General features: G+C 30.8%; 4 protein-coding genes and 1 long non-coding RNA gene across 9 annotated transcripts; 3 read left to right on the top strand and 2 right to left on the bottom strand.

The window, feature by feature from the left end:
- Positions 1–363: 363 nt before the first annotated feature.
- Positions 364–9,550, bottom strand: LOC116765602 (uncharacterized). The gene is made up of 18 exons (XM_032655131.2): positions 8,899–9,550; positions 8,695–8,817; positions 8,418–8,589; positions 8,081–8,235; positions 7,842–7,997; positions 6,486–6,706; positions 6,089–6,260; positions 5,665–5,834; positions 5,233–5,515; positions 5,079–5,162; positions 4,656–4,946; positions 4,191–4,387; positions 3,855–3,939; positions 3,194–3,376; positions 2,414–2,575; positions 2,089–2,173; positions 1,829–2,022; positions 364–1,757 (listed from the first exon to the last, which is right to left on the bottom strand). The coding sequence occupies exons 1-18, from the start codon at positions 9,334–9,336 to the stop codon at positions 855–857; spliced, it is 4,074 nt and encodes a 1,357-aa protein (XP_032511022.2). The 5' UTR covers positions 9,337–9,550; the 3' UTR covers positions 364–854.
- Positions 9,551–10,044: 494 nt separating this feature from the next.
- Positions 10,045–11,467, top strand: LOC116765978 (mpv17-like protein 2). Of its 2 annotated transcripts, none has more exons than XM_032655630.2 (4): positions 10,045–10,201; positions 10,372–10,613; positions 10,684–10,922; positions 11,268–11,467. In XM_032655630.2, exons 2-4 carry the CDS (start codon positions 10,448–10,450, stop codon positions 11,409–11,411), a joined length of 549 nt encoding a protein of 182 aa, XP_032511521.1. In that variant the 5' UTR covers positions 10,045–10,201; positions 10,372–10,447; the 3' UTR covers positions 11,412–11,467. The 2 variants fall into 2 exon arrangements, with proteins under 2 accessions (XP_032511521.1, XP_032511523.1); XM_032655632.2 differs by having other exon boundaries at positions 10,051–10,201; positions 10,468–10,613.
- Positions 11,468–12,432: 965 nt separating this feature from the next.
- Positions 12,433–15,378, bottom strand: LOC116765740 (uncharacterized). 3 transcript variants are annotated; one of them, XM_032655329.2, is made up of 6 exons: positions 15,179–15,378; positions 14,848–15,096; positions 14,335–14,630; positions 13,465–14,019; positions 12,987–13,343; positions 12,433–12,613 (listed from the first exon to the last, which is right to left on the bottom strand). In XM_032655329.2, exons 2-6 carry the CDS (start codon positions 15,092–15,094, stop codon positions 12,467–12,469), a joined length of 1,602 nt encoding a protein of 533 aa, XP_032511220.1. In that variant the 5' UTR covers positions 15,095–15,096; positions 15,179–15,378; the 3' UTR covers positions 12,433–12,466. The 3 variants fall into 3 exon arrangements, with proteins under 3 accessions (XP_032511220.1, XP_032511221.1, XP_061377993.1); XM_032655330.2 differs by lacking the exon at positions 15,179–15,378 and having other exon boundaries at positions 14,900–15,041; XM_061522009.1 differs by lacking the exons at positions 14,848–15,096; positions 15,179–15,378 and adding an exon at positions 14,769–14,796.
- A 289-nt stretch (positions 15,379–15,667) lies between these two features.
- Positions 15,668–17,917, top strand: LOC116765741 (GTPase Era, mitochondrial). Of its 2 annotated transcripts, XM_032655331.2 has the most exons (5): positions 15,668–15,986; positions 16,090–16,214; positions 16,504–16,678; positions 16,853–17,035; positions 17,496–17,917. In XM_032655331.2, exons 1-5 carry the CDS (start codon positions 15,801–15,803, stop codon positions 17,874–17,876), a joined length of 1,050 nt encoding a protein of 349 aa, XP_032511222.2. In that variant the 5' UTR covers positions 15,668–15,800; the 3' UTR covers positions 17,877–17,917. The 2 variants fall into 2 exon arrangements, with proteins under 2 accessions (XP_032511222.2, XP_061377994.1); XM_061522010.1 differs by lacking the exon at positions 16,853–17,035.
- Positions 17,918–32,740: 14,823 nt separating this feature from the next.
- LOC116765889 (uncharacterized) lies at positions 32,741–33,235 on the top strand. The gene is made up of 2 exons (XR_004353198.2): positions 32,741–32,875; positions 32,953–33,235. It is a non-coding gene; the product is annotated as an uncharacterized LOC116765889 (long non-coding RNA).
- The last annotated feature ends 20,816 nt before the right edge of the window (positions 33,236–54,051 follow it).

The following is a 54,051-nucleotide window of genomic DNA, read 5'->3' as shown; positions in this document are numbered from 1 at the left end:
CACGACGAACCTATTCCTAGTGAGTTACTTATTGACCTTGATGGCATGATCTCTGAGGATGTTGGTTTCCCAAGGAACCGAAAGCTCCATTGCCACAACGCGCTTTAAAATTGACAATGTGACAATTAAGACAATATGATTTATATGTGAGAATAAAACATTTTAAAACTATTTGAAAACCAAGAAGTGTCAGAGAATTATATACATAAATACCATACCACATAAGCCTATAAAAAAGAACTATGACATAGAGCGCTATTAGTATTTAGTTTGCGGACAAAGAAATGTTGCTAGCTTTTTGCTTTTTAATTTTTTTTTATTTGTTCGGATAGAGTCTTTAAAGTTTCAAATAAATAAAACGGGTAAAGAAATTGTAACATTTATTTGAATGGCATCGGACGGTCAAATGATACATGTATAATGAGCGAAAATTATCACTACTGACTAGAACAAATGTAAAAATATATAAGAAAATATATAACAATAACAGACTAATGTAGAAAAATAATGGCGATATTGAGTAACGTACATAACAATAACACTATGGAAAGGCCATGTGGGGAAATAATTTTTGAAATGATATAATTTTATATGGCAAGCATGTCAATTGCAAAAATATAACTCCGATCTACTTATATTCATGGAAAAAGCAAGCGTAACTTTCATTTAGTAAGAAATAATTTATAAAAGAGCAAGCTTTCATTCAGTAAGATATATGACGAAGAAGAAATTAAAAATATATCAGGTATATAATGTAGTGTCCCGTAATTATTTCATATTATATGTGATTCTAAGCTAACTTCAATTCCAAATCAAGGTATCAATTTCCAAGGTATTATTAGATTAAAGATTGCTCAACCCCATGTGTCTAGTATGTCACTGCACATATTCAAGTAGAATTTTGGGGATAATATTTCGCTGTACTGAGCGCAGTCGTCAGAATACATTATGGCCGCCGCCATAGTGGTCGCGTTGGTTTCCATGTATTTACGTAAAACCGTCTCCAGTTCGGCAACGATCAGATCATTTTGGACATAAAAGTCTTTGGCTAGACGGAAACATTGTTCCCAAAGCGCACTGTCCACTGGGAAAATGCTGATACATTTGTCTATAACGTCTGCCGCCTGTTTGGACAGGTCTACAGCGTGGGTCGTCACTTCAGATTTGTCCTTTCTCGTGTATTTCATCTCATCACAACAGCAGGGCAGCGTGCGGTACACACTCGGCTCTACCACCGGATAGGGCTCGTCGTTCAGGATCGCCAAGGATACGTCCTTGATGCGCTGCGATATAATGTTGGTGATAATAATTTTCACCTCGTCTTTCTTTACAGATCCATTTTTCTCTTCCGAATCCTGATGTGTCAGATACAATCTGTCGCTTTGCACTTCATTCTTTAGGTTCTCGAGCATATATCTCAAACAGTCCGAGTGTCTGTCGCTGTGATATGCCAACTTAGCGGCCATATTTTTATTTGTAGATAGTATATCCTCGTTGATCCACGGTTTAAGAAGCAGTGTCATGTCGTCAGCCCAGGATTTGTTCTGGAAATCTGATATTTTACCTAAAGGATTCTTTCGCGGTTCAATGTCTTTTCTTGTGATGTCATCAATGTCGAACGGGAACATGATATCTATAGAGTCTATTGCCTGGAATACGAACTTCTTATTATTTCTCGCCGCCGGTATTTTGATGACCCTCTTCGTAGTTTTCATCATTATGATCCTATTGTTAAGTTTCTCCAATTCATTGTTACCCTTAAATGTTAATGTATGCTATAGTTTACAAAGAATTGACTTAAAATATAGTCAATCTAACTGTGTATTACCTGTAGGTGCATGTTCCCGGTGGAATAAATCTTTCCATTGTCGTCTATGAATATGGTGAAGTCTCCGCCGCAAGCGACCAGACATTTAATATTTTCTTTAGGATCGATTTTATCCGGTGATCTCGGCTCCGTTTGGCTTTCGTTGGGAATCTTAACCTCAACAGGTATTTTCACCTGCTTACGATCTCCGGTCCCTGTTACAGACGAATGAAGTTATATGACATAATTAAGTTGTTACCAAGTTTGTATAAATATAATACCTAATTGTCCATCGAAGTTGAGGCCCCAAGTGTACAGCGTACCCGTGTTGTCGATGATACAGGAATGGTGCCAACCGGCTGCTATCTACACCACACGAAAACGATACAATTATACCTGCTATACAAACACACAACATACGCAGTTCAAGCCTCTTAAGAATTTTGATCTGATTTTTTTCAATTTATGTTCTCAGTAAAAATTCCTTCTATCACTGCATACGTTAATATTCTTAAACAATATTAATCTCATCGTTACGATCTAAAGTCTCTATGTCCCTAAGTTACAATATCTCTCTCTCTCTCTGTCTCTCGTCACGTGACTCACTCTAACTATTCTCCCTCTCACGTGACTGGTGTCGACGAGTCTCGGCGCCAGATGTCTGTCTCCGTCGTCGTTGTCTTCTTCGTTCCGTTTGGCGCTCGCCGCTCGTAGCTGTTGCGGACTCGAACCCCAACACCACAACTGGTTCTTGTTAGTCAACGCCAGCTACAGAATAAGGAAGGAGATACTTAATTCATTAACAAATAATATGGATGACCGTATATAATTAATTAGTTTTAAACGACTCAATTCCCGAATTAGCTAAACACTCAAAAGGTTTTCCAACGAAAAGTTTTCATTAAAATTTTGGTACATTCACGGCATCCATACATCCACAAAACAATTATCCCTGTATCCAACAGTAAATCCCTAAATAAATCTTAGTATTAAAAAAGCCATACAGGAAAATAAAATATTATCAAGAACCACTCACATCGCAAAATCCGCATCAGATAACTTATATACCCTATTGTAGGTGCAACTCGAACATGGGCTAATTCAACCGGGGATGTACCACCCTCTCACAGAATCGGCGTGAACTAGTCTTTAATAGCTGCGTTTTGTCCGATGAGTGAGAGAGACGGTTGCCCTTTCCCTTTTCCCACCCTTTCTTTTTCTTTCCTTTTTCGGCAGTCAAGGGTGGCAACACATCCTCCAAACTATGTTGCGAATCTCCATGGGTGAAAGTAACTACCTCCATTAGGGAGGTCGTCTGCTCGTTTGCCCTCTTTGTCATAAGAAAAACATCCTCCAGGAAAACAAAAAAATATCTTAAACACTCACATTATGGAAGTAGCCAACAGCTATATCATCCACAGCATCCTGTATCAGAACCCTCAGTGGTAAAGAACTCTTTTCCCTGCACCCGGCGGCCAATTGTCCGAACACGCCGGCACCACACGACCAAACCTCTCCGTTCTTCATCAGAACCACCGTGTGACATGAACCGCAGCCCACGTTCAGCACCTGGGGGTTTATAGCTGTCTTTACCGATCAATGACGTCATGAAATGATGACGACGTCACACATTGCTGACGTAAGAAATTAGTCACATTCCCAATTCACCAAACAGTTTCTAATATTAGTATATGTCGACACAAAATGTTTTCTCACCCAGATAACACTAAGCAGGAGCTAACGTTTAAACCAGGGGGATAACAGTTAAGATTGTATTAGCTAAGACTAGCTACGATGTTATTAATTTTAAATTATATTAAATTTTAATTAGATTAAATTAAGATAGCTCAGGTTTTATGGCTATATTACTAGACAATACGTTTCAAGCATGGGATTGATTCAAATACTTATTTATAACGTCCTAAAATACTTCCAAGACCTTTAAATATTACTAATGATCAATATCATATCTTATATATTGAGCGACGATTAAAAAAAGCTAGATTGAATTCCGTTAACATTACTATAAAAGATCGTTAGGATTTACCTTTCTTCCTTGCAACTTCGTAACCAACCGTGGACTGTATTGATCGTCTACGCTGCCCAGACACAGTTGTCCATGGACGCCCCAACTATATAATCGAACATCGGTTAGGTATAAGGACTGTTCTGTAAAAAACCGCTACTTATATAAAAAACTGCTACTAAGTATTGTATGGGCATTTGATTATTTTATTTTTACCACCAAAAAGTGCATTCTGCATTCCAACACTCACATCAATCTCAACTTGTCGTTTATGTGACTTTCAGTTTATTGTGACATCAATAAGGCATATGAAGGAGTAGTTTAAAGATTTATTCTGGGTAGTATAGTTCTATTCACCCCCACGTGTAGAGCCTTCCGCCGACATCTACCGCCGCTGAATGGTAGTGCCCAGCTGATACTACGACGAGGGGTGCCGTCCAATGATAGGACACGTGTAGGAGCTCCCCAGAAGCGATGGCCGCGTCCCCGACCGCTCCCCCCCACCTGCAGCCAACGCCTAGCTGACCGTAGCTATTATCACCGGCAGCGTATATCTGTGTATAACGTTAAAAATCTTTGTAATTAATCATTGCGAGGTACCTTGGTGAGAATATATTGCATTTAAAATGTCTTTGTTTGGTTATATATATAGATTTTAATATTGATATCGCTAAACTTTAAGATTTCATTTATTACCCTAAAAAAAATGCAATAAAAAACATTAAAGTCATGCAAAATTTCCTATTTCTTTCTGTTTTTGGATTCGATTCGAAATTTTATCTTAATGATGATATATAGAGGTTTCAATATAATAAAAAATACCCCATTCTCGGTCAACAGTAACGTGTGATGTCTTCCGCAGGCTATATCCACTACTTTCCCTATGAGCTCCGTGTTAACTGGCGTGTTCGCGGCCATTATCTTGGCGTTTCCGTCATCAGTCAACCCCCAATGTCCAAGCCCACAGCTCAGAGACCGTCTCGGTGTGAACGAACTAACCCATGTGCCAGGTTGAAGGGTCAAATTCGTTTGTATGTCCAAACGAGGGTCACGTGACTCTAACACACACGCTATATGCATAAACGTCGTTATCAACTGAAGCATCCGAGTCGTCTGTGAATGATAGCAAGAAAAACTTTAATTGATAACCATCGAGTTAAAGTAGGTCGAATTTTTTTTGCATATTTTTTATATTCATATCTTATTAACAAAAAAAAACTACTTAAATAATCATAGGAACCTTACATATATTGATGTTATTCCTTGTTTGAGATCTCTCATGACCGGTCTCAGCTGATCCTGCAGAGGATTTAACCATAGACACAAACGCTGAAACAAACGATAGATGCTATTAATAGACCACACGAGAATGAGTCAACATAAAATATAGTGAATTTACCTTTAATATAATTGTATCAAACTTGTTGCATTTCTCAGCAATAAAATCAAAAAACCACTGTCCATTTTCCTCAAGTAACACCGGCACGAGGCACTTTTGATTCAAAAGGGCAACGATGGCGCCCCGACATATAACGCTTTTAGATTTGATGGCGTTCAATAGTAAAATAGGGTTGCCTCTGTGAATACTGAATATAGGAACAAACTCCCACAGTCCTATACACGCAGCGACACATGACAGCTCTTGAAATTCCACCGGGCTTAAGTTTGTGAACTTTACATCCCTGAAATAAATCAAATAATCTGTTATAACTTCTATCCAATAATATTATTATTTTTGCAATACATCGAAAATTTATTATTTAACCTTCTCTTAGTATATTTATTTAAATTTCAATGTCAATAAAAAGTTATGAAAGGTTTATTTACTTACATATCAAAATTATCTTCACAATTGGTGCCAATCTTAAGGAGCAACGCCAGTAATTTTGCTGTGATTGCCGCATTGCCCAGATTGCCGACGTTGGCCGCTTGTTTGTACATCGACAACTCGTGCAGACGACCGAACACACCCAGACGAGCCACCCAGCCGTCCGCCGGACTCTGAACAAGATATACACAAGATATAGTATATGTGATACACCCACTAACGCCAAAGAAAACTGTTTAGGCAATAGTAAAACAAGAACATTTGCCAAGCAAATAAATGATTCCAAGTCTGCTTTTGAAGGCAGCGAAAAAACTGCTGCTATAGGCACAAAACTGCCCCACAATTATGACAATGTGCTCTGAAGACATTTACAGAAGAATAACACAAAAGAATACTTTGTAGATCTGAACGACCGATAACAACTCACACGAGATAACGTGTAGAGATAGTGTGCTGGAGCTATCTTTCCGCGAGCCAGCAGCAGGTCAGCGGCAGCTCGCAGCAGCGGCGGCACGACTGTACCCAGAGCAGCACACGACTGTTCAGCACACGACCCGCCACGAACTATCAGCCCAACTAGCCACTCGCATGGAGAACTCCTGGTTATATAAAAACGTTAGGATATTTTAATTAAATATAACCATACAATTATATACAATCAAATAATAGAGCAAATTATAATTCAGTATTAACCTGTTACTCTAAGTATTCTCAAAAAATATCCTCGGCTTATTCCTAAATTGCAATTAGTTCTAGTTTAGGATATTTATGAAGTTAATTTTTTTTGTAATTTAAAGAGAATAGTTGGTTAAAAATAGACTTACACTGTGTTTAAAACAAAGGCACCATTTGTAGTAATAATCAGACAGGGTTCCAGTATGAATCTTGGCAGTTGCAAGTCCGACATGAACGTTGGTACTCTCCATCCACCAGGTAATGAACCTGGTTCCTTAGCAGACATTAGGTATGCCCGTTTAACTTCCCCCATCATATCTGCCGACCAAAGCATTGTACTATCTTTCTTCACTCCTAACAATACTTCACCCTGTGAAACAAAATTACCACTAGTTACATATACTATATACGACTTATGTGATGTTAAATCATAATTAATCCCTCATATACAGTAAAAGCTCCCTATTCAGGCTTCCGTAATTCACGTTTTCACTATTCGGCGAATTAAAAAATGCAACCCAATTTCTATATTCGTCGCAAAAAAATTTTTTATTCACGAATCTAAAATTTCATACAAAATTCCATTAGGTGTCCAAAGCTATTGCTTTATTTCTTTTGTACCGCCGAGCAGTTTGACCTAAGACGCCTTTATCGCCAACACCGCGGTCGGTGTTTTTTTGAATATAAACAAACAGAAAGAAACCTGCTGATATGCTGAAAGAAATTTGACAGCAAAATACATCGTAAACAAAAAAGAATCATTGGAAGAACAAACCACACACATTGAAGTCATGCTGAAAGAAATTGTGGCCTGCTCTGACTGCGGAAAATGACGAAGAAGCCGTGCAAGGTCAAACTTTGACTGCAAACATAGCCGAAATTGCAAATTGAATAAGATGAGATGGGTTCGATAGTATAAAGTCAAGAGATTTTAGACAGAATAAATCAGATAGAATCAAGTGACATTCAGGAATCGCTTGAATCGCAAGACGAAGATTTGGCTGAAACCGACGTGGAGGAAATGTTAAATTCCCGGCCCGTTGAAGAAAAGACTTCAACAAGCACTGGAAATGTGACATTTACTTTGAAACATCATAGTGAAGGTTTAAGAATGGCAAACGAGCAATACGATTTCTTTATGAACATTGATCCAGCTATGGAACAAGGTCTTAATTTTAAGGGGCAAATTGCTAATGCGACTGCTGAATTGAAGGAGCTATTAAAAACTGCCAAGCAAGAGAAAATGACAAAATTCTTCAAACCACTGCCTTCAAAAACCTTCAAAACTTCAATAAAATTGATTTTCTCATAAATTTGTAATTTTCATTTTGGCACTTAGGAAAGTATCCCCCATAAACCCATATAAATTACCATTCCGTATGCGCGGCATATTTACGTAACATACCCCGGGATTAAAGAGATATTAATGTATACATCAAAAAAACTTTTATTTGTTCCAATACTAGTTTATGCTAAATGACCTCAAATTTATTTTATTATCCTACCTGGGTCTGTGAGAATTGAGTACTGTGTATCTCCAAGTGATTTTTTTTCAACAAATATATAATTTTCTGCGACCACAACCCTTGTATGTATGTGCCATCGTTTTTTATATTAGGTCTTAAAGTTCTCGATGGTGTATCTTCCGCTGGGCTTTCAAGCTAGAGTGCATATTAAAGACATTTGTATATTTCGACATCATTGATAAAAAAAAAAAAATGTATTATATATGATTATTCATTACAATAATAATGCCTTCGTTTAATTCAAAGGCTGTTAAAAAATGTCTTCCATTCACATACTGTGCTGTCAATGCCCAACTGTTTGAGTTCTTACGAAATGTAGGTAAGTATTCTGTTGGCTTCAATAAATACTCCACCGTCTGGATTTTACTGTCACCTGTTATTGAAAATTTCAATGATTAAATCAATATGCTGCTCCCAATAATTGTTTATTAAAAATCAATACATCAATGATGCTGTAATTATACATTAGCAATTTTAACATTGCGGTGAAAATAAATCAAATTTTATAAGCATCAATAGCATGTATGTAATGGGTAAGGGAAAACATTCCATTACCTTTAGATCCACCTTGTGTAAAGAATGTTATTTTGTCTTTGGACAACTGTTTGATATAAGACATGAAACCATCCTTTCTATCGCTCTGAGCTCTAATTTGTTGAAGCCAGTTATACCCAAGGGATCTATGTTCTAATACCAATTTCCATTGCTGTGTTGGTCCTTTGGAGATCTTAAATTTTTAAAAATAATTTAGATGTTTTGTTTATGAAGTTAAAATTTTTTAATGGTAGGTTTATAACATGAAACATAATATTTAATAGCAAAAAATACATACGAGAAGAGCCAGCAAGTCAAGGGAATCGTCAAAACAAATTTGTAAATCTACAACCTCCCCCGACACTCTTGTTTCGCCAACAACACTTTGTGACTCCAAGGAATAAAAAGTTATGATTCCACTCTAAAATTGGAAAATATATATAAAGTAACATTTATTGCTTTAGTTCTACACACATTTAAGTATTTATAATACAAAATGTACCTTAGACGATATGATAATAATATTTTCGGATTCCTTTGTAAGCCACCAAACAACAGATGTCGGTTGTGGTATATCGAGAAGGGGCAGAACTGTGACACTTGAAAGGGACCACTTACAGTCATATGTGTACTGTGGGATGAACAAAGGTAGAAATGGCACTAGCAATACTTTTTCATCACTGACAATCAAAACCCAAGTTCCGCTGGGTTCAAAACACATGCAATAAACTGGATTATCAAGAAAATCCCAGTCATATATGCTGTCGAATCTTTCGGACTGAGCATTTATGTACAAAAATATCAATTCTTTGTTATTAGAAACTGCCAGGTATTTTTTTAATCCAACTTCGTAAAAAGTGTGGTTTGCTATATCTTGTTGTAAAAGAACATCTAATTTAAATAAACCAGAGAAATCCATATTTTCACTTTGTTGAGACATGACAATGAAAATAAAAAATTTAATATTACAATTATTTCATTTGTTCAAAATCTTTGCTTTTGTCCCAGTATAGTAATGATTTTACTCTGATGCCGTTTTCATGTAATGAAATGTTTATTTAGGATATTGATACTTTTCAAGATAAAACCTGGTGTCAAAATCATCTGTTATTTGTTAATTTTCAATTTTGACTTATGACTTCTGTAAATGTTTTTACGGCTCTGGATACGAGTCCTTTTGAGCCTTTATGACTTCTGACTTTGGTATTATTGCAAGCAACTAAATACACTGCCACTGATAAGCTAGGATACACATAACTATGACGCACTTTTTAGTATTTTTTTAAGACACTCCGTTATTACAATGTCATCTTTTTTTAATTACAAAAAAAAAACTAAAAATAATATCTATTGATTTGAATAGTTTTATGACATTTGTCTTCAATATATTAGTCAACTTTTTAATTATATTTAAAGTGCATATATTCACTTAAGAGTATACTAAATACATGAACTAATTATTAGTAATAGGATACCACAGTAAAATGAATACTAATTTTTTTCTAAAATAAAATAGATTAAGATATACGATACGCAGTTTCTAACATTGCATTATAAAATTCGTTTTTTTATTATATTTAACTTATAGAATAAAAAACAAGTTAAAATTACTATGTTTTTATTACTTAAACATGTCTGAGATAATGATATAGCAACTCCGTATGTCTATAACTTCAATGTCAGGGAAAAGTTTCAGTAAAAATCGTAAATGTATGATGTAGGAACATAAATAAAACAAAAAATGTGCGCAAAATAAGCGCAATATTCAGACATCTTCTAGTAACTTTGATGTTGTTGTTGACAAAGTAAGAGTAAATTTAATATTAATTTTATTTAATTATTTGCATTTTTAATTGTATATATATTTTTGAATAAATTAGAAGACAATTATATAACATTTTAACGTATTTTTTCCTTAAATAAATTACATATGTGTCAGTTATAGAATGAATTACTAAATAAATTATTTCTTTAGGATAACATGTTAAGAATATAACGCGAAATATAAAAATGGAATGATTGTAATAAAAATCGAAAAGTAACTCATCAAAATGAAGTCATATTTTTCCAGAGGTGTGCGGATTCTTTTTAAGAAATATTTACTATTAACTAATAGTATCACCTCTGGTTTATTTATGACTATTGGTGATGTTGTGCAACAAGAATTTGAGTATCAAACCAATGTAATACATACCAGATATGATTGGGACAGGGCAGGTATTTTTTTTTTAAGTTATATGTACATGCTATATGTTTATTTTTTTTTTAATTTGTGTGTTAATTTCAGCAAGAATGTTTGTAGTGGGTACGGCTATGGGTCCAGTACATCACTACTATTATCACTATTTAGACAAATTACTACCTGAGATAAGCTTAAAAACTGTTGGGAAAAAGATATTGAGTGATCAGTTGCTAGCGTCGCCTTCAACAATTCTATGCTTTTATTATGGTATGGGTTTTTTAGAAAGGAAAACTTTCAAGGAATCCACTGAAGAAATCAAACAAAAAATTAAATTAACTTATATGGTAAGTTTTTAAAACTATAATCATTCGCTACAGCTTAACTTATAAATATTAATTGACCTTAAGGTTTTGTAACCTTCAGAAAACATCTTTTTTTTAATTGTTTTTACCTATTGTATTTCTTTTAACCTTGTAAGATAATCTCCTGTGTAATTATAATGAAGGTAAAGCTAATTTGCTTTACAAAGAAACTAAATTTGATAAACTTATAAGTAAATTGGCCTTAGGTTCTGCTTTATTGTCTTCCAATACTGTTACTGATCACGAACATATTAAATGAATGTTAAAACTTATAATATGTGTATTAAAATTAATTTGATAATATAATATTATTATGTTTCTTTCTAGGGGGATTGTTTGTTCTGGCCTCCTGTACAGTTTTTGAATTTTTACTACTTACCATCACACTACAGGGTATTTTATATAAACTTTGCAACAATGATATATAATGTGTTTTTGTCGTATATGAAACATTATGATCAGCACAAATAAGTACAAAGAGTTAAGTTTTCATGTGATTCATCAGTAATAAAATAATATATTACGTACTGTGTATTTTTATTTACTCACTATTTTAATAAAAAATCGATATTTACTAGTACTGTTATATTATTTAATACCAAAATATAAGATATTTATTTTTAGTAATAAATAGTTATATAAAATTAACCTGTGTGCTTTAGACCACATGACTGAAGTATACATATTACATATAGATGGAGCGAAAGAAGTTTTTTTTAAATAGATATTTTTTTTTACTTATTATTTTCATTATATTCATTATCGGATATATCAGTAATTACTGTGGTTGATTGTAAGACGGAAACAATATGTATATGTTATATTAAAATAGGCATATGATATGAGAAATAAGAAACATATGTTTTCGAATGAAGGTTAGAAACATATCTAGAGAAACCTGCATCAATTGCTGTTCCATATGTTGTGATAGACTAATTTTGGTTATTATTCATTCAAATTAAATTAGGGATGGTAAAGTCGATTCTGATTCTACCCGAGAATCGTTTCTGTGGTCAAAAAACTCGATTCCCAGTTATCAGAATTGACCCAGAATCGATTCTATAATTTGCATTTTATTGTATCTTTTACCTCATTAAATTAGTTGTATTTCTAAAAATAAAAAAAAATCTTATTCAGAATCGATTCTTGAAATTGATCAATCGATTCTGAGACTCAAAATTTCTGAAAAAAGAATCAGAATCGAGAATCGATTCTTCAGCTTATGTTTCCGTCCCTAAATTAAATTTGTGTTCCCTAAATATATATATATATTTCACGCACTGGCTATGAAAGGAAGCGAGAAAGAAAATGTGCGCGCGCATTGCCTTCTCCCTTGCCCCTACAGTAATATACGAACCGTAATACTCTATCTATTCTCACTTACTTATATCTCCCTCTCACTTTCATTCGCCTCGCTCGATCACACTTTTCGTACCTCAAGCGTGCGTAAAGAAGTTTTACTTCAAAAACGATGTAACTTTAAAATAAGTAATAATAATGATTAGTAATATTTATTTAAAAAACAGTCAACCCCAACACATTGTCCAATCATCTTTTCTTGTTTGTAATTTAACTATGATTCTATACAACGCTAATGCCGGACCTAAAGGCAGGCCCAAACCCCTAACAATATCCGCTCGTCTCGCCATACTCAATGCTTGTCCATCAAATTCCTATAGAAGATAAAACTTATATTATTACTACTATAATATATCTCGGTAATATTGCTATAAGGGGAGGTCTATCAATTATGAGATCTGTTTTTCTTTTAATTTAAACACTTTCCCCTTGCTGAGCCATTTTTATATTCAAAAAGATTATTATTAAATACAATGCTAAATTGTAAGAGCAATAAAAATTTATTAAATATTTTCTTTTTTTATATACATATCCATTTTTTTTTTAAAGTTGTGGTTCAATTTTTGATAAGGGCCCTTATCAGTAGTGAAATGAGATTTTACATTAATTACATTTTGCATTCATTTAATTATTTTATGTCATGTTAAAATGAACTACTTTCTAAAAACATATTACATATTATATTACCTGATCCTTTAAAATGGGAGCAGCTTCAGGGAAATGCTGTTTAAAATACTCATAAACATCGTCCACATTCCAATTACTTATATCTGGTATTTTTGGATCTATTGGGACTTCATTGTTTAGTTTAGTAGGTGCCCTATCTAATTCATGTGGCTTCAGAAATGGGTCCATTGAACTTGAGTCTTTTCCAGTAAATTCTATGTTATTTGGGATTCCTGGAGATGCGGCGGCTGACGGACGAGATTCTAAACAGTTATTGCATTCCCATTGATCCCAAGCCTTGAGCCGTTCAGGTATTCTTGGCGTGTGACACAATGCATGATAAGAATCTGAGCATATACTACACACAGTCAATATACCCTGAAATAAAATTATGATTGTATTTATATTTTTAGATATTAACATAAAATACTCATAAAAATGTATGGAAATAATATAAGAAATAAATAGTTATAGCAGATATGTGTGAATATACACTTACAGCATCATTTGTTTCACAGCAAACCACACAAGTCTTACAGTGTGGACATTGCCAGGTGTTATCCGGTCTGGGTTTAAGGATCCCGGATCCAGATTGTAAGCAACTTAAATGTGCTTTATTATTACAATCCCTACACTCAACCAATCTATCATTGGAACCGCGCGTCTTCTGTATCAAGCACACAGTACAAACCCCTGATGTTTCATGTGACAGTGGTTCATCATTATTCATCTCATCCCCACTCCCGTCCAATGACTGTTGACTTTCCGACAGTGGAGTGTCTTCTTTGTCTTTGCCAGCGATCATTAACCTTTTTTTTATTGTACTTTTATTTAACGATCCCACTGGACGTCCTCTCTTACGTTTGCTGGGTACATTGTTATCAGATGGGTCAAATACTTTTTTTGCCATTTTACGTCTTTCACCTACTCTAACTCCTGAATTATGATTGTTACTGTGTGTACTGTTACTTGAAGCTCCACCTCCCCTTTTCTTTGGTCGTCCTCTCATTCTTTGCGGGGAAGATCGGCAAGATGAATTGGCTGATGATGTCATCTGGAATATGGTATAAAAATGCTTAATTATCTAACATTTGGTAATAAATTTGAATACTTGTTTCTTCTTAATTACATTTACATTACATTACATTTTTTTTTACTTGGAATGTCTTCATAACAATATGTTTTGTTTTTATAAAACTATGGAATTTGAATATTTAAATAAGAAAAGGCTGAAATATATGTAAAGCAAGAGCTTCTTTTGCTAACATCACTAATAAAAGGTATTTTATATTAGCTACACTCGTTACAAGACTAATTCAGGATTGCATGGTAAGGTAATGTCATACATTTTTATTATAAAATAAATTACCTTAGTGTTTGCATCATTATATTCAAATTTAAAACTATCTGAACTGTCTCCGTCATGATCTGCAGGTCCAAGAGCTAAAGTACCATTAGGTAACTTAACCAGACTGCCTGATATAAGCTCTTTGTTTATTATTGTTATCAGCTGCTTCTTAGTATACTTTGATTCTTGATTTGAAGCTACTCTTACAAGATCAGCAAATGCAATACCATTCTCCAAATAACTTTGATCTTGATATATTAATGTTGCTATCGCTGATGTTATTATTCTTCTTTCACTTTTTGCAATGGAACTCATTTCTGTGGATCAATAGATAATATTGACCAAATTATTTGTTAATATATTTTGTATAACCAAATAGGATTTATTTTTAAAATTATTTTATAATTTAACACGTAGCACGAAATAAAAAAAAAATAGGAAATCCAATTAAATACCATAAGGCCACATGCAAGGGCTTACATGCACTTGAATGCTCTATGAATTTGGAAAAAAATCAAGAAATAAAGAGCTCACTCTTGTTTTGGGAAGGTTTTTTTCGCCACTTAGCTGCGTTTCTATAGCTTACATTATCTTTATAATCGACTTTATATATGCTTTTCTCTTTGAGACAACGTTTTAAATCCGCTTTTGTATCCTTTGGTGCTACTTTATAGCACTTTAACATAAATTTGCAAATTCTATTTATGTCAGGACGTGATTTTCGTGATCGTAAATGGTCTATCGCTGCCAGAATTTGATTTTTATACTTAATCTCTGACATTTCTGAAAATATAGTGAAAATTATTTTTATGTATCGCATAATCTATGACAATTATACTTTATTAAAATAAACATCATCGCTTACCTGAACCAATGCATGCCGATAATTTTAAATTTCTTTTTAGATTGTGTTTTTATAAGACAACAATAAAATAAATTATAATAAAAACAAAAAAATCCTAAAATAAAACTTAGTTTTGTTACCATCAAACGAGTGTTTAAAATTCGAACAAACGAATACCTAGTCACAGTCCGGACGGACTACTGAGGTACGTACTCGCCGACTCGGTACCTGATAGTAAAGTTAAGCAACTAGGGAGGCCGTTTTTTAATTGTCCTTAGTACTGCAAGGCAGTAGGTACACAATCCAAGTAAGACCGAGTCTACATTATAGTATTTTCGATAGTACGAAATCAACAAAAGGGTATTTTTTAAATAAATAATACACTTAATTTTTTTTTAAGTAATCATTTTAATATTAATATTTTGTTTTCGTTTCCCATTTTGGGTTTAGACTATAAAACCGTAACAAATTTTTTACAATATTAGTACCAAATTTAGATGTCATCTTGAAGACTTATGTCAAATTGGAATGATACAAATAATAACAATCAAGTGTACTAAAGAATTGCTTTAGAAATTATTTATGTAGATCAAATAAAGAAATAAATTACCACAATAAAGTGTCTTATGATATTTATAAAAAAATGTTCACACTTGTTTTGATACCATTGCGTTTTAAAAATCGGAGCCCTAACCTATTAAGAGCCCTTTATTCTTCACAACCACAACAGGAATCGAAGAAAGATATAGGCAAAGTAGTTAATGTGGCTATCGTAGGGGCTCCCAATGCTGGAAAGAGTACACTCATAAATAGAATTGTGGACAGAAAGGTTATACATTAATTAAAATATTAATTAATTTCAATCTTATAAATATAATGATGTATAGTATGTTTCTATGTATACTCAGTAACATCAGATAGTTATTTTTTAGATTTGTGCTGCTTCAAACAAAGTTCATACAACTACTAAAATGGTTAGAGCTATGTGTTATGATAAGGATACTCAAATTGTATTTTTAGACACACCGGGTGTTGTAAATACCAAGGAGCAAAAGAAGTGAGTAAAGATATGCCATATATAGGTCCCTAAATAATTAAAGTGTTGGGAATGGTTACATATCAGATAACATTACATATTGCCTCTAAAAATATATTGTATGTATTCTGTCAATGCCATCATTGCTATTATATATATGATATTTGATTTTCTTATTAATTAAAAACATACACTATAGACCGGCAAGTATATCATAATCTTATAATTCATATATGTAAAATAAAACCAAATAAGTTTGTCAATACTATGAATTGCTTGATTTTTTAAAATACTAGTTAAATTTTTTCAGGTACAAACTGCCGGAATCCATGCTTCAAGCTTGTCAGAAAAGTCTCAGATGTGCTGATGTAATAGGTGTGGTCCATGATGTATCAAACCGGTGGACAAAGAATTATTTAAATACAGATGTGGTTAAAATAGTTGAAATGGTGAAAGAAATTCCTAGCTTCTTAATTCTTAACAAGGTTTGTACACTTTTCTTTTGATAATTCCTCATAGTAATTGTGTAAGTAAATCTGATATTTTATGTACAATAAGTTTGTTTGAAAATGAGAAAATTGTAATTATATTTTAAATTCCGCAACTAATATTTAAGTGTTTTAAAATAATAATTAATATATGTTTTTTTCTCTTTACAGGTTGATGTTTTAAAGTCTAAAGCACAGTTATTAACAATCATTAGAAATCTTACTAATGGTATAATTGCTGGTAACCCTATACCAAATACAGATAAAAAAAGTAAAATAGAAAAAGGTTATAGTTATTTTTCTGATGTTTTCTTGGTTTCTGCCATGAATGGTGATGGTGTTGGGGATATTAAGGTGCAATTTAATCATAATTTTTTTTATACAATACAAACTATAACTTTGTTTATTATGTGAAAGAGGGGAATATTATTTGGTCTAATTTAATTGGTTAATTGTTAGGTAGAAGAACAACAATTTTTTCTAAATATAAAGTAAAATCTGCTAATTTAATTAAATTTGGAGCTTATAATCATAAAATATTCATTTGTAGTATTTAATACTGTTACTGAGACAGTGGATTTGCCACTGACCAATTCATCTCCTCCTTCCCACATGTGGAATGACAGTCAAGCACTATCCAGTTGAAATTTAAAAATATTGAGAGTCCAGAATTTATATCTTAATGTTAGGGAAAGTGAAATTGCAAATGTTTAAAAGATTTATTACTTATATAATTGGATGTAGTTTAAGTGGTGTTACAAATGATTAATTTAAATGTAATAACAATTATAACTAATTGAGAAATATTTTTTAGCAATACTTGATCAACAATGCAAAAGTCCGGACATTACAATATTCTCCAACTGAATGGTCTGATCAGACTCCTGAGAGGTTAATAGAGGAAGCGGTTAGAGCGAAATTTCTAGATTTTCTAGCAAATGAAATACCATACAATTTGAAGATCCGTTTGGAGTATTACGATGAGATAGAGGAGGAAGACAGGATTGTATGTTCAGTATCTGTGGAATGCCCTTCGGAGAGATTGGCTAGATTGATAAGCGGTGCGGGCGGAGGGAGGCTCCAACAGATCAAGTCGCACGTCAGAAATGATCTCATGGAAATGTTTAAAAAAACTGTCCTCATAGATCTTAAGCTGCACGTTAAAAGTAAACCGGAACTTGAGAATGTTGTATAGGCACTGTTGATAGTTTTTTAATAAATTTAGTTACGATTTGTCGTTTTAATTTTCATTGATAGTTTTAACGTAGCTATCAATTGTTTCCTATCGATATATGTACGTTCACTTATTTGCGAAAATTAATTATATTTTATAAATAAAATTATTAGAAACGTCTTCAGATAGATCTGTGTCTTGTACACAGATCTTTCTGATTTTTAGTTCAAACCTCTAATGTTGACAATACTATAATGTCATATTCAGCATTATTTTAAATTCAAGATGGTGGCTTCTATAAAATGAAAAACTAAATGTTTTCTCATGAACCAACTCATGATATTGTTAAAAAAATTACTGTAAAATGTAGTACACTATAAAATAATAGATCTAATATGCCCACTCACAAATAATAAAAACTTAAAAATGAAATTAGTAGGTAAATATTTTTTTACATTAAAATTATAATGAAATACATTACCACTAGATTTGACACGAAACCAAATCTTTAATAAATTAACTATTTGAAAATTGCTTAATATCTCAATAAAGGTACGACTTCTGCTCGTGTCAGTCATCATTGAATTTTTCATTTTGCATTATTTGACTTTTAATTCAAGCATTAGCTCAACATAGCTTTCATGTTAATAACATAAACATACGATCTTTCTAAGTTATTTTACTTTATTATTATTGAATTTAGGGCCAGGAAAAAACAAACATTCCTTAAAAGAGACAGCCACCTAGTTGATTCATATTACACATGTTTATGTTATATGAGCAATTAAACAAATCCTATATATTTTTATGGTACTAACTTTTTAAAACACTGGCAACACATTTCAACCGCTACAATTCGTAGATGTAGTTATAATCACATTTTGACGTTAATCTTGAAGTAACTTTAGTATTAAAGGGAAACATTAAATACCATAAGCATGACCCAAACATTGATAGGGATAAGAGAAAGGCACTTAAGAAACGACTGTAGGGTATCAATATACTGGCCCGCGTTTATCGAGAATCCTTAAAACAATACTCGGTTCAAACAAAGAGCTTTGTAACGTAGATGTAAACAGGTCGAAGAAAGGCAATATCTACTGGCTTCAATTTTTTTTTCTAACATTATATACTTTTGAAGACTTTGGGTATATTATTTCAAGTACCTAATTTACTTGTTATGGGCATTGAGACGATTATAAACTCGCCTTATTCAATCAAATTTGTACCTACATGTTCACATTATTGCATAATAAGATGCATCTGTTTATTGTCAAGATAAAGTATTTGAGGATAACAATAACAGTAAGAGAAAATTTAATATCGCATCTAAAGGTTGATATTATTCAAATTCGAGTAGATTTTACATAAAGTGAGACCTAGCTCAAGTTTAGTTTCGGCAATTCAATACTATGAAGTTCATCTTATTATACTTAATAAGTAAATGCGTTGAATCGTAGCGGTTCAAACCGGATCTACAGAAGCTTTTAAACACTTCAACCAATCCTGGCGTACCCACTTCAAAGTATTACTAACATTCGTGAATGAGGTTTCAGCAAATTCGAGTATTAAAAGTTCATACGTTAGTAGGTAGTTCATATAATTTAATACCCATGAATGAAACGAACATATGTATAAAGATATTTCAAAAACTAATGTTTAATCCTGAAATTTGAATAGGTAGGTAAACATTATATACCTTTTATATACAACAGAATCGGCACTTTCAAAAGCGAAGCCAATTTGTACTCATATGCAGCCAGTAAGCCGTGCCAACTTTCTGTGCATTTAGCAAGCCGTTAAAACCCTCCTTCATAACACTGATAAGCACCAACCAAAGGATAAACCATCTGTTTATGCAGATTGCTAACTTCTTTTAGTACCTAATTTTATGCTTAAAATTTTGAAAATATAATAATATTTAGAAAAAAAATATACCCTTAGGAGAAATTAATATTAAATAATGAATAGCCAGCTACTCATTGTAGTAATAAAAATATATAAAGATTTTATTAAAATGTGTTTGAAACATAGTAGTAGGTATATGGAATTGTTTATTGATCTAATTCAGGAAATATCACAACAAGCAAAAATTAAACACAGCAAGGACAGTTTAACAGGCACAAATATTGAACTCTAGATGTACGTTAAATAATCGTACCTATAACTATTTTGTTAGATATTTTAATAACATTTTTCGACGTATTAAACTCTTTTGAAATTGGCAAAAAGCGAAAACGGCAACAAGTAATAGTTGTATTTCAACGTCTAATTACAGTTTGTCCCTCAGTACTCATGTTAGGGATTTGATCTTACAACTTATTGATATAATTATTGTTTTCAAACTGCCACAACACGATTTTTCGTTTAGGGAATTTCCCTTTTGATTACTCAGTTACTTAAAATTATCCAATTTACTGATAAAAATGATATCACTTACAATGTATTAAACTTACTACTTCATAAGTTTATAAAATCCTCGTAATAAAACAATAAAAGAATCGTTTTCTTATTTTTCTATTAGATTTGATATATTATGTATTTATAGTAAGAAAAAATAAATTTATGCCAATTACAACATGATATTAAAAATAATTATAATAATAGAAATAAAACTATCTAATGTTTTTCGGATTCTCATCTCGTCGCTGCAAATTAACTGAAATGTAGAAGTATGTAGTTAAAAATAATAATAAACGCGTAGTAAATCCGAAAAATATTAGTTTTATAATAACAATAATAATAAATTTCTGTACGAAAATGTGAAGATAATCTTGTTCTGAATTCCGAATTTCTAAGTGTCTGAAGTCAACGAATGATGAGTTAATGTATGGAATGTCAAAAACATTAAACTAACACAGCGACGTCTTCCAATGTACCATCTATTTTCTTCTTTCTTTTTAAAAACTTGGTTACAGTTAAACGTATTTCTTCTAAAATTAATATAAATTATTATTATATAAACAATAGGTATTGAGTTTGGCTATACTTCAACGGGTCTGTATACCTATTAAGTCAAAATCCTTATTCCAGAGACAGAATAAGACATTGTCCAGTGATCTGTCAGATCGCAGACGGCTGCAATCTATCAAGTTACCGAAATCAATTAACCGAAATCCGCACAGTTTACTATAATAAATGACTTTATAGTTCTTTGTTCTAAAACTATTCATCTGATTTTCTTACGTTCGTTATACATATATTGCTTTTAACGAAATTTGTCTACACAAACTGTATTTCGTATTATTTTGAATCTTTGAAATTAAATACAGCCACATGCTTGTATTTGATGTTAATTTTAGTTTTTTGACCCAATTATTAGTTTTCAAATCGCCTTATTAGAAATCCCAGTCAGGTGTTAGTTATTAATTTCCTAGGTTACATTCTATCGTATGGTTTTTTTAACCATCTAACAACCTGAGAAGTGATTGTCCCGTGAAATATTTTTTTTTAGTAAAATATTTCAATAATAAACTACTTTGTGAATTTTTACACAAGAAGTAAGCTTTCTTGTTTTATAGTTTATGCAAATTAAATTCGTAATTAAGTTATGATAGCTCTCTATTATTATATTTAAAAGGTTTATTTCTATGAGACTCAAGTCAAGACTCACAGGGAAACCTGCTTAATTAAAATATTTGACTTAGCAATTTCATAGAAGTAATAATATTTACTGATATTGAAATGTTCTATGTTTAGATAAAGTTTAATCTCATATTTTTTTTCTAGATAATATATTATACGCAAAATATATGTATAATATAATGTAAATAGTACCAATTTTTAAGAAACATCTTTTATACGAAGAACGTAATTTTAAGATGTCATTTATCTAAAGTTCAATAATCTAAAGCTGAAATACCGAGGAGTATGTACATATGGTCGGTATAGAAGCATAAAACATGAGGCATTTTTAAGGCATATGCGCCTAAAGAACCTGTTAATAATAACCGTTTTCACCTTTACCAAAATCTATAAAAGTTAACTGGGTAAAAAAATTTAAGTCTGAATAAATGCTTAAGAACAATCTAAGCGTGTGTCCACGGTTAGTGAGCATAAGTACTTGTTTTTAGTGTCAAGGCTTTAGTTGCTTAGTTCTTGTTCATTATGATAGCGCAATTAACAACAGTAGTTTCATTTTCTCTTATTTTTCTTAGTTTCTACAGTTAACGTTTACTTTACATTTCTTTAACTCGTTTCAAAATTTTTAAATTTTATAAAATATATTACTTTTTCATTATTATTGACAAGTGACCTGGACGTACGAATTTCGTTTTTCTTTATGAAATTCGCTAAGGAATTCTTAAATAATATTCTCAGTATAATTTAGTTACTCCATACTATTTTAAACTTTACTATATAAAAAAGAGAATGTGAGTCACTTTAAAAAGAAATATTATTATGAGAAACGTTTATTGCTTACTACTGCATCAAACGAATAAGACGATAAAGCTATACCCTACTGATAAATAGTTTCACTGCATTCAATGGGAATATTTTTTTTTGTATATTAAAATCTAATTCGGATCTGGTCTTGACGAGCTAGCAAAATTTTAAGATTTTAATAATTGACAAATTAATAAAAAAAAAGCGTTTGAAGTCAAAGGACTTTACAAAAGTATTTTTAGTTATTGAATATAAATTACACTAGTATGTTCGGATTACTACGCGTTATTTAAACTATGTAGTTTAAAAATAATTAACTCCCGACGTTTCGGTTACTTTGCAGCAACCGTGAACACGGGCAGACGAGATGAGAATGTCTCATATCGTCTGCTCTTTGTATGCAGTTTAAAAAATAATAAAATAGTAATTAGTAATCCGAAAATATTAGTTTAATTTAAATCAATACTCGCTAAAGACTTAGATCAAATTTTTTGTTATATCTTTTTAAAATTTGAATGAACCCCTTTTTATTTTCCAAATTATGTTATGTACCGAACGTAAAAGATGGAGGCAGCTGCCATCTATCAGGACCCGAGATCAATTTACTGAAATCCGAGCGGGTTACTGTAATTAATGAACTTCACATTCTCTTAAATTTGGTTCGCTTCATTCTAAAACATTTGATTGATGTCTTTTGAACAAATTCTAAAAGTCGCAATAAATATTATAACATTCAAGTTATTTCAAATTATAATTCGTATGATATTCTAATCTGATATTGAAAACTGTTTTCGTCCGTTTCATATCCTAAATATGTATTAAGGATAATCAATGATATTAATTTTTTTTTAAACGTTTTGGTTAAAGTGATATAAACTCTCAAAATATAGTCGTAGAAATGTCTGCATTAGGATTTATTAAAATAAATGGCTGCGTCATAAAAGAGCTCGAGATATATTATCGTCTTGTTTGTGATGGTGTCCTTTGGATATAATTTAAGTGTAAGTTATGCGTTGTGGTCTGAGTCTTATGATGCAAAAACACCTCTGAAACAGAACTTTGATTTCAAATTCTAATTTTACGACTCCCGTTTGCATATCGTAACTGCTGTGTAATAGAAAGGCACTTGAATGTCGCTGTATCTGCCTCCACCACGAGTGGAGTGATAATTTAAATGAAAAATGGCAAATTTAACTGTTTTGTAAACATTATCGTAAATAATGTTATTTTGAATGAATTCTGTGTGATCTTTGCATAAAGATATTAATGTCTATGTGTATATTTTTTCATCTCGTGCAAAACTCCTTATTCCGACGTCGCTTATCATTGAATTAAATGAATGTTATGAAATAATATTTTGTGAAACCAAATGTTTTTAACTTTAACATACATTGAATCTCAACTATGGGATTAATTCAACAGATCAGATATAAATAGATGCAGTGTTTGTGTTTGTATATGGGCTTGCTTTACCAGGAATAGACCAATATCACAGATATCAAAGACAGACACAATACCAGAGATGATGTTTAATTGTATCATAGTTTATAGTAGGACAATAATTTTATTTTATAATTTAAATAAAATAACTACATTTCTAAACAAAAGAAAATAAAATCTGAATCGAATAAAATTAAATGTAAATATATTTTAATATTTAAAACCATTTTTGAATCGCTATTGATATAACTCGTTAGGATGTAAAACTTCTGAGAAAGCTACCACTCAGTCCCAGGTCTGAAGTCAGTTTTATTATGGTCTTCGTACTAATATTAGTCAACTCCAGAGATGTGAAAACATCATGACGTGTGAGATAAACACGTATAAATCTATTTTAGTCTTCCAAACATAATATAAAAGTTAGAAATTTAAAATTATATTTATACTTTTATCTACTAGAAACCCTTGAATTATTTAGAAAATAGTTCTTTTTTAATTCTTATAATGATAAAGATTTTATGTATGGATATTTTTATCTGTGTCCATAAACTTATTATGCACTTTAGGAAAACTGCTGTTGACAACCTTTTATAACTTTTTTTTATTAAGTGTTTATAATTGTGTATGATATTGCAGTAATAAAAAAGGCGTTTGAATTAAAATTAATTATATAAATAGAATAATTATATGTACTTAAATTGAGTATAAATGTCTTTTATAAGATTTGATAAGTAATATAGTTGTTAATAGAAGTTTTCATGACGTGTCTTCTATTTCCGGGCCGACTTTAGGCGGATGGATCGTAAAAAGTCTTTGTGATGTATATAGAATGAAAAAGAAATCATCATAGCGTGAAGGAATAAAAAAAGATAAAGCATAGATGATGTGAAAACTTACGAAATAACCATACAATCATACTGTATGGCCTTGAATAGAAAACTTTGGCAACAGAGCACCCTGTATGTAAAAAATATTTTTTTTTCCCCTACTACACTTATTTAATTATTTGTTAATATTAACGATGTATATATTAATTTTTTAAACTTTGAAATAAGGACATATAATCTATTCAGTGCCAATATTTAAAAAAGATATATTTATACTAAGTATAAAAGAACAGGTACAATTGTATTCAGTAAATAAAAAGAGCGATTGCAGTTGTGTGGTCCAGTGTTTTCGTCAAAAAGTGCTAAGATGATGTTCGAAGATCTTCATATCTGGCGTTGATTAGAGAAACAACGAAGAGGGTAGCAGTCACCGTCACCCGTCGCCGTTGTTCTGCCACCAGTTATAGACAGTCGATAGGGAGAATAGGTACACCCCTGTTACCTAAGAGCAGGGACTTAGATTTAGTGCTCTCTCACATTATAACACACCTCCCTCTCCCTCTCAAGGCAGGGAGGAGACCCCCCGGCCCGTCGTCCATAATGGGCAAAAGTATCGCCACTCGATTCGAGGAGCTCTTAGATTTCCTCGCAGAAAAGCCCCAAGCCTATATAAAGCTTATACCGATCCATGTAAGCCATTAAGAACGGCTACATTTGATACGGATAGCCCGGCTTCACCGAGCTGCACACTGCCCCGCATTCCCTCCGATATGGAATGCTCCGAATATGAATCGTCGTGGGAGACTTACTTAATATTATTAACTTACTTGATATTTCTAGTTTACTAAATAATAAAAACATCAATTACTTGTTAGTCAGTCACGGCGGTAGGAATCAAGGTCTTTACGGTCACTCCAGCCGACCACCTAGACCCGTCCGCGACTTTACTTTAAAATAACATAGAATACCACACCTACGCCGTTGCGGAGGAGAGGAGGCTGACTGTAGTCATCAAGGTCCTCTCCACGGAGATACCTGTTGGAATTATTTAGGAGGATCTTCAGTCCCAAATTCTACCGGTGTTGGAAGTACACGGTGCAAGTGCATGCACAGACCAATAAGCAAGAAAATATTCGACATGATTCTAGTGCACCTGTCCCTTACCCTGGAAGGTAAGAAAGTTTTTAACTTAGCATCCGTTTGCCGTCTATCAGGTTTAGAAATAGAGGCTCTGAGAAGCCGCGCCACCCCAAGGCAATGCCACCGATGCTAACTATACGGCCACTCGCAACGGTTCTGTTACGCAAGACGCTCGCCCCAGTTCTGTTACGTGCCTAGATGACCATGCAACGTCAGACTGTTGGAGGGTCTTGCCTACGGAGGAGCCACCCAGCTACCTTTTGTGCGGCCAGTAGGATCATCCCGTGAATTTTCTCTAAGTGTCACTCTGGGCGAAAGTTGGGTGACATCCCAATACCTAAAGCCCGGGAGCCAGCTCCCGTCCCTGCTACTCCCTGTAACTAACGCCTGGCAAAGACCTAGCATTAAAAAGGAACCGATAGCCCCTCACGCCCCCCAGGCTCCTAAGGCACCAGAGGCCTCTAAAGCACCTCAGGCCCCTAAGGCCATTCAGGACCCTCAAGCATAAGCGCAACCACCGGCAATTGGCCTAGCAGCTGACTCGCTGCTACTCTGCCACTTCACGTGTCTCATACACCAAATATACACACACACCGCCTTCGCGCGCGAAGGCGAGGTCCATACACGTTGCTTAGGCTTTCTGCCGTCGGGGAACGTCATGCAATCCCATCACCGGATGCCATCTTCCCTTTTAACGACGGTCAACGTCCTGAGCTGAAGATCAGTCTCTTAGAGGCAACCTTGGGACGGGCGGATCCCCCGCGGGCCCTTCGGGCCCGATTTAAGCAGGTAGACCAAATCAGGCCACCCACCCCTCCTGGTGACGCTGTAAAAGCCAATACGGCTAACAGCTACAGTGAAGTCGAAACTAAAAAAAAAGTATTCAGTAAAAGTGTCACAAACATAATTTATTGGAGACTTATTTGTTTTGGCAGACATAAAATAGGGACAGGGAAATTAATTTCAGACTATATATGTATATAGAACCATATGATTGTTCCATTTGGTATTTTCTTATATTATATATAATATGTTAGATACATAGAAACGAGAAGCAACTTTGGCAGTTTTAAGTTTATAGGAATAGGCTATAGAATTATAACACTAATCAATATTTTACCTTTATTGTTTAGTAAATGTATAAATATACATACATACATACATAACATAATATAATAAGTAAAACATATATATATATATATATATGTTTTACTTCTATCAAAATTATTCACACATATTTTTACAATAAGCGAGTGCGGTTTCATGTTCCCAAGTCAAAATGGTTCCGCAATACTGTCTTCATACACGCCGCGCTAGCAAGTGACAGGTATTGTAAGCATGACGGAAAATGATACATACAAACGAAAAGTTGTCAATTCGTTGTAAAATTACCTCTAAAACGTCCAAAGCTTTAATAGACATATATTATAGATAGTACTAGTTTTTGTCCACGACTTCGTCTGCGTTAGTTTTAGAATTACAAATATATAGCTGACAGGATGAACTCTGTTCCTCCTTAAAAGCAGTAAATAAGAAGATTTAGAATTTTGTCAACTGTTTTTCTTTTTCAATCGGATGAAAAGTATCCTGTCATTTTCTTGGTTCTAATTTCCCCATGATATTTCAGCCAAATCCGTACACCAGTTCTTAAGTTATAAATAGTGTAACTAATACTACTTCCTTTTATATATAAAGATATAGTTGATGTTTTTAAGGATAATAGTGTGTATTTAAAATGTAAAAGGTAGTAAATATTCATTAATTGCTATGTTAAACTTAGGGCATAAACAATTTAGGTACGTATAAGGCGATTATGTTATTTAAATGAATTCAACTTTAAACGAAATTACTCTGCAGAGAGTTTAGAGCGGTATACATAAACTATGCATTATTGAAATAAGTAAATATATTACAGCAGCAATCCGAATATGCTAAAGCTTTCAACCACTCTTACAAAAATTGCTTCGGTACTTCAAAAATTCTCGCTATTTCCATGGGTACGGTTTAAACGAGTAAATATATCAATCGTACAACCAAATATGATGATGGTTTGCTACAAAATGTTTTAAATTTACATCATTTAATTAATATTTTTAATAGCTGAAATTCGTTATTTAATAGTTATGTTATATGAAAGTTTTTATGTTATTTTTAAAATTAAACTAAACTAATTTTAAACTGTAGTTTTTCTTTTCCTTTCACATAAATATTCATACATGCAATATGTATTCTCAGTGACGACCGCTTTAATTAATTCTGTCCCGTAGTTCTAATAAACAAGGCAACGTACACTACGTACATTAGAATGGATTAATTAGGATAATTATTTTCTTACAGTCACCAACAGAAACATATATTTTTATAAGATAATTTCAATACAAAATAATGATAATGAAAATTAAAGAGAAGTTTTTCGTTAAGATTTTAAATATTCACCACTTGTCCGCTTTACAGTGCAATAAAGAATACGTACAAATTAGAACCATTCGCTGAATATTTTAGGATATTGAATAATTACCGTTAGAATTTATTTCGCGTTCTGTAATGTACAGTCATCAATCACCGACGCCGTCATTGAGAATTCCTTTACTTAAGTTGTACGTAATCTGTATCTACTTTTAAATATAAATAATGACAACTAATAGTCCATCGAAAAGAGTATTGTACATAAGAGTATGAATAGAATGTTAAAATTAGGATCGGATAAAGTATTTCTATTTCAGAAATATTATTATTTTTTGATTTTCTAAATAAGAGTTTTTTTTAATCTGTTAAATTTAAAAAAATATCTGTTTAAATTATTACATATACAAATGGTTTGTATTTTATATAAATTAAATTATAATTATATTATATATATTTAATATATATAAAATACAAGCCATTTGTATTTATAATAATTTAAACAGTCTAAGAAATAATTTAACAAATGCTACGAACTCTATTATAATCTTTATATGATAAGGAAAATAAAGGATTTAAATATATTCAAATTTACTGAGACATTATTTTTAAAATAATTTTTTTCCAGATATTTCAGTGAAATTTTCTTTTTGATGTTATTAATCAGTCTCCGCTATAGAAATCAGTGTTTAATATACCATAAAAGATATACGATTGTTGCCATTCGTTTATGAGTCGTTCATTAATGAGCCCGTATACAGACGAAAGCCGTATTCCAGAGATGAAACAGGACATTGTCCGATTATCTGTGAGAGTAGTTGCAGTCTGTTAAACATGAAAATCAATTGGATAACTCAAGATTGAAGAATACTCGAATACATCATGGTATAGTTCTCTAAGCTGGTATTTTTAAATCCTTTTTCTGGGTGACTGGTTTAATGACATCTATATATATTTACTTAGATACCTTTAATTTTGAATCATTATAAGTTGTAAGACCTTATTTTCTTATCACATTTTTTTTATCAAGAACTTTTTCTGTTGAAATCAAATGCTTTATGTAAATCAAATTTATAAGTTTATTTTTAAAATTTAACTCAGCAAAATAGGTATTTTAATTATATTTCAACCAAACACAACTAACTCTTAAAAAACTTTAAATTATTGTTTCACTGAATATTATAGTAAAATTGAAAATAAATACATGAACTAAGCATTATGATATTTGTTTTTAAGACGCTTGTTCTCCGTAATGTTTATAAAAAGTGGTTTAATCAAGTCTGTAATAGTTGTTAAAGTAGGGAAGTTACTATAAAACTAGGATATAAAGCCACAGTCTCACTAATAAGGGTCTCTCAGGATATCTTTGTAATAGATATTCAAGATCCTTTTACCCTACATAAAGCTCGCATAGACTTGAGGGTTTAACGTATACGGACAACCAAAATAAATTGTACAGTACGGAAACTAGTTACTAAGCACCTATGTATAAGGATTATATTGTCAGTTATAATATGATTATGTTATCATGGCTGGCTTAAAGTAACAAAATATTTTTATAGGACTCTTAGGAATACAATGTATGTGTGATAAATTCATTTCGGGTTGTTTTTAGGATGTAGGTTTAAATCTACCAGAATTATTTTGAATGTTTTTATAAAGGCCATGACACTATTTTAAATGATTTGCTATTTTATTGTCGTGTATAACGAAATGTTTTTGTTAACAATATAATTAGAAGTATATATATTATTTCTACAACGAAATATATAAAAATATAAAAAAATAAATTAGTTTATCATCACTTATCAAACTCTACAAATGGTTATCAGTTTAATGTACATCGTAATGTATGGATCTAAGGTCATATCAAAAATATCTTTAATATCTAGAGAAAATATTGAATCGATTTATAAGAAACATTTTGGGTAAATTTCTGTATCGAATATGCATTTTCTTTAATTAAATATACATATGATATGTATATTTAAAGTCATAGCAATTATTTTAAAATTCACTTTGATTTTTTCGTATTAAGCGTTGAAGAAAGTGGCATCTGCAATCCATCACAGCCTTGGATCAATTCAAATCCGAGCGAGTTCCCGTTATTAATGAGAGCTAACTTCCCTTAAATTTGATTCGGGTTCATTCAACTGTATGATTTATGTTTTTTTTATAGAAATGTTGATTAATTAAAATTTTAGAATGATTTACATATTAAGAGCATGCTGGGTGTTTGTGTGTAATAAATTACTTGAAAAATATATTTATTTATTTCGTATTTTCTTAGTAGTTGTTAACTTTCTTTGCTTAAGTGAGTTAGAGCAAATAACTAGACGCTAAGTGATAATAAAAATCGTTACTTAAAAATGAACCTACATTTAATTAATGTATCAGAATATTTTTATTAGACGAGAGTCAAGAATTTAAAAAATTAATTTTAGAGTACTTACTAAAATCCGAAGCCGCTTTAAGGATAGAGAAAGGCTCGACGTTTGATTTTGTAGTCCTAGTGCCTTCTCACATAAAACCCATTGATCGTTCGTTTGTGGTTAATTCCCTTTGCGCTCTGGCTATTGAAAGACTAAACGCTTTACGTATGATTTCCAGAACCCTATCGTGACGAAACGAGTATTAACCCCTATCCAGGAGAAACTTACATTCCACCAGCAAATGCTTAGCAGTTCCAACTGCCTTTCCACAGATATAGCAAGTTTTTTCGGTACCTTTACCTCTTCTTACTAAATAACTCTGATCTGAAGAGTCATTTGGAACGCACAGAGATAAAATTAGCAATGCTGGCGACCAATCATGAATTAAGGTGCGCCATTTTAGTGCTAATGGAATGCAAAATAATTTAACGGTAAAAATCGCGTAATAATATACGAAATATCGTTTCATTTTAAATTTGTACTCGAAAACTTTTAGATATCATCATTAACAATGCATTAAAAAGTATGTTTCTATATTTTAATGGATAAAAAGAAATTAATAACTTTAAATACATTTTAAACGGAAGAATTTTAAATTTTAAAAAGAATGACCAGTTTTATAATTTATATGCATGTTCAATAAAAAAAGATGTTGTTCCTAAGTAATGGCACAATTATTAGAGTCAGTGGTTATTTATACAATTAAGATAATAAGCATAATGTTATCGGACGCAATTTTAACGATTACTCTGTCACAGGAGCTGACATTACAATGCTTGAAACAATTTCTTTTTTATGCTATGGCTTAATTCGCACTGGAATCGTGGATTATTTTGTCAATGTCAAAATCAAACATTGTCAGCAAAGGCTGGAGACACTAATTGTCTCAATCTAATTGTCAATATTATAATATTTGCCATTTTTAATCCTAACAAATACGAGTAAAAGTTAGTTTTTCTGGTTAGCATTTCTTAAGTTTATTTATTATATTTTTATTTATTTTAATAGTAGTTTCTAAATTGTCTGATGAGAAGAAGTCTTTTCTCTATAAAACAATAATAGCAATTGACCCTGTGGTTATAAAAATATGTTGACGAATAAGTATTAATGACATATCTTTTTTCCCCTCAATTTTATCACTTCAAAATAACGAGATCACATAATTTGAAAGAAAGCTATTTTTTTTAATTTTCATTAATAAATTTTAGCGATAAAATATTTATGTTACATTTAAGGCCTAATAAAACAGTTTTATCAAACTGTAATTAAAAAGACAAGTTTTTTTATCTTTGTACAATTTTCTTATAATGTATCTGTATTTTTATTGTATATTTGTAAGAATTTGTACAATTTTCTGATCAAAATCCATAGAGAATGTTGAAAATTTTTTACACTTAAAAAGGTTCATGAAGTTGATTAAGATAAAATGAAACAAGAAATTCATCATTACTTTTATAATCATTTAGTACATTAAGATACAGATTTTTTTAGAATATATTAAAGGGAATTTGTTTGAGGTGGTAGAGCCTAAGTGTTGTTAAATAACTATAGCTTAAACATGGGCTGATCAGAACGGGGAAGTACCAACATTTCACAGAAGGTCGGCGTGAAGAAGCCTTTAATGGCTGTTATTGGTCTTATGAGTGAGAGGACCGGTTGCCCTTTCCTATTCCCCACCCTTTCCTCTCTCTTTCCCACCATTAATGTCGGCAACGCATCCGCAACATCCCTTATGTTGCAGATGTCCATGGGCATTGTTTGCCACCTTTGATATAAAAATAATAATAATTTAAAGTATATATCTATTTTGTTTTTTTGCATAATAACTTTATTTTTTGTTTTCATTATTGCTTTACATTCATAATCACTACAATCATAATCACTAAATTTAATATAGGGATGTTTATTAACAGATAGTTTTACATTATTAAATGTCTAATTAGTCATTATATGCTACTAACATTACGGTGCCCCTAGAACCCTGAGTACATATTTACACTTACTACTTAAACACTGATAAATTTTAAGGTATTTCCTTCAAATGAATGTCTTACGTCGAAACTTTAAAATGCATACTCATACTAAACAGCACTATGCGGGTAATGTGAATAATATTTATATATTTATGAACTAAAGCAGTAAATATTCAACATAATAAAATGAAATAACACTATGTATATAATTAGTTTGGCGTTTATTCGAAATCTTGAATAAAAAATAAATTATTACAAGCCTACCAGTGTTACACATATATCAGTATCTTAATTACCAGCTATTAAAAAGTGAAAAATAGGCAATACCACAATTTTGGATAACAATTTAGTATAAAAAAGACTACAAACAGAATGAACTAAACAGAGGCACAGAGGCAATCTTCACAATGGTTTCAAAGGTATGATAATTATTTATTAATTTTGTGTAATACCTATTCTATATAGTTTTAAAATATGAATTATATATTTGTTTCAGACAAGCGTCGTGAGCGTATTATTAGTTATTTGTCTTATTGGTTCAGTCCAAATGTTGCCAACTGCTTCTGAATGTCGCAATAGAAGCTCGCAACCAATGAAAACGAACAATGCTAATAGTTTGTTGTCCGACGTTAATGTTGAAGTCATAAGCCTTCAAGACATTTTAAATTGTCCAGATATACTTACTTCTTAATAATTTCAACTTTGATTAAAAAGTAAGACGAAGTGCTATTGAAATGGTGTGCAAAGGTTTCTTGAATAAATAAATTATTGTATGTTAATACATTTTTATTATTCTCCAACATTATAAAACAAACTTCGAGTATAAACATTCCTCGTAAATTTACCCAAAGATACATTTTATGCTTATTTTTTTAAGAAATTAATTTCATATAAAACAGCATTTTCGGATGAGTGCTTTTAGTCTTCTCTAGATTATTTGGTACATTAAAATATTTATAAATACTAGATATTATAGTAAAGCTGCATAAAACATGACATCTTCAGTCTAGCCTTTGCAATTTCCTCACTAAGCAGAATATGAAACGGAGATAGTGTACGAAAGCTGTAACGTCTCCCAAATTAAAGATTAATACAGTTCACGAGAGGAAGTAAAATGAAACAAGTATAATAAAACATGTAAAAAGTTTTATTTGTTTAAAATAATATATAATGCATATAAAGCTGCTTTAGGATATATTAATTTAAGCTATTTTTTTTTAAACACAAGAAACTTGATTTTCAGCAGAGTATTTATCTTTTAGAATTGATTCACATTAAATGAATTCACTTACATTTAATACGTTTACATAACATTTTCGTAAATGTTATGTTTTATAAACACAAGAACAAATTAATAATATTTTTATTAATGGACATTGCGTTTATTATTCAGTTTGAACTCAATTAAAAAGCATTAAGTATTATAATACAAAAAGCGCTTTGTGGTCTTTCAGGATAAGTTAGGATGTTACAATGACAAATGTGCTGTTGAGCGGAAGAGTTGTCCCTATGCATTTGACAAAGTTTTAATATCTTCAACAATTATCTTCTACAAACTTTTATTGCTGTCTATTATTTTTGACCTTAACGTTGATTAGGGTTTTGTAATGAAGAATTGATGTGTGGAGGCGTTTGTCTTGAAATGTGTTGTTGAAAAAACTACTACTTTGTAGGGCAATTCAAACTAACATCATAACAAGATACTGGTATGCCACTAATTGTAGCAAAAAAAAATAACTGGTCCCATAAGGTATATAAAAAAATTGTGAATTAAATTAATTTTATTTTATTTAAAATTATTTATTCGAAGAAAGATGTAAAAGAAAAATGATTGTGTATTATTTAAGTTATGCAAAAAAATAAAAAGATGTGTGATGTGTGTGTGGCATCATTTCTATGCAAATGTATAAATTAAAATGTATAAATGTAAATATTTTTTTCTTACATTCGTTTGCAGATTATTATTTCAGTACTGTCCTCAATATGGTAAGTAATCGAGTAAGGGTAATGCAATTTACGCTACTGCTCATTGTAAATTACACTACGTAACACTCATTTACTCTCTTACGCCAAAGGTATTGAAAATTAAAGGGACATCAGCAGGACAACACCGTTGTATTGATATAATATCATATAACGAGTTATGTTGCTGACTCTGCAAAGGGAACACCTGGTCGTGGTAGCCAGCAGATTCCTTATGCCACACTAGAAATAGAATCCTATCCTAATATCGGGGAAACCATGTAGTCTTGTACATGTACCCATAAATAAGTTTCTCATAGTTTTCCTGGAACATCTGGCTAGCAGCGAAACACACCTTATATATCTCTCTAGTGATATATGTTTATTTATTTAATTAATATTTAGAATGCAATATATAGAAACCGATTTAATATCCGATATTTCAATTAATATACTACGAATTAACTTCGAATATACTTAAGTAGCTTACGACATTGCATTATTATAGTATATATTATTCTAATAATTGCCTTTTAATAAAACTCATACAACTGATATCGTTTCAGCAAAGCTATAAAATTATGTATTATATTAAAACAAAAGACGTATAAGGCGATTTGAGAAGAAGAAACGTTGATGAAATAAGGGTGAAAATAAGTGCTACAAGTCTAAGAACGAGGAATTTGTTAACTAATAATATGTTAAGAGGGTAAACAATTTTAAATGGCTAGCAAAATTTGTCACAAATATTGTGATTGTATCGGTTTAACAAATTATATGACCAACGAAATTATTAGAAGGTAATAAATTCATTTATGACAAGGGTTAGTCCTGGATCCTATGTAATTAAATTAGTGACAGAATTTCATTGCCAATGAGGCCGTCTATTTAAATCATTGCGATTATAGGTAAAGTAATTACATTTCAGAATATTTTTTCCATGGTTTTGAAGTGACGCTACCTTTTTTTACGATTGTAGAACCGTTTCTAATAAAGATTTATTTCTATTTTATCTTTAAAAAATATCTCATACTCTAGTTTAATTCGTTAGCTATATTCTTGGATTATGTCTCATATCTTTCAGTCCCATAAAATTATATCAGAATTGATTTAAGCAAACTAGAACCTCATCTCAAATGTTTGAAAAAATTGTGAACTATAACTAAAAACATAGCTTTATAGTTTCTAAATTTACATATATATGTAAATTAGATAATATTGTTATCCAGAGCTCGGGATTATTACAAATCGATCAAGTTATTCACGCTAATAATTATGTACATAGTTTATGTTATTCCATGTGTACAATATTGTGTATTAATATCGAATTTGGTGGTTAGTTTACGGGGCTATTAACACACACTAAAGGCATGCAATATGTAGATTACTATAAAAGAAATTTGTCGCAATAAATTATGCATAGACATCTTTATACACTTATAACATATTTTTTTTATATTTTAACAGTAACAAATATTCTATACGGCTGAAGCACTTAAGTTATAATAGGTCTTAGTGTCATATGTGGATGCGTTTTACGGAAAACCAAATTGTAATTAAATTTTTTAATGTCATAACCTACGCTTAACACTACATGATTGCCTTAATGTTAAGAATTACATCTCATTTTTTGTGAGGTATTAAAAATCTTCCGGCTTACACGACCAGGTTGGTTTCCCGGTGTCAGCAGTCTCACCTGTTATATGATATTTCAAATACACTACATTGTTGACCCAAAGACGTTATTTTTGTTTTCAATGTATGTATATTTCTCGTATCATGCAACTAATTACTTGAAAAGTGGGACATTTCGTTGTTGTTGTATTTTATGTTATACGTCATGTAGGTACATAACATTTTATCACGAATGATAATACTTTTAATTAACATCGAGTAAAAGGTTATACCTACTTATTGTTTTATTATCTAATACTGTTGGTAAACGTATAACTTGTAAATTTGCATACATAATTTAATTTGCCTGTATTACGGGTTTTATCTTTAAAATATACAAAAACAGTAATGTATTACAATATAATACCATGTTATAGCTACCTTTTGACTCACTAGATATTTTTTATCATTATTAGTCAAGAATTTGTTCATAAGTTTCATATTAATACAGGTCTTCTTTTTGTGGGTAGCTAGACTACTAGTCTGGCCCTATGTTGACTGTGGGAGGGGAGGTGGAGGGTAACAAATCAATTTTTTTCGGATTGGTGCAGATCTATCATCCACGTAGCTTCATCATGCACCATATTGGAATCTAACCTGTAAACAGAAAAAATCCGTAAATATTTATTTGATAATAGTTTTAACCTAAATTAAGTCTCTATTTATAATGTAAATAAGATGAAAGGGACATAATAATTAAGAATGTTTAACAATTTTATATGTTGAGTAATGAGAAATATTGAAATAGACATACATCTATCTGTTAAATATTTTTCAATGGCATGGACAAAAATAATACAAAAAACTTTTGTTATTATGTAACCAAAATAAAACCAATTTTCTTATATTGCCTACCTGTAAAAACTTATTTGTGGCAGTCGTAAAAATATGTTCGGCTAGTTTAGTTTGAACAACATTCGTTGGTAAGCTTTAAAATATTACTTTTATAGCAAAAGAATGAAGTCTCTTAAAATGTTATTATTCGGTTTTACTTTACTGTTGATAGAAATATAAAAATACTAATAAAAGTTTTTAATTTTCATCTAATATTGTGAAATTAAAAGAGAGATATAAGTATTAATGTAAATAAAAGTTTAATGAACTAACATGAATTAAATAAGACTTTAACAGGATCAGAAATATAATCAACACCGTAACTAGGCTACATGTAGTTTGTTCCCTATATTTACGATAACAAAATCCAAAAGATATAGCTTTCCACCGAAAGGATGATGGATTGGTTATGTGAGGATCTTAATCTACTAAAAACGACTAAACCACTAAATGATGCTACTTCTCAACTTCTAACAAGAGAGTGACGGGAATATCTGCCCACACTAACGCAACTCTATCAGAGCTACCTTATGTGTATCTATGGAATTCACACTAAATAAATGTTGTACTAAACATATGTACAACTACTTTCTTCCGCGATATCTTCATATCATAGTATATATATATCATATATAGTATATCAGATAAGGGATAAATAGATTGTAACATGTTTGAAATAAAAAGGTAAAAAATTGCATATTATATGCATTTCACTGTCTGTAATGGCCGCTAACTTTGAAAAATATCCAGCGATCGTAACAGTTCCTGTTGAAATAAAACCTTCATTATTACGATTGTTAGTAGGGAATCTTTAGATTTACTAAATTGAATATAAGGTTGACATTCATGCGCTGCATTCCTCAGCTGTATACATTTATGTATATTCACAATTTTTTAAGCTATGTAGGATAAACGAACGAACTATTTGTATAACTAGGGTATCTTTGGACATGCAGCTTCAAATCTAATGCAGAGGAACTTGGCGTCGCATATAGGAATAATTCTTTTATCATTCTGCAATAGAGTGAAATTGAGTGAGTGAAAGAAAAGAGTGAAATTTATATGAAAATAACGACGACAAACCGTCATATATTTTCCAATGATTATCCAGCCTCGCAGATGAATTATTTATTATACCACAGCTCTTAAGGACCTTCTTTCGCAAATTAATTTATCCGTATAAAAAGTTTTTATCAAAAACATTCAAGAGACTTTAAAAGGGCTAATATTATATTACTTATTAAATTAAGGAAGAGTAACGCTTAAATAACATTCCCTATATCACAAGGACTTTTTATTAAGTCCCATTTAATTCTATTAAAGGGCCTCAGGTTGGTAGACTTAAAAGGGTATTTCAATATCTATTACCGTGACCTTTATACTATACGCTTCATTTCGGATTCATAAAGACTCAAGTTAATACGAAAAATATACTTTCTTTGGTTTTGATCTGAGTTTCGAGGAATTATTATATTATTTTTGTTATTTAATATAACTTCGTTAATAATAATTTAACTAAATAAAATATTCAGATACAAGAAATTAAAGTGTTTATATTTTATTTAAAAAATGTTATGGCTCGTGTCTGATGTATGTCATTCTAGTGATTACTTAAAGAAGTTACGTGACTAATGAAGTAACTTGTGACACGGGTCGGGTCCTGGGATCGACGTAATCAAATTAACTAGGAAAGTTCAGTTCAATTTGGAATTTGTTAAGCAAATCTTTATGTTATTTGGCAGCGGTCAAATAGCCACTAAAACATCAGTTAAAGTAAAAACTGTTAAATTTAAACTAAAATCCTACAAAGTGTAAATTCCAGAGAAAGACTATTTATAATGGTATAAATACCATTATAAACTTCGACGCTGTGGATTTAAAATTCCACAGCGTCGAAGTTTACAATTACGAGTGGGTATTGAAGTAAACTTTACCATTTTACTACTATAAACAAACAAAAAAACAATTATTACGTACAGTAATTTATCAGACTGACATAAAGTTATGTACAAATTGTAGTAAGCATCGAAATTCGGTTTTTATAATATGAAACGAAACTTCTTAGCATTCCTTGAATTGACCGTGCGAGTGCCAGGTCCATCGCGTTGCATAGAGAGGAGCTCTAAGAGTGCCTGGGATTTATGATCCGGGTGTAGATGTAAGGGGTCCCTATCTAACGCGCGTTAAACGCTCACATAGACCTTTCAGCTCCTCAGTCTACCTACAAGGGTTGCCTTCGATTATGTTCTAAGAATAAATTGATGTTTGTTCTAGACAGGCCCAAGCCTTAGTCTATTCTCAGTGAATTCGTTAGTGAGATCATAATACTTATTGACCTTGATATAAACAAAGTCAAGGTTAGTCTCGAAACGAAGATATAATATATAAAATTTACCAACAAACATATATTTTCAATACCGTTTGTGTCTTTGATTCTCAGTAGTAGGGTTTTAACTTATTTTACTTTTTCTTTGATATTACTCGTAGGACCAAATGTATATTTTTTAGACATATGATATATGCATAAATCGGGAAAATTCTAAGTATCTGTTGAAATTATGAACAGCTTTTGGTATATTTATTTTATGTTTTAAAATTAATTTAGACAAATAAACATTTAAATACCTATAATGTTTTTATTCCATCGTTTATGTAAACGAAATCGCAATTAGCTTAAGTCAATAAAGAAAGTGATTACTGTTGTAAATAATGTTGTTTATTTAGGATTTTTTGTCGTGTAATAAATAAGTTTGAAATTTCAGTTTAATATCGCGAATAAATATTATTCATAAGTTATGAGATATGTTCGCAGTACTGATATGTAAAAATGGCCTGAAATAAAGCTTGGTTTTGAGTTTCTTTTTTTTTTGTAACTCCTGTTGGCTGTATCATTATCACGCAGATTCCAAAGCTTTCTTCTTATCAATCACTTCGTTTTTTATCACAAGTGAAATTCACTTTACCATTGTATTTTACTTACTTCACTCAATATAAAAAGGTACACCAATACTCTTCTTCAGAACAACCAATCTGATTTACTATTGAATCTTCAGTTACTTTGACTGATCTTTTACCGTCTTAAATTCCCAGCTGACAATGAACTCACTCGAGGGTTGTTTAAGTTATAAGGCGATTGCTAAAAAACATTACCTTCTGAATATATATATAAGAATTTTTAAATATGATTGTTTCATTAATGTAACACTCAATAATTTAAAAGCCACATGTTTGGCAGAAGGTACTGTGGTTTAACCAAATATATGCATAGTTGTAATGCATATATGAGTTAGGAGGTAGTTAAAAATATCAATGTAGTGGTAGGCGTTATTCTATTAGAATTTGAATTATTAAATATATTTATACAAAAATTGTGAACATAGTGATATTAAAATACTATGCATTTGTTGCAAAATAACGCTATACCTACAGGTGTTATCCTTGTAAAGTTTATTACGTGAATGCTTCACAGATTAAGACTTATAAAGTATGAAGAATACTAGGAGTAAAACACAGATCACTTGGTTAGAACTAATTAAACCATTCAGTTTTTCAACGCTCGGAAATTGTTACACTACGAGTATTTTAGAACATACAAATTTAAGTTGGGGTTCACAGTGGTAGCAGTAGTTATAGTTAATCTTTTTTATTATTATACAACATCCACCAGAACATTTCCTCTATTATTTGCGTGACTAATGAAGTAACTTCTGATGTGGGTTCAAGTAGAGAAATTAATAAGAAACTTTACATTACTCGAGAGTTCCCAAACCAAGCCCTGTGATTTGGTAGAATTAACGGTCAATTTAATTAATTTAAATCTAACTTATTATCTTCGCAACTATTTGTTACCCATTAATTTTTACACTTTTTTTTAAGTACATAAACACAGAAGATTGCAGAACGTTGACATTAATTGTAACATATTTTTAGTTTTGAATCATAAACAGAAAGAAAATTAAAATAAATTCTCATCTTAAAAGCAATAGTTAAAACCTCATTCAATATGACAAATAAATAAAATGGGTTATCTTAGAATGAATGACAATTATTGCCTGGTATTTAATTTTAATATTTACACGCTGGTTTTAAAGTTACATACATTTGCAATGTACTTAAAATAGAATAGCGTTTCTCACTAGTTGTTCGTGTTTTAACTCGATTGTTTAAATTTGGTCTATTGCTTGGATATATATTGATATAATAGTTGTAATGAATTTCAGATGGATATAGTAACTTTTAGTATGCAAGTGTAAGTTGTTTTGGTAAAAATACTTCACATTGATTATCATTTCTGATTAAACTTCTCTGACATGTTTCCATTCCATTTCCAGAGTGAAGGGCTTTAACAGGATCGAAGATCGCTTTAGATTTCGGGTTCGCTTTTAATTTGTCTTACCCTTCAAATGTGTATTTGCTCAATGTTGCTTATCCAAATATTTACATACTAAACCATAGCTTAGGAAACTTATTTAAATTATCATTCAACGAATTGTCTGTAAAATTATAGCATTATTTTTTTGTAATAAATAAATGAGAATTATAAGAAAGTCTCAAAGCTAATGGTTAAATTTTTTAATTAAAATTTTTTTTTTTTTGGTTGTTTATTATGAGAATTTCTGACCTGTTTATTGAACTTTTTATGTAAGATAATAAATCGTACTATATAAAATTTTTTATACTCCAACTTCAATAAATATGCTTATAATATGAAAAATTTTATAAAAAGTCAAAAGTTGAATAAAAATTTCTGCTAGTCTTTAGAGCAATGAAAATTAACTAAACGGCTTTTTGATGATTATTAATATCTTTATGAGTAATAGTTATGTAATACAGTCAGGTTTAGATAATGAGATTATGTTTTTTTTATCTGTAACTTTATATATTATGATATAATAGTAATATATACTTAAAAAGTTAATTGTTTACGACTAGAGAATTTTAAAAGTTGAGACTTATATTCAAAAAATTTGGATAATCAATTATAGTATGATCTCGAAGGCATCTTGTTTATCTCATTGGAAGATACTAGTAAAAGATCATCCCGGTAAAGCTTCAACTTCAGGATAAACTATTTATCGAATTCAATGAAGAGGCTTAGCCTAAGCTGAGTTTTTTATAACTTTTACTGAAAGTTATTTTTACCATATCTTTTTTTTCTTCAAGTCCAACTGTTCAAGGTATAGATTTAATTGGAGTAATGTATCTAAGATTTTTGCATGTACACGTTTCAATTAAACTGAGTTTTTCGGATATTATGAAGTCAGCAGTGTGTAAACACAAAATGGATAAATCAAGCCATTACATTCAGTTTGACAAACCACAGATCTCTGACACTCACACTCACTTGTGCAAGTTACATACCGAGATAAATTCGCACGGCTATTAAAATTAAGGCACATCCTAATAACAATCGAAAGATTGGCATGGGCAATTATCATACATATGGGATTCTCTCATCAAAAATATAAAATCGAGACACAGCGCATTCTACATACATTCAGAGCAGTACGCTAGAAAATAAAAAAGTCATTGGCGGTGGATGATTAATAACGAGACTAACTGACTTAAACATTTACCTCGTCTGAACATGATCGCGGTTGCTGAAAAGTAATCGAAACGTTGGGAACATATAGAAAGAAAATGATAAGAAACGCGTAGTATCCGGAAAAAAATGTTTTATTTAACTGGACGTTTTAAAAAAAACATGGTAAACACAAAAATTCATGGTTAGAAGTTACAAAAAAAGCAAGCAAAAACGTCAATAAATTAACACAAAACACTTAACACCAGGATTTTTTCAGCCAATATTGAGGGTGGCCAGCACAGGCGATTTATCATAATATATGGAACGACTGACTAATCCAAGAAAGTTCGTTAGTCTTAAAAATACCGAAACTAATTTAAGTATAGGAAATATAAAATATATTATTTCGAAAAAAAAAGGTTCTAACCTTATTATTTCTAATTTGATCTTTTTTAACAAGATTATTAGTAAGTTCAAATATAATAATTGAATAGATTGATTCAATTTAAACAAATTTAAACTATTATTTCTTATTCATAATATCCTAAAATGTACTTGGTCATTTATAGGAATCAATGCAAGCTTTGTTGAAATTTTCTTATGTAACACAATACAGTTTCCGTTTTTGTGTTTGCTTGTACGATAACTATGTCTCCTTGTAACTATAGTTTCATTGTTAATGTCCAATGCTTTTCAAATTTGACACTAGAAGATACAAATACTGACAATATAAAAACTGGTATTATAAGCGTTAGTCATTATTATTATGTTATAATATACAAATTTTATCTATTCAATCTTATCTAAGGCCAAAAAACAGGTAGGTCAAACAAATTGTTGTAATACGGATATTGCCAATGTTTAAAGTTGAGGAGGGATTCAGAAATAACGTTTCAGATGCATTCATATTTTATTTCTTAAATATAAGTATCAAAAAAACTTAAGTCCTCAAACGTTCCAATTACTTTTAGATTCCTTTGTAACCAAAAATTAACATTATTTGTCAAATATTATAATACTATGTAAACAGACGTTAGCTGCGACGTATTTCTTTTTTTTTTCGTCCGGGATTTTCTTTTTCCTTTCGTAAGGAATAAAAAGCTTTTTCTTACGACATTAAACTATATAACAAATGGAATTAGGTATTTCAGTCATGTTTGTCGAGAATAAGAGCGTAAGTATTTTATGGTAGCGTATTTTACATGCTACGCAAAGGTTGTTATCTCCCTGTTTAATAATATATCATTCTAAAATTTTTACATTCACAATTTTTTTTTCAGACTTTTAGTAATGTTGTTTATTTTTTTAACATATATTTTTTAATGCTGCAAAATTTTAGATTTTTTTAAAATAAATGTGAATTTGTAATTGATACATATCACATATATATTTCTATTTTAAGATCTAAAGTCCACTGTCATGTTATAAGACAAACTTTTAAATTTTTATAATTATTCTAGGTACATTTCCTTCTCGTGATTCAAATCAATGGTAAGACAGTCTGTAAATAACACTACATCAACATGGAGTATAAACAAATGTTATTAAAAAATTAAGAAACTTGAAATTTATTTTTAATAAAATATATTTTCTTATATCAGAAAATGTTTAAAAATTATCATAATAGTTATTGTATTGTATGTTTGAAAATATGATTACTATTGGACCTTTCTTCAATATAAGATACATATCTAGGTACATATACTGGTATATATACGTAGGGTATTTATAACTAAACAAGCCACGCAGTTGTTTGTGTCCTATTAAGTGTTTAAAGTTTTGGGAATATTTTTAACTTCAGATTTGAAGTTTAATATTGCTGATGTCCAAAATACTGTGAATCTTTTAAGTAAAACCTACAAGAGATGTGTGCCATACAGATCTTTTATCTTTTGATTAAAATGCCCGATACTATTCTTCATTCAGACGAAACTCTAAAAGATGTTTCTGAAGTTAAGGATTAAAAAATTCTGTCATTCATTCAAAGCTTCACAACGAAATCTAGTTACTAGATGATCTTTCCATATCTGCCTCGCTTACTATCGCTTTAAAAAGTTTGAAAACGGGTTATTTATTTTAAATCTGAAAGGAGAATCTGTCAATCAAATAAATCAATCGAAAATTAATGAAGAATAGAAAAAATGGAAATCTAACGGAATACGAAAGGATACGCTTGTAAATTATTTTACCTAATAAGTATTAAAATAAACATGTTTTTATAAAAATATTATTGATAAAATCTAAAAATGTGATGTTGTTAAATGTTCGGTCTAATTATATAATACTAGGTGCCCGACCCGGCTTTGCACGGGCTCTTTAAAAATATATAAAATACCCTTTTTTATGTAAAGTTAGTTGACTACTTATTTTTTAAGTAAACTCAAGACAAACAAATTTTTCATCATCTTTCTTGTTTAACATATTTTAAGTTTAAACGAAACAATATTATATTTTGATGTTAATAATAGTTTGTTAATATAAAAAAATACAATATTTCTTTGTATACAACATTAATGACGTGATCATGTGAAGAAATGAACAAATTTTGTTAAGAAGTAGCGTGTGATATGGCAACATTTAACAACAGGAAAAGGTTTTTTATAAATTGATGATTTTGAATCTTGTGCCGTTGCACAGTTTTGGCGGCCAAAAAATTCTTAATAATATGATAGGGGCACCTACTTTTAATGTTAACTTATGTGGCGGGATTCCTGGAGGTGTTACAGATTGAAACTGTTACACATCATTAGTCGATTGTAAGCTAAACCTAACCTGATCACTACCTCTACTTATTTATTTTGTAATATATTTGAACGATTTTTCAGAACTGCACAATTCTACGTTCACATGTACATAGCAGATCTTTCATAAAATTCAGTATGTTTCGGGTGACTTCCTTCAAGGAGTGACTTTATGGGCTGTGGTGGCCAAACTATCTTGTCTACCTTCATCTTGCCATTAGCAAAGCAATATTGGTCAAATCGACGGAGCGCCTTTCGAATTATTTTGAAAAATTGTAATGCATCGCAGATTATTCTTCAATGGACCATGAATTAGTTTTTTGCGTTAGACTGCAATTATTTTGTGAAGCATTTCTTAATTGTCTATGCCGTATATGGTCGTTACCCATGCGGACCTGTTTATCTTCGGGCGTTTCTGTTTGTTTTTAAACATGATGCCTATCACGATCCAACAATAATCGAAGAGTACGATCTAGCGAAGTGTCTCGTGCTTCAACAAATATCGTTAATGCACACACAAATAGATACAAAAACTTAACAAATTATATACTAAAACCTTCCTCGAGAATCACGCTATCGATTGGTGAAAACTGTAAAATAATTGATGCAGTATTTTTTCAGTTTATCGCGAACAGACAGACAGACAGCGCGGGGGACTTTATTTTATAGTACATATATATTTCTTTTTTGTTATTATACCACGTTTTATAGTGACTGACGTTTCATGTCAAGTCACACGGGAATGCTGTCGAACGGAATAAAAAGTATCCTATGTCCTTTTCCTGGCTCTAAACTACGTCCCTGTCAATTTTCAGCTAAATCGGTTTAGCCGTTCTTGAGTTATAAGTGGAGTAACTAACACGACTTTCTTTTATATATATAGATTTACAGTAAATGTACCTCATTTTTACCTAATAATAAAGGAAAGATCATAGAAAAGAAAATAAGTCAGCATAAACGAGATTCTTTCAAACGCATTATATAAAACTATATAATATTATATACATATTTATAAAAACGAAATGTTGTCGTCGATTATATTAAAAAAAGTTATTGGGAAAATAAAGAAACACATATTTGTGGTAGTTGTTTTTCAATTGTTTGTTGACTTTTCAAATTTGGATGTGTTATGAATGCTTATCTTTAAGAACACGATGTGTTATGTATATATACTGCAATGTTTCATAAGGTGTTGACTGAGGAATATGGATATAAGTAACATAGGAAATGTATATCAAATACACAAAAATATTCTTTTATTACTTAATTATACTCATAGGAAACAATATTCAATGTCTTATAGATATGATAACTTAAAGTTGGGTACTTGACTGACAGTATTTTATTATGCCAATGCCAAGTCATTCAAATTCAGAGTATAGATTTAGTCATGATCCTATTGAAAGGTTTTATAAAATAAATATGATGACAGTAATGGATACGAGAAATTCAGTAAGAAATATTTTGTTTTGTATTGTAAATAAGAATTTAAATAAAATATTATTATATGCCAATTAAACTACAAGTTTTCAATATAACGGGTTTTCATTTCTCACCCAATCGAACTAAAAATCTCCTAGTCGTTATGTTGGTGTGTGTTGCTCTAATAATTTAAATAGGATCACCAGCTAAAGTCCCGTATTCGCTTCATTTTAGGCCCTAGCAAATACGAGTAAATAAACCAATATCGTCCTCAACTTAAAAAACTGTCTATGTGTGAAAGAAGATCTTCTTGATATGTGTGTGTAATTATTCTTTATCATAAACGATAGCTGTTGTCATTGGTAATTGAAAACAAATATTTTAATTGCTGGGGAACTCTCACGATTTACACCTTTGTACTTAAGTAAGACTCGCACTTTCCACTCCTTCGTTTTACAGTAGTTACTGCTCAAACTCTTTAATAGTTCACGCAATTTAATGGAATGGCTTTCCAGAACACATTAGATGTTCTCCCAACAGATTGATCTCAAAAGAGATCTGTATTTATTTATTTAAACTAAGAGAAACTTCTAAAGGATGTTTTTTACCTTGTTTATTATAGTATATTAGTTATGTTTTTTATACATATCACAAATGTTAGTTGTATTTTGATTGATTAATAATTTAATTATTGACGTTCTATTATTTTCTTCTCTTATACCGCCTAGTGGTGATGTACGATTGTGTTTTTCCTTTAAGACTGACTGGTAGAGAAGTCCGCCTTTTGTACATTTTGGGAAATAAAGCATAAAAATTCTAAGAGTCCTAAAATTTACACAATATCAGATTTTGCAGCCACTTGAACAGATTCTAATACTAATGCTAAAAAAAATTAGACAGTTTATAATAATGTAAAGTCAATATGTCAGCTTATAATAACGTAAAGTTAATTATTTAAGAGAATAAACTTTTGTCAGCCGCAGTTTCCGGGGGTTTGAACAGTTTGTCTACTTTTATGTTTCTTTCCGCTTTCAACTCGCTTGTTTATGACACAAGTGATGACACTATTATTGGGAGAGCGCGTTTACCACCTTCATCTTCATTTTCACCTATAATCGGGAGAAATTATAGTTAATCGCAGTTTAGTTTATATTTAAAAAAGGACACATTTCTAATTTTATATCCATTCCTCTCTCTAGTTTTACTGTTCAGAATTGTCTCTATATGTTGTGACATAGATTTATTGTTATGGTATTATTTGAATTCAAAAGTCGTTAGTAACGAGCCCACAAACACCGATGCTTTGAAGGAGAAAAGACAATTCTGCACCAACCAAATTTAGTCATATTCATAAAAAAATGTGATGGAAAACTTTAAATGATGTGTAAATATCAGATAAGCAATAGAGATCAAATTCCGAGTTCTAGAAAAGTTTGTGTAACTTTAAAGCTATTTTGATTTATTACACAGCCTTATATTGTAATCCTTATTTTGTAATCTAGACAATGTCCGTGAGAAAACCTTGTTGTATGAACTTTTCGCTTCGATACTTGAATTTGGCGCAATGCCGAGTGTGCGACAGTAATTAGCCAAAATTATGTTTGAAATCAGGTCGGCAGTAATTTGTAGATGTAGAGAACATCAAGTGCCCATGAACGAACCTCGAATTATCTAAATTAAATTAGTGTAGGGAAATAATTGGAATTATCAAACTTTTAAGCTAAATAATCTTAGCAATGTGATCTTTTCCGAATCACATGTACTTTCTAAGAGTATTTAGACACCACTGACGGACGGTGAAGGAAAACATCGTGAGGAAACCTGGTCTTATAATTTCAAATTATAAGATTGAAATCGCCAACCCGTCTTGAGCAAGCGTGGTGATTAATGCTCTAACCTTCTCCATGTGAGAAGTCTTTGCTCAGCAGTGGGCTCCTATAGGCTGATGATGATGATGATGATGAAGCTAAATAAATATTCGATTAAGTACCATTTTGATGGAAATAAATACTTTACTTTATATTAATAATATATATGTAAATTTTTGTTTCTCTGTAAAATTTAATGAAGTTATTAATCAAAAAACAAGTATAAGACCTATCTAGGACTTGATGGCTTTTTTTTTTAAATTATTATATCTAGAACATTTTTATTTTTCTACCAGAAGGGTTTTGAAAACGACAAGGTTATTAGATTTTTAAAACAGCACGTTTTAAATACTCGATGTTTATCAGATCACCTAAAGTTCAATGTAAATAATATAGGGGTGTATTTTTTTTATTTATTACAGGAAGTTTAAAAGTAGGTCATTAAATACTCGATCATAGTAACGAATTAAATGCACAGTACTTAGAATTCAATAATGTAATTGGTCAAGTAATTATTTAAAATTTTCGTAATGTTGTTAAAATAGGTCTTAGCAATTCGTTTTTAAACAGTCGTGTCCGCAAAATTAAAGAAATATGAATGGCGTAAACGTGACGGTATTACCAGTCGTGTCACGTCTCTGGAATTCTACCGCTGAAATCACTTCGCTGTCCCCTACCACCAGCCCCTGACAGTGACGTATTGTTACTCTTCCTTCACATTAAGTTAATGCTAGGACCAACAAAATGGATCATGTTTCATGCTGTAAAAGATTTTGACATTTTTCAATGCGATATTATTAAAATATGTAAGACAGTATAAGAAGTTAATCAAGTATGATATCAGAACAAGAAAGAAGGTAAGATGCTGACTTTTTTATTGGTTTTATATTTATTTTTTGTTTGTTTTATTCTTGACAACTATTTTGTAATTTTTCTGGCTTTGTTTTGACCCGGTTGGGTTTGAGGTGTATTTATTAGCATTAAATATTATTGAATTACGTAGTAAGTACCTTAAAAGTCCATTATATTATTTGAGCATCGTAAAAATGTTGGTCATATAAACCGTTTTTTTCTCCTTACTAGTTACATGACTCGTTAAGTAAACATTAGTATAATGGTGTAAACTGAGTTAGTTCGTACATTCGGAACACGTACATTTCCTTCATTCACGAGACTTTGCTGTCACAGATAATAAAAACTTACGGCTTTCTTTATACTGCCCGACGCTATAATCGAGTAGTTTTAAAAGAGCAAAAAGCCTTTTTAGAATTTAGAACAGCATTAGTGGGTTTGTTTTATTAAGAAAGTCAAATGCTATTTTGACATATTTTTATAAACTGCTATTATTATCTGCTATATTTTAATAGTATACTTATAATTAGTTGCTTTAAGAAACTAGTTTGTAATAAAAAGCTACTTGTCAAAATAAAAAGCTACTAGAATAGTATTCATGAATAATAAAAAGTCAATAAATAAAATACCAAATATTTTTTCAGAAATATCAGACACCAAATGTATTTTCAGAATCAATTTTTTGAAAGAAAGTAGTCTACTACTAATAAATAGTTCACTGATATGGTCTTCGTTTTAATATAAACAACCTTTGCAGTCCCAACATATTGACGAAATAGGCATTGTCAAATTCATAAAAATATAAGAATATATTTTTATGAATTTAACTCAATGTTAACAACTGCTAATTAGCAAATTAATTAATTTCATTAATATTATTTCAGTACAGCGTATGGAAACACAAATATAATGCACGTTTTATTTCTAGTTTTATGAATAGTAAAAGTTGAACAGCAAAATTACACGTGTGCTAGAATCTGTTGTTTGTTTTTCATAATGTTACTTGATTTTGGCAATTTACAAACTACTTAACTGCGATTAGCTAACATTAAGCTACATACGTGTACAATCTGGAAGTAATTAGTAAATGAGAACCGTCTGAGTCAAATAATTTAAGTATATATTATATTTCAATGAAAATGTCCATAGACATTGTCACAGAACTAACAGTATGCTCAGGGGTTCGTAACAGTAATTTATTTAAGGAATAAAAATGTATCTTTACCTATCAATACCATTTTACATAAATTTGTCTCGAATGTGGGTTTGTCCACAAATTAAAAATATATTGAGAAGGCAAGAATAAGTTCAAAATTTGTTTGCTTTGCAGTACTTTATAGCTTCAAACGTGTAGGATTCGTTATTTGCAATTATTTATTTCAAATATTTCAATAAATATCAGTAGACGTAAAAAATACGTAGTGCGCTATTTGAAATTAAATTTTAAATCAAATTATAATTTAATTGCAAGTTTAAATAGTAATACCTATTAATTTAGACGGAATTATAAAATATTCAGCGATTTAAGGCCAAACCAATGAAATTATGAAAAAAACATGATGTATGCATATCACACAGAACTGAATGACACAACCTGAATTTATTCCCAACATAAAAACTAAATTGAAAATATATGAACATCTGATATTGGTATAACATTTATTACTAAAATGTAATTGAATAATACAAAAATGTAGCTATTCTTTGGCGACCAGCATCGGTAACTGAGATTTTTATATATATATATTTTATCTTTATATGAAATCATTAAACCGAAGAATAATATATAACATGTTCGAAGTTGAGTCTAGTTCAGTTAAACGTGAATGGTCTAAGTGCCCATGTAATTGAAAACATGCAAGTTATGTGAATCTGCATAGTTGTCGGGTCGTTGAACAAATATATTATACTCTAGTTATAACTTTACAAAACAGATTGAACGAATTTTGTAAAAACCACTCAGTATAATGAAAAGATTATTATTATTTGTTATTGCTTAAAGACAAAGACAAACACAACAGTATTGGGTGCTACTTACAATTCACTAAAATTGTCGATCTATTTTTTTTTAATTTTTTTTAAGACCTTTAAATTCAGCAGGACAAAAAGTCATACTGGTATTTAATGAATTCCTAAAAAATTTAAAATAATAAAAACAGATGTCTAAAATTATTGTTTTTGTGTACAACTGCTTATAAAATAAATGGCCTAATAAGAAAGGCATTAAAAAGTTCTATCTGATTACTTTAACAGAATCACATTAACTTCTTATAGAATCACAACTTTTTGGAAGCCAAGGACTTAACAAAACATTTTTTATTAAAGTTAAAAAAAATCATATACGTTATCAAATATTTTTATAGGTAAAACCAAGCATTAGGCATACAACAAAACTAACTATATATCTCTTTAAAATGTTATTTGATTTTTAAACATCCTAAGTAAATATTTTCTTACTATTTAGAAGTGGATGCAGTATGAATAATTAAAAAGCAATTCAGTTTTAATGGGTATGAAAATGCTTATATAGAAAGGCACTAATTTCTTTCATTTAAAATGTTACAAGTAAAAATTTCATAGTAATTTATCATACTAAGTGTAGGACGTTAAATACGTTGATAAACAAAATACAAGGAAGATTGTTGTAACCATTATGTACTTAAATGAGGACTTAAATTATCAAAAAAATATTTTTTTATATTAGGTTTTAGAGCCTAATTGTAGACAAGTACCTAAAGTAACAGCTCGAAGGTGGGCTGGCTCGACCTGGGAAGTACTACTCTCTCACAGAAGATCGGCGTGAAGTAGTCTTTAATGGCTGCGTTTCGTCCGATGAATTAGAGCCGGTTGCTCTTTCCCTTTTCCCACTCTTTCCTTCCCTCTCCCTTTTCCTACTCTTTTCTCTCCCTACCCTCCACCAAAATCAGCAACGCAGCTGCAACATATTTTGCAGATGTCTATGGGCGACGGTGATTACCTTCTATCAGATAGGCCGTCTACTCGTTTGCAGCCTTTTAAATAAATAAAATAATAATATTTTCTTTCCATGAATTTATATGCCACGATAAGGTACCTCAGTCTACTATTTAAACGATAATAGCAGACCTGAATAAAAAAAATTCAAACGTAAAAAAATACCCTAAGGTTTTCTGAAAAAGATAATTAAATAGGACAAACTTTGTGTGCAGATTTATTTTTATTTATATAAAATAATAAAATCTATTTTACTTAAACCAACAAAATTTATCAATTTTGGCCACACAGTTCTTTATTTAATATGTTTTATAAATTCTTCTTGTAAATATTATTTTTTCTATGTCGTTCAATGTTAAATAAATGAAAAATTCTGGATTTTGGAAGTCTCCGATTTGTTTACTGTTACTGTCTAATTGCGAAATATTGAAGATCATAAGATTCATCAGCATCATGAGGGAAAAGGATTATACCTTTCAAATTTATAAATACCATTACTTGCTCTAATTAAATCAGGCAATTTGATTACGAAAACTAAATTCAGTTTAGAGGTGAAATTCCACGTAATAGAAATAAATGATAAAAATTAACAGTGAATATTATCAAGTTTCTCGAAAAGTAGGAAAATCACGTCGTTTTTATTTGCGTGTCCATAACAGCTTTAATATTTTTAGTATTTTTACAGGAAAATTTTTATTATTAAAATATGAAGTTTTTTTGACCGACTATACCTTCTTATATATAAAAATTAGGGTTTCATTTCACATTATTTACAAGCAAAATTAAAATAGAAAACGGTTTCTCTAATACCATATGAAATCAATATTATCCTTTAACTTAGATTAGCATTAGGTAAAATAAATTTATTTCCCATTAAATGATATTAGAGTACCCTGATAGAGGCGATTAAAGTATAAAAGAGTAATGGGAACAGTTACAGATGTTCATCGAGTGGAGTCCAACAAGCGGAGGGCAGCCATTTGATTACGTTGCTAATTAGAAACATTCTAAACACATTTTATTTTTATAAATTGTAAACCATTTTTTTTGTTAAATTAATAATTCAATACAATTAATTATAATTAATATTAAAAAAAATTTGGAAGTGAGAAAAGGACGCAATTGGCAAGACGCAGATGAGATATTTGACAACTTAAAACTCTATCTGTCTCAATTAATGTAATGGATAAATTATAATATTATATTTGAGGTATAATTTTGAGTGTCTCAAGTGACACCAAGTTTTCAGGGTTATATGATTAACTACCACATTTAACTACCAACACTACATTATGTTGAATATTTATAACGTTGTTAAATAGAGTCAAATTCGTTTGCTAGTATGTAATATTTTATTTTGAAATAAGGTCAAACATTTTATTTTATTGATAAAGACCTTCGTAATCTGGTCCGCCGAAAATTCTTTTATTCTTGGATCCAAGATCAGGAGTTTTTCTTAAGAGGTCAACTCTTGTCAAAGCCACAACAAATCTATGATCGACACTATTGACTCTTTGCAGAAAGCAAACAATCAGGGTTTAGGTTTCAAAAATATAAGTTATTGCTTTTATTTTTTGAAACCAAATCACCATCCTTAAATTGTTATCATATAAATTAGGATGCTTATTCAAAAAAGCAGCTTTTTAACAACTGTACTTGGAAACATAATTATTTATAGGAATATAGGTACATGTACGTCGACGAAAAATGGATGTGGGAAATTAATTGCGTCCTGGAGTTTAGGT

The sequence above is a fragment of the Danaus plexippus genome, chromosome 11, assembly GCF_018135715.1.
Source record: "Danaus plexippus chromosome 11, MEX_DaPlex, whole genome shotgun sequence".
In the NCBI taxonomy this organism is placed as follows: domain Eukaryota; kingdom Metazoa; phylum Arthropoda; class Insecta; order Lepidoptera; family Nymphalidae; genus Danaus; species Danaus plexippus.
Note: the sequence above shows the minus strand (reverse complement) of the source record. Positions and strands in the feature narration are given on the sequence as shown.

Bases quoted from the DNA above. Each gene is read 5' to 3' on its own strand.
- LOC116765978 (XM_032655630.2), top strand. From the start codon at position 10,448: ATGAAGTCATATTTTTCCAGAGGTGTGCGGATTCTTTTTAAGAAATAT. The intron at 10,614-10,683 runs GTATTTTTTTTT...TGTTAATTTCAG, and splicing joins ATATGATTGGGACAGGGCAG to CAAGAATGTTTGTAGTGGGT. The intron at 10,923-11,267 runs GTAAGTTTTTAA...GTTTCTTTCTAG, and splicing joins AAATTAAATTAACTTATATG to GGGGATTGTTTGTTCTGGCC.
- LOC116765602 (XM_032655131.2), bottom strand. From the start codon at position 9,336: ATGTCTCAACAAAGTGAAAATATGGATTTCTCTGGTTTATTTAAATTA. The intron at 7,998-8,080 runs GTAATGAATAAT...TATGCACTCTAG, and splicing joins TAAACGAAGGCATTATTATT to CTTGAAAGCCCAGCGGAAGA. The intron at 5,163-5,232 runs GTAAATTCACTA...CGTTTGTTTCAG, and splicing joins TTGATACAATTATATTAAAG to CGTTTGTGTCTATGGTTAAA.
- LOC116765740 (XM_032655329.2), bottom strand. From the start codon at position 15,094: ATGTCAGAGATTAAGTATAAAAATCAAATTCTGGCAGCGATAGACCAT. The intron at 14,631-14,847 runs GTGAGCTCTTTA...ATTGATCCACAG, and splicing joins AAAACCTTCCCAAAACAAGA to AAATGAGTTCCATTGCAAAA. The intron at 13,344-13,464 runs GTAAGTGTATAT...ATTTTATTTCAG, and splicing joins GCTGTGAAACAAATGATGCT to GGTATATTGACTGTGTGTAG.
- LOC116765741 (XM_032655331.2), top strand. From the start codon at position 15,801: ATGTTCACACTTGTTTTGATACCATTGCGTTTTAAAAATCGGAGCCCT. The intron at 16,215-16,503 runs GTGAGTAAAGAT...AAATTTTTTCAG, and splicing joins AATACCAAGGAGCAAAAGAA to GTACAAACTGCCGGAATCCA. The intron at 17,036-17,495 runs GTGCAATTTAAT...AATATTTTTTAG, and splicing joins ATGGTGTTGGGGATATTAAG to CAATACTTGATCAACAATGC.